At 36.5% G+C, this 72,089-nt stretch overlaps 5 protein-coding genes across 5 annotated transcripts; all 5 read right to left on the bottom strand.

The window, feature by feature from the left end:
- Positions 1–7,535: 7,535 nt before the first annotated feature.
- On the bottom strand, positions 7,536–8,075 carry LOC142178222 (uncharacterized). Its single transcript, XM_075247547.1, has one exon. The coding sequence runs from the start codon at positions 8,073–8,075 to the stop codon at positions 7,536–7,538; it is 540 nt and encodes a 179-aa protein (XP_075103648.1).
- Positions 8,076–21,708: 13,633 nt separating this feature from the next.
- Positions 21,709–22,678, bottom strand: LOC107760024 (glycine-rich RNA-binding protein). Its single transcript, XM_075247138.1, has 2 exons — positions 22,480–22,678; positions 21,709–22,210 (listed from the first exon to the last, which is right to left on the bottom strand). Exons 1-2 carry the CDS (start codon positions 22,588–22,590, stop codon positions 21,878–21,880), a joined length of 444 nt encoding a protein of 147 aa, XP_075103239.1. The 5' UTR covers positions 22,591–22,678; the 3' UTR covers positions 21,709–21,877.
- A 2,904-nt stretch (positions 22,679–25,582) lies between these two features.
- Positions 25,583–26,886, bottom strand: LOC142161681 (glycine-rich RNA-binding protein-like). Its single transcript, XM_075247137.1, has 2 exons — positions 26,688–26,886; positions 25,583–26,261 (listed from the first exon to the last, which is right to left on the bottom strand). The coding sequence occupies exons 1-2, from the start codon at positions 26,796–26,798 to the stop codon at positions 25,857–25,859; spliced, it is 516 nt and encodes a 171-aa protein (XP_075103238.1). The 5' UTR covers positions 26,799–26,886; the 3' UTR covers positions 25,583–25,856.
- A 25,253-nt stretch (positions 26,887–52,139) lies between these two features.
- Positions 52,140–52,724, bottom strand: LOC142178221 (uncharacterized). Its single transcript, XM_075247546.1, has one exon. The coding sequence runs from the start codon at positions 52,722–52,724 to the stop codon at positions 52,140–52,142; it is 585 nt and encodes a 194-aa protein (XP_075103647.1).
- Positions 52,725–55,374: 2,650 nt separating this feature from the next.
- Positions 55,375–55,833, bottom strand: LOC142178220 (uncharacterized). Its single transcript, XM_075247545.1, has one exon. It carries the CDS (start codon positions 55,831–55,833, stop codon positions 55,375–55,377), a length of 459 nt encoding a protein of 152 aa, XP_075103646.1.
- Between the last annotated feature and the right edge of the window lie 16,256 nt (positions 55,834–72,089).

Here is a 72,089-nt window from a genome sequence, read left to right as displayed (position 1 = left end):
GATAATTGGGCCCGAGCAGTCTCTTTTTCTGCAGCGAGGCGGTCCATGCCTTTTTTCCACCCCAAGGTCTCCGCCTTTATCGTATCGACCTCCTCACGAAGCAGCCTGATCACCTCAAGCTTCTGCTGCAGCTGTGAGATCGAAATATTAGCCATCATTCCCAAATCGAGCCCATGAGTTTTTAATATTATCATTACCTGCTCGGTCAGGTCGGTCTGATCTTGGTATGCCTTGGCCAACTCGGCTCGGATATCTTTGATCTCTTCCTCTTTCTGCCCATTAAGAAGTTTGAGGGCATTTCTCTCTTCCGAAAGTCCTCGGAAGTCGGCCTCACGTCAGCTCAGTTCCGTTTGAGACTTGGAAAACACCTCTTGATGAAGAGCTAAAGCCTATACAAAAAAGAGAAAAATTTAGCCAGAAAATGGAAAAATATGACATCAACAAAGGGAATCGAGACTTACCCAATTCAGGGTTCGTTGAACCTCGAAGAAAAAACCCGACACATCACTCGGGCCGGCAGCATCCTCAATACCGATAAACAAATCACAAAAGGGGTCCTCTCCTTCATAGTCCTCGTCTACTTCGAGGGTCCCCAAAGCTCGGGCTTCCCGAATTGCCCCTTCGGAAAAATCAAGGAGAGTAGGCGAGTCTCCGATTACTATTGCCCCAAGCGATTCGCTTGGGGCGTTCTCTTCAGTTCGAAGAGCATTAGGGCCGGCCCCTTCAGATATACTCACCATTTGTAGACTTCGGTGGGAGGCATCCTCGATCTCCAATGACTCGAGGACTTTGCCCAATTCCTTCTCTGACATCCCCTCAGTTCGAGATGGAACCTCATCAAACGCCATCGACCCCGTTGCCTTTGGGACATCGATGGTGTTCTTCACTCGGGCCACCAGTATGGACGCGTCATTCTCTTCTTCCTCTTCCTCTTCATCTTCATCCCTTAGACGCCGAACTGATTCTTCAGTCAAAGGAATGGTGTTCTTCCTCAGCTTACGAGCCGTCTTTGTCTTAAATGTTGGATCCTTGGAGGTAGAGGCCATTTTTCTTTTGTTGTCCTTCTCTGGTTTTGGAACCGGGGCCGAAGTCTCTTCCTCGCCACGAGCGCTCGGCATATGTGGAGGTCGAAGCCAGGTCCGGTACCCAGCTCTTAAGTTTAGGAATAGCACCGGGCATTCAAGCAACCGCTATATCAAGGAAAAGGAAAACAAAGGAGCAAAACAATAGGAGCTAACAATAGAATTATACTTACGCTTCATGTTCCATTCCTCGGGAAATGGCATCTTCTCGGCCAAGATTATGTCTGAAGTCTTCACTCGTACGAACCTACCCATCCAGCCCCGGTCATTGTTCTTGTCTATGCTCGAGAACATCACTTTGGTAGCTCGGAGCTGGATTTTTACTAACCCACCTCAATAGAGGCGGGGGCTGTACAATCTAATAAGGTGGTCGAGGGTGAAAGGCATCCCCTCGACTTTGTTCACGAAGAAGCGGATCAATATAGCGTTCCGCCAAAAAGAAGGATGGATTTGGCCCAGGGTTACTCGATATTGGCAGTAAAAATCGATGACAACAGGGTCGAGGGGGTCCAATGTAAAAGGGTAAGTATACACACTTAAAAACCCTTTCACATAGGTAATAATATCTTCTTTGGGAGCCGGAATTATCACTTCTTTGTCCTCCCAATTGCAATCTTTCCTTAACTGTTTAAGATGGCCCTCGGTTATCGAGCACATATACCTCGATACTGGCTCGCATCGACCGGGAACCGGCAAAGCTTTGTCGATCTTAAAATTGGAGGTAAGGACACACACCCGGGAACACACTCCTCAGGTCGTGGCTCTACCGGTGTTTTGTCGCCGGCAGGCCGCGAAGAAGAAGCTTTTTCTTTTTTAGGAACGGTTTTTGACGTTTTCTCCATTGGGATTTGAAGATTGAAGATAGAGGAAGATGACAAGATTTGGTGTTCTAAAGAGGGATTTTGCAGTGAAAATCACAAATTTATAGATGAAGAACTCAGAAGATAAAATAAGAACTTAGTAGATTTGGTGATTGGGGATCTGAAAGTAAGAAATGGTGAAGAGAGGAACTATTTATAGAATTGGTAATGACGGTTCAATATTAGCAGCGGCTGACCATCTTCTGACACACATTTAATGCCTTGGTAACTGGACCGACGGGACAGCTATCACGTACGTCATGGTCGGGTTTGATGCAAACGTCAGTGTATATCTAGTCATGCCGATGGAAAATCATGTCGTTTCTCGCCACATTCTTCCCCGGAAAGGAGGGGACTATCTGTATACGATCAAAACTGGTTTTCGACCTTCGAATGAAAAGTCAAGATTGGAACGTAATGGACCGAAGGTCGTCTTCGTAATATCGAAATGAGATCTGAAGCCAGGTTACCAGGCTTAAGTTTTGGGGACCAATTAAGTACCGAGCTCAAAGTCAATACCGAGCTCGATTCCAAATCGAACTATGATGTGAGGCAGTGTTATCGAGCTTAAGAGCCAAAGGCCGACCAATACTAAGTCAAAGTCAATATCGGGCACCGAGCCAATATCGAGCTCTAAACCTGAAAATCGACCATAACCAAGTCCGATCAAGATCGAGCCAAGAGACAAGGGCTGTTACAGCCGCACTAAGTGAGAGAATCTCGGCGGGAATTAGGGAAAAGCTAATCTATAATGGGATCCCCACTATGTATTTGTAATTATATCTAAAGTAGGATCCCTCCACTATAAGAGGGATAGTTATTATTTCAGAGAGGGGGACATTAAGGCATTGATATACTCTCATATTATTGATATTCACAGAGAAAAACATACTGATTTTTAGATTATCCTCTTGTGAGCTTTATGCATTGATTCATCTTGCTTGTTCATAAAATAGCTTTCTATTTCAATTTGGTTGGTATTTCATTCTTCATACAGTCAATACCCAGTATATTTCTACTTACTTTTCGATTTATACCAAGTTGTACCATGTATCCTTTGAACCGCGTATAAATTCAACTCTATCCGTTTTTCGGGTAAACAATGAGAGAAGACGGATTTAACCTAAAACAAATATGAATCCCAGATTATAATACTCGTACTGTAGTATAAGTATCTCGACAAAAGAATATTTGTTATAAAATATAACTCAAAGTAACAATATGGAACAAGGAAAAACAAGCTAAGAGATATATGGAGAAAGGGAGAAGAGATTCTTATTTCTTCTTCAATTGTGTGTATTTTCATATCTATTACAAGGCCTTTATATAGGCATGAAAAGTGAAGAAAATATATCATTGAATATGTCATTAAGCATTTGAGATGAAGATCGTGGAGGAAGAGTAGACATCCACCATAATTTGATATTTCTTATAATACTCCCCCTTGGATGTCCATAGATAATGTGTCTCGTTAAAACCTTATTAGAAAAAAAAATCCTAGCGAAGGAAAAAGAGTACACATGTTTAGGAATACGCTTTTTGGTTGCCTCATTAAAAACCTTGCAAGGAAAACCCAGTGGGACAAAACCTTGTAAGGGAAAAAGAGTACACCGCGTATTAAGTCCCCCTAATAAGAGCATCAATTCACATCCTTGAACCTTCGCATCCAATCTTGTACACTAGTTTCTTGAAGGTTGATGTCGGTAGAGATTTGGTGAACAATTCAGCCATATTATCACTTGAACGGATCTGTTGCACACTGATATCACCATTCTTTTGAAGATCATGTGTGAAAAATAACTTTGGTGAAATGTGTTTTGTTCTATCTCCTTTAATGAATCCTCCCTTCAATTGAGCTATGCATGTTGCATTGTCTTCATACAAAATTGTGGGTAGTTTGTCACACTTCAAACCATATTTCTCTCGAATTAGGTGTATTACAGACCTCAACCATATACATTCTCAACTTGCTTCATGAATAGAAATTATCTCAGTATGATTAGATGAAGTAGCCACGATTGATTGCTTGGTCGATCGCCAAGATATTGCAGTGCCTCCACATGTAAACACATAACCTGTTTGAGATCGAGCCTTGTGTGGGTCAGATAAATACCCAACATCGGCATAACCAACAAGATCGGGACTGCAATCATTGCCATAAAATAATCCCATATCGGTAGTCCCTTTTAGATACCGCAATATGTGTTTGATTCCATTTCAATGTCTCCTTGTAGGAGCAAAGCTATATCTTGCTAAGACATTAACTAAAAAAGTTATGCCAGGCCTTGTAGTGTTAGCAAGATACATTAGTGCACCAATTGCACTAAGATATGGTACTTCAGGACCAAGAAGCTCTTCATTCTTTTCTTGAGGTCAGAACGGGTCCTTATTCACATCAAGTGATCGAACAAACATCGGAGTACTTAATGGATGTGCTCCATCCATGTAAAATCGTTTCAATACCTTTTCTATGTAGGCAGATTGATGAACAAAAATCTCGTTTGCCAAATGTTTAATTTGCAAATCGAGACATAATTTTTTCTTTCCGAGATCTTTCATCTCGAATTCCTTCTTTAAATAATCAATTGCCTTTTGGAGTTCTGTAGGAGTTCCAATAAGGTTTATGTCATCAACATATATGACAAGTATAACAAACTCCGATGTTGTTTTCTTTATAAAAATAAATGTCATCATTTATATAACCTTCCTTTAATAAATATTCACTAAGGCGGTTATACCACATTCTTCCTGATTACTTTAGACCATACAAAGATCTTTGCAATTTGATTGAAAATATTTCCCTGGACTTTGAATTATGTGCGTCAGGCATTTTAAATCCATCAGGAATTTTCATGTATATCTCATTATCAAGTGAGTCGTAAAGGTAGGCTGTAACCATATCCATTAAATACATGCCAAGCTTTTCATGGACAGCAAGACTAATGAGATAACAGAACGTTATAACATCCATAACAGGAGAATACGTCTCTTTATAATCGACACTAGGCCTTTGTGAAAATTCTTGTGCAACAAGGCGTGCCTTATATCTTTGTACCTCATTTTTCTCATTCATTTTACGTACAAAGACCCATTTATAGCCAACAGGTTTAACACCATTAGGTGTTTGGACTACAGACCCAAAAACTTCACGTTTCGCAAGTGAATCCAACTCAGATTGGATTGCTTCTTGCCATTTTGGCCAATCACGTCTTTGTCGACATTCTCCAACGGATTGAGGTTCAAGATCCTCATTATCTTGCATAATGCTAGATGCAACATTATATGCAAATACATAATCCACAACTATATTCAATCGATTCAAATCTGTCTCAATATCGATTGGGTTTATTGATAGTTCCTTATTTTCTTGAGTCTCAGGCTCATTGATTTCCTCATGAATTTCAGGATTGGTTAAATCATGGGTTTCTTTATGAGACTCATTCGTAGTGTCATCTTGATCATTTATTTTTCTTTTTCTAGGATTTCGATCCTTAGAACCCAACGGCCTGCCACGCTTTAGGCGTGCTTTTGACTTATTAGCTATGACACTAGAAGATTGTCCAACAGGGACATCAATACGGATTGGAATATTCTCTACATGGATATATGATTTCGTTATCCTTTTCAGATCCGTAAATGCATCTGGCATTTGATTTGCTATTTTCTGCAAATGGATAATCTTTTGCACCTTTTTTCACAAATAGAGGCACGTGGATCAAGATGAGATAATGATGAATTTTTCCACAAAATTTCCCGTTTGATTTCACCAATTTCCCCCCCTAATTTTGGGAAAAATACCTCATCGAATCAACAATCTGCAAATCGAGCAGTGAACAAATCTCTCGTTAACATTTCGAGGTGTTAATATTTTAGGGCGATTCAAACCCAACATATATTCCTAACCTTCTTTGGGGACCCATCTTGGTGCGATATGGCGGTGCTACAGGCACATATACAGCGCATCCAAAAATTCTTAGATGGGATATATTAGATTCATGACCCAAAACTAATTGTAACGGGGAATATTTATGATAATTTGTCGGTCTGAGACGAATTAGCATTGCTGCATGCAAAACGGCATGATCCCAAACAGAAGTGGATAATTTTGTTTTCATGAGTAACGGTCTTGCTATCAATTGCAGGCGTTTAATCAAAAACTCTGCAAGGCCATTTTAAGTGTGAACATGAGCTACATGATGTTTCACTTTTATCCCAATTGATAAGCAATAATCATTAAATGATTGGGATGAAAACTCAACAGCATTATTAATATTATCGGGAAATTGTGCCCGTAATCGAATTATTTGTGCCATTAATTTTGCAAACGCCAGGTTGCAAGATGACAATAGGCACACATAAGACCATCTAGAAGATGCATCTATTAAGACCATAAAATATCTAAACGACCCACTAGGTGGGTGAATAGGTCCATAAATATCCCCTTGTATACGTTCCAAAAATACAGGGGACTCAATCCCAACCTTTGTTGGTGATGGTCTAATAATCAACTTGCCTTGATAACAAGAAGTGCAAGAAAACTCATTATTTAAAAGAATCTTTAAATTCTTTAATGGATGCCCATTTGAGTTCTCTATAATTCTTCTCATCATAAATTATCCAGGATGTCCCAATCGATCATGCCAAAGTACAAAAGTATTGGAATTAGAAACCTTTTGGTTTACGATAGAATGTGCCTCAATTGCACTAATTCTTATCCAATACAGGCCACAAGATAAAGATGGGAACTTCTCAATAATCCTTTTCTGGCCAGAGACATTCTTGGTAACGATGAGATATTCGAGATTATTCTCATCTATTGTATTGTCTCAATATGAAATCCATTTCGACAGATATCTTTAAAACTCAACAAGTTCCTCTTGGACTTGGAGGAGAACATTGCATTCTCTATAATAAGTATTGTTCCCTTAGGCAGAGTTATATTAGCTCTTCTAGAGCCTTCAATTAGATTACTACTACTAGAAATTGTAGTAACATCTGCCTTACACATACTTAAATGAGAGAAATATTTCTTCTCTTTGAATATTATATGTGTTGTACATGAATTAATTAAGCAAATATTTTTACAATTGAACTTTGATCCAAGTTTGCTTTGAAAGATATCCATATTTGCTTCCCATGGTTTGACATACAAAAGAAGTATATGAATAAATATTAGTATTTTTAGAGTAAAAGGAAAAGAAATAAAGTTAAACCAATAATTCAATAGTGACCTTTTAATGCATTTTCTAACAAATTCTAATTATTATACAAATAATTACGCAGCAAAAATAATACAATTATAAGTATATGAAAAAAAATTAAGGGTGAAGTAACAAAAGTTGTTCCAGGGTGCTTGTAAACCTCTTCTTAAAGAGAATTAAAGTAACATAAAGGAAAATCAAAAGGAATTAAAAGATCAGTGAGATTAGGACACTAATTACTTAGATATTGCTCCTTGTTTGTGAAATTTATGAAATTTAGGAAATACATATATTTTTAAAAACTACATAAGAAGTATTATTAAATGCAATAAAAATTACAAGATGTTTATTCATTAGATACTACGAATAGAAAAACATAAAAATCAAAATACTCAATCATCTTTAACCATAGATCCATCACCGATCGAGTGGTTTATTTTTCCATTAGGGTGCTCAAAAAAATCTGTCACATCCAAGTGGATAATGTCAAATTCATTGTCATAGACAAAATTAGCATCAGGAGCTTTATCCTTTAGAGATGCTTGATAAAGCTCAACCAAATGTTTTGGTATGCGACAAATATTTTCCCAATGCTCTTTTCCACCGCAACGATAACATTCAGTTTCTGAACCATTTGCCCTTGGACCTTTCCACTTTTGGTGGTTATTTTTCTTTGGGGGGTGATTAATACCAGAAAAATTTCTTCCTTGGCTACGGCGACGACCACGACCACGAACAGGTCCACGACTTTTTCCACACTTAGAATAATGGGAATACACCCCATTCACTTCAGGCAATGGTGTAGACCCAGTGGGTCGATTTTCGTGATTTCTTACGAGCAAGTCATTATTTCGTTCAGCCGCAAGGAGAAGAGAAATCAACTCAGAATACTTCTTGAAACCTTTCTCTCGGTATTGCTGATGCAAGACCATATTGGAGGCATGAAACGTTGTGAACGATTTTTCAAGCATATCGTAATCAGTGATAGTATCTCCACATAGTTTCAATTTGGAAGTAATTCTGAACATAGCAGAATTATATTCAGAAACAGACTTAAAGTCTTGGAGCCTCAGATGAGCCAAATCATATCGTGCTTGTGGAAGAGTGAGCAACTTTAAGTTGTCATTTCTTTCCTTTAAGCCATTCAACAAAACAAGTGGATCCTTGACTGTGAGATATTCTATCTTTAACCCTTCGTCAAGGTGATGGCGCAAGAAAATCAAGGCCTTAGCACAATCTTGGGTAGATGCTTTATTTTTATCTTTAATGGCGTCTCCAAGACCCATTACATCTAAATGAATTTCAGCATCCAACACCCATGTCATATAGTTCTTGCCCGAAATTTCAAGGGCAACGAACTTTCTTTTCATAATATCAGTCATAATTAAAAGAGGAGAAAAGTTATACCTTAGTCTTTTCAAAGAGCTTCTTGAGACGGTAGAGTCTCGTGCTGATAACGTGTTATAAAATATAACTCAAAGTAACAATATAGAACAAGGAAAAACAAGTTAAGAGATATATGGAGAAAGAGAGAAGAGATTCTTATTTCTTCTTCAATTGTGTGTACTTTTCATCTATTTCAAGGCCTTTATATAGGCATGAAAAGTGAAGAAAATATGTCATTGAATATGTCATTAAACATAGAAAATATGTCATTAAGCATTTGAGATGAATATCATAGAGGAAGAGTAGACATCCACCATAATTTGATATTTCTTATAACAATATTGACAATATCATTGGCATGACGTTCGCTGGCAAGGAAATTCCTACAATCTTTTAAAATGAGAATTAATAATAAAGCTTTTATCCATTGCCAAATTATATATTTACAAGATTGTATAGGAAGATACCAAATTGGATGCAATTAAGTATTTCATTTATGCTTGAAAATTTGAGGTAGTAGATTGACATCTTCAATGAAAATGTAATGCCTTTTTAAATTGATGAATCTCATGAGCTTGAGATCACTAAAATAAAGATTCTTTTTAATCCTATGTAAAACAATGAGATCTTTGTGCATATTCGACGTGAAATATGATTGATTTCAATTGAGACTCATATTTGTAACATTTCTAGGAATGCTCGAGAAAATTTAGGAGTATTACTTGTTGGTAGAGTTTGGTAGAGTTTGGTCAACTACCTATTCCCTATTGCAATGCTCGAGACAATTTATGATTATTAATTTAACCCCAATTCACTCCGTTTTGGTAACGGTTTAGATATGCAAAGATTAGTACACGGCGCATAATAATGCAAAACCTGTTATTCAATGAATAAAATAATGGTACATTGAAATTATTTTAGAGATTGCCTACATCAAAGGTACTTTTGTCCGTAGACCATCTTGTGCTATAGTTTATTGATACACATATTTTTACTTTCGTCTAAAATTATACATAAATTAGTGTATTTACCCGCGTTTCGCGTGATCGTTAAAAGAATTAAAATGAAGTTAAATTTTAATGTCATTACTTTTATAAAAAAAATTAATCTTTACTAATTAAACATTTTATAATTTTTTTATAAAACAGAATCCATGAATATTTTTTAGTATTTCATTTCTTAGATGACTTGTTGACACTTATGCTTCACATGATTCACATTTTTTTTTCCGTTTCTCGAGATGTAGAAAAAAAAACGGGGGAGGAGACAAAAGTTAAATAATTTGAATTTTTTTTATTAAGTTTAATATGTAACTTAATTCTATAAAATAATTTGAATTATGATTAATATAACATGCAATATATTTGTTCTTTATGTAGATGGAATATCGTAGTTGGATGTATAATAGGAATTATCCTAATTATCAGTTTTTTAGGAAGGAATTTATAGAAGGGGTTAAGGAATGTATTAGGCATGCAATGCCACTTGAACCGTTTCGGATTGGAGGGATGATTAGGTGTCCTTGTACGAAGTGCAAGTATTTGAATTTTTTGGGTTCGGAGGATGTTACGACTCATCTTTATAGAAAGGGATTTATGGATAATTATTTTGTGTAGACTAGTCATGGAGAGTTTGATGGTACTGATGGTGTATTTCATAACGTAGTTGTTGGTGAAAGTAGTAGGTCGGTGGAGAATAGCGTTCAACATCCTGGATACCATGAAATGGTTGTAGATGCTTTTGGGATGCACTTCGATTTTGAAACCCATGAAAGTGTTGGACAACCTCCTAACGAAGAGGCAAAATAATGTTTAATTAAAATGTTTCAAATATACCGACCGAAATCAGTCGGTATATTTGAAATTATTCTTTCCTGCCCAAGGCAATTGGTTTTTTAATATAACAAAAATATATATATATATATATATATATATATATATATATATATATCAATTCTAATTTTTAAAAAATATTAATTTAATAAAAATACCGACCGAAGTTGGTTAGTTTTAGTCAATTTATATAAATAACTTTTAAATAACTAATATTTAATACTTAATTTTATATATGTGTGTGTGTGTTTATATAAAGACACACATATATAATAATATGTATTTATAATAATGTGTATGTGTATAAATACAAAATTAATTAAATATTGAATATTATAATTTAGGATGTTAAATCAATTAAATATTATGTATATATATGTATATATACATACACAAATGTCCATATAAAAACACACACACACACACACACAGACACACACACACACACACACACACACACACACACACACACACACACACACATATATATATATATATATATATATATATATATATATATATATATATATATATATATATATATATATATATGTCAATATATGTATAAATTTTTTAATATTATAAAAAATTTAAAATTGAAATACCGATCGAATTCGGTCGGAAATGTGGGTCAAACACTCCACTTAAAATACCGAACGAATTTTCCGACCGAAGTCGGTCGGAAAATTATAATTTAGGGTGCCCAGCAACGAGTTTCTTCCCCATTTTTCTCTTTTCACTTTCTCTCATTCTTTCTTCCACATCCGCCAACCCTTCCCAAATTCCACACAAATCCACTCATCACTCCCTTCTCATCCAAAATCAAACCCCCTACTTCGTCTCTCTCCGTTCTCCGTTGGTCCCACCTCTACAGCCCCACCACTGCTCCTCCCCCCACTGTCGCGCCACCCACAACCGCGCCACTTCCAAAAACATACCCCTCTCCTCTTTTTGAAGGTTAGTTATCTATACTTGTTAATTTTAGTTATTTAAATTCTCTCAATTGTATAAACTAGGGTTTATAATTTGGGATTTTGGAATTGTTTCAATTGATTATAATTCTTTAGATTTAAGGTTTACTCTAATTGATTTAGTTTATGATATCATGTAAGGTACTTGCTTAATTAGCTAATTTATATTTTTTTCAATTTTATTGCTCATGATTTACGGCTTATTAAACTATGATTTAGGGCATATTAAATTATGATTTAGGGTTTATTAATTATGATTAATAGTAAGTGAGTTAGTCTAATTGAATGGCTCAACTAATTAAATATTCTAGCGAGTCTAATTAATTTTATTGGTAGGGTTAGAATAATATTGTATTCAAATTAATATGCACTCAAATTATTTAAATGTTGTACTTTGTAACTAAAGTTTAATATGTAACTTAATTCTATAAAATAATTTGAATTATGATTAATATAACATGTAATGTATTTGTTCTTTATGTAGATGGAATATCGTAGTTGGATGTATAATAGGAATTATCCTAATCGTCAGTTTTTTAGGAAGGAATTTATAGAAGGGGTTAAGGAATGTATTAGGCATGCAATGTCACTTGAACCGTTTCGGATTGGAGGGATGATTAGGTGTCCTTGTACGAAGTGTAAGTGTTTGAATTTTTTGGGTTCGGAGGATGTTACGACTCATCTTTATAGAAAGGGATTTATGGATAATTATTTTGTGTAGACTAGTCATGGAGAGGTTGATGGTACTGATGGTGTATTTCATAACGTAGTTGCTGGTGAAAGTAGTAAGTTGGTGGAGAATAGCGTTCAACATCCTGGATACCATGAAATGGTTGTAGATGCTTTTGGGATGCACTTCGATTTTAAAACCCATGAAAGTGTTGAACAACCTCCTAACGAAGAGGTAAAATATTTTTACGAACAGTTAGAGGCCGCTAGTCGTCCACTAAGTGAAGGGAGTATGCACTCTCAGTTGTCTGTTACGGTTAGATTATTAAGTATCAAATCAGATACTAATATTTCTCAAGCGGATATGGATTTTTTTCATTGGCCTTATGAGTGAACTAGTTGACCCAACTTTCAACATACCTGAAGAATCCTATAAGGCTAAAAGATTAGTTTCAAAGTTAGGACTCTCGTCTATGAGAATCGATTATTGTGAGGATGGTTGCATGTTGTATTATAAGGGTGATGCAGATTTAAAAAGTTATAAATTTTGTGAAAAAACTCGTTTTAAGCGGGTTTCCAGCGGTAAAAGGTTGATGTGAAGTCGATGCATTACTTGCCTCCTATTCCTAGATTAAAGAGGTTGTACGCATCAATGAGTTCCGCTCCTCATATGAGATGGCATCATGGCACTATAAAAATAGAAGGTCGCCGAGTGTTATGTGTTATCCTTCAGATGGGGAAGCTTGGAAGCATTTTGATAGGACGTATCCGGATTGTGCTAGTGAACCAAGGAATGTTTGGTTAGGTTTGTGTGCTGATGGTTTCACGCTATTTTGTGTTTCTGCAATACCATATTCATACAGGACGGTCTTTATTACGCCGTATAATCTTCCGCCTGAAATGTATATGACTAGTCCATATATTTTCTTAAATTATGTTATTCCCGATCCCCGCAATCTAAAGAGTTTGATTGATGTATATTTGCAACCTCTCATTAATGAGCTAAAACAGTTGTGGTATGATGGAGTTGAGACATATGACATATCAACTAAGCAAAATTTTAACTTACGTGCTAACTTAATGTGGACCATTAATAACTTTCCTGCATATGGAATATTGTCTGGGTGGATGTCTGCTGGAAAGTTAGCATGTCCTTACTGCATGGAAAATAGTAAAGCGTTCACTTTAAAACATGGCCAAAAGCAGTCGAGGTTTGATTGTCATCGTCAGTTCTTGCCAGTTGATCATGAGTTCAGAGGATGAAGAACGCATTCAAAAAGAATACAGTTGAACGTGATTTTCCACCTCTAATTTTTGTCCCGTGAGGAAATTTGGGAGAGGGTTCAAAACTTCACTAAAGTTATCGAGGCCCCACTTTCTAGATTTCCTGGATATGGTGTTACTCATAACTGGACAAAACATAGCATATTTTGGGAGTTGCCATATTGAAAGGATAATCTTCTCCGACACAATCTCGATGTCATGCATATTGAGAAGAACTATTTTGACAATTTGTTCAACACAGTGATGGATGATAAGAATAAGACAAAAGATAACCCGAAGGCTAGATTGGACTTACAAGAATATTGCAGGCAACCTGAATTACATTAGCAGTCTGCGAACAATGGCAAGGTGTTCAAGCCCAAGGTCAGCTACACATTCACTTTGGAACAAAGACGACAGATTTGGGAGTGGGTTGCAAACCTAAAGATGCCCGAGGGCTATGCTTCGAACCTGGAAAAACGTGTTGATATAGTTGAAGGAAAGCTGACTCATATATATGAAAAGTCATGACTGTCATATATTTATGGAAACCTTAATCCCTATTGCATTTTGTGATTTTGCCTGAAAATATCTGAAAACCCATCACAAAGATAAGTTTGTTCTTCAAAGACTTATGTTCTACCACATTAAGGGAAGAAAACCTATTTCAAATGAATCGGAACATTCCTATAATCAGTAATAAGCTGGAAAGGATTTTTCCATGTGGTTTCTTTTATGTGATGGAACACCTTCCAATTCACCTTGTACACGAGGCGCGACTTGGAGGGCCGGTTCAATGTAGGTGGTTGTATCCATTCGAGAGGTAATGATCAAACCTTGATTTATTCTTGTAATTTTCTTTAACGTTATCGTCTAATATGAAAATGTACATGACTATCGGCAAGTGTAAACGATTTGATAAACAGAGGAATAGGATTGAAAGATCCATATGTGAAACCTATCTTGCAAAGAAAACTACTCATTTTTGTTCTTACTACTTCGACAGTCATGTGCCATGTGCTAGAAATAGGACCAATCGGCACAATGACATGATTGAGATTGATCCATTATATCTACCAATGTCCATATTCAATCAACCAGGTCGAGGTTCTTAAGATCGAACAAAAAAGGGCCTAAGTAGTATGGAGTACAAATCAACTTCAAATCATGTGTTGCTAAATTGTCCGAAAGTTCAACCCTTTCTTAAGTAAGTGTTGATGTAGGGGTCGAGGTAGGTCTAGAAAGGATAAGAGACCTATTGATCGTGATGAAGATGCTACACCCTCGCTTCCTTCCACTCCACACTTGCATCCCTCTGCTGCTGATGGACGACAACAATCTTCTAGGCACACATATATTCCACTACATCCATCTACTCATCAGACTACCTACCATTTGCCCGGCCAGCAGTATTCTTACCATTCTCCGCCACAGGACTATACCCCGCTTCCTCCACATGACCCTGCATATAGTTACATGGGTCCATCGAGACAGCAGTCAAAGGGCCATGCGGTGATACGCCCGTCATCTGCTCCATTTGCTTCATCACCAGCTGGATCACATCCATCTAGATTTCAGCCAGCTGGATCGCAGCATTGGTCTAGATCGCAGCAGAGGTCTAGGTCACTGCAGGGGTCTAGATCATAGCCGTCTTCATCAGCGACCCTGTATCCCTCTCCACGGAGTTCATCTCCTAGCATTTCTAGACTTCGCCTTCGGGATAGTAGCGCTAAGCCAGATGCCCCATCTTCCATGCACGCTTCAAATTCATCGGAGGATGATGATCCAGAGGAAGTGCGGTATGATCGTTATCATAGGATGATCATCAAGCCTGAGGACAATGGGTAAGATTTATTTATTACTTCTTTATTTTTGCTGAATTATAATAGCTACTCTTGTTATTTAATGTAATTGCTATGTTGCAGGTTCATACCTAATCATCGGACTACAAAGATAAACACTGAAACTCATGGTCGGTTGTATGATGCACCCTATGCGACTTGGAGTGAATTTCCATCGGTGCTCGTGGAGCATATTTTCAACCAATTTAAGGTTTTAATACAATTCTTATCTATTTAAGCATTATATTAACAATATTTTTATCTAACATTACACATTTTATTTACAGACTAAGTGTGTCTGGGAGGACCGGCATAACAGTGAAATTCTTACAAATTTTATGTTCAAATACCGTAAGAGACTATCTGATTCCTTCAGCTCTGCTCGAAAGAAGAGCAAGAAGCCTTCATGGGTTCTACCGCATATATGGGAGGATCTGCTGAGGCAGTGGACCACCGGAAAATTCGAGAAGAGGAGTGAACAGGAAAAGAAGGCCCGAGCATCTGAGAAGGGTGGCTCCTTACACTGTGTGGGTGCAAGGAGCATGGGGACTACGATGAGACTACTGATAATTCCTTAAATTATTTACATTTATTTTTATCGAACTATATTTATATATTTTAATTTAGTTAATATATTTTATTATATTTTTAGGAAAAAATATATGGGAGGAAGATGACTCATGATGAGTTCTTCATGGAGACTCACATCCGGAGGAAGATGATTCATGATGAATTCTTCATGGAGACTCACATCCGGAAGAAGAAGGCACCGACAGATCCAACTAGATGGGTCGAGGACCGGGCGGAGACTACATATGTAAGTTTCACAACTACTATAACTTGAAATTAATGTTTATAATATTATATAGTTAATAATTTTCTATCTTCTAAATAAAGAGTCGCTACAAAACTAATATGAATGAGTACACTCAGAGCTTGCCACCGAATGAGCAAAGGCGAGCGACCACCCATTTCAGACGAAGAAGCACAGAAGATATGGTTAGAAGTTGTCGGTTGTCCTAAAAAGGACATAGCATACGGCCTTCCAGAGAGATCATTTCGGCGCTACAAGGCTGGATTGTAAGTTATAGGGACTTTCGCCCAAGGCGAGGCAATTGATAGGTCGACTCTCTCATCTATGGATAAGAAGCTCGCAAAGCTGATAGCAGAGCTTGAAGAGACAAAGGCTAGAGAACAAAAGAGAGATAAACAATTTGATACCCTTCAAGTTCAGCTAGAAAAAAGGGACAAACAATTTAATATCCTTCAAGGTCAGCTAGCCAATCTTCTTGCTAGTGGTGCTTTCCCAATTCCCTGATCTCGTGAGCCTTCCCAGATGCTAATCCTTCGAACCATGCCAACGATGAAAGCTATAGTAGGGGAGATGAAGATGATGTAGTACAAAACACTCATTGAATGATGTTATAACTTTTAACTTGTGAAATGTTTTGTTATTGGGTATGATGTCTTGTTAATATAGTTTAGTTGAGATGGTGATAATATTTTGTTAATATAGTTTTGATAGTTGTTATTGTTGTTGTTATTGTTGTTGTAGTAGTAGTTATTGGTTGAATGGCAGTAATGTAATGCTGCCATTATAGGTGATTGGTTGTTGGCAGATGGTGCAGCTATAAAACAGCTGTATTCTGCAAAAACATTATCCAGAAAATCAACTGACTTCGGTCGGAACTTCGGTCGAAAATGTTCATCTGATTTCCTAGAAAATCAAATTTACCGACCGACTTCGGTCGGACTTTTTGATTTTAAATTTTAATTGTTTAAATAATACCGACCAATTTCGGTCGGAATTAATAATTTTAAATAAAAATGAATAATTATATATTTTTAAAATACCGACCGATTTCGGTCGGAATTGAATAATTTTTTAAAAAATGAATAATTACAATTCCGATCGAATTCGGTTGGTATTTTTGAAATAATTAAAAATTATTTTCAACAATACCCCGACCGAATTTGGTCGGTAACTTTATTTTGTGTCATACAACTTGGTCAAAGTGCGTTGACAGTTACCAACCGACTTCGGTCGGAAAATATCGACCGTCTGCGGTCGCTCTCCGTTTATGACCATTGTTTTATCGACTAATTGAAAATGGTCGAAAATTCGTCGATTTTTGATGGATTTCGGTCGATTTTTATGGATGTTTTTTGACAATGTTTTAGTAGTGAATCCTCCAATTAGGAGAATAAAGGGAATTTAAGGGTAATATACATATTATATCCTTTTTTAAAAAAAAGAAGTTAGCAATACAAATTAGACTATTATTTGATGAGCAAGATCAAGAAAGCTCTTGTAAATGCTCAGAATACCTTATTGACATGAAAGACCTTCTAAAATGAATTGAAGGAAGAAGTGTGATAAGCCAAGCATAATATAATCCTTTCTAGCACTACGAATATGTAAGATGTATCTAATGGATATATCGTACAAATTCTTATACTCGAGTTATTTCGGCAAATATTGTGTTATATGTCATCATATACTTGGGAACCATTATACCCTTCAAATAATGTCACTCGTTGTATCACTATATGATAGATTTGCCTCCTGAATGTTACCTGTCATTCTAAAAATTACAAGATTAATTCAATGAGAAAAATTAACAACTGCTACTTACAGCAGAGCAAGTTTTGATAATTTTTCATTCTGAAGTGTAGTCAGCCAACAGATTATCATTTACTTTGTGCTTCATTCTGCCAAATTATTAAAAACTTGTCAGTTACAAATACAAACAAATTAAGAGAACATTTTGAGGAAGTTTGAGAAAGAAAAACATAATTATTCCATATTCTCTCTACAACAAACGCAACTACTAAATGGTGAAAGCAATATCATGAAATATTTTAAATTCTAATATTTCATGAAAAATATGATGTATATTTTAAATGCTCGCGTGCAACTGACCTTAAATCCTGCTTACAGATCCCTGATGTATACTAAGCTTCAATTCAGAAAACTATCGATCACCTCCAACTCGTACCATTTCTTCAAGATCCCATTTTATCTGCATATACTCCATTAGACATGAAAAATACCTTGTATAGTATGACAACTTCAATTAACAAAAATTACAAACAAAAAGAAAAGCAAAGAAGTAATATAATGAAGTTAGATTCATTCATCTACATTGAACTACGGAATATGCATATTCACAATTATTTTCAGTTCAAGCACCTTAGTACGTAGCATGCGTTGGAATACCAGAAAGGTATTCTTCTGCATATGTTTTGCATCTCATTCTGATGGTAATTGTGTGGGTTTTATTTTAATACACTCTGATTTTTCTGGGAGGGAACATGAAAAGTTGAAATAGTAATTGTTGAGACGTTTTTTTACAATTAGGAATAGGAAAGATGTTGAGACGTTTTTTTTACAATAGGGAATAGGAAAGAGAGGGGAGTAGTAATAATTGAGACATTTATTTTATAAATAAAAAGTAAGGAAAAAGTCAAAAAAGAGAGAAAAAGGATCCTCTCACAAGTGCGAGATCAGGCTTTGCAATTGCAAAGTGGGAAGGCTTGGTAAATGCGACCCCAGTGTCGCAAATGTGAACCAAGCCTAGGCAGGCCCTTTTCGCAAATGCGAAGACTGGGCTGGGAATTGCGAAGCCCATCCCATAAAAAATGTGACATTTCCTTCGCAATTGCTAAAATTACAGGATTACTCACAGGTTGTAAAATCACTTTGTAAATCCGTACGCAACAAGTATGAAACTTGTATATTCTATCAGAAAAAAGAATAATTAATTCAAAACAGATAAATTATTGAGAGTGAGTCTTTAGAAAGAAAAAATGAAAGAGAAAAGGGATGCAAATTGCGCTTTGTGTGATCCTTTTTCAAGTAACTATTTCCCTCCCTTTCATTGAGCTGAGCATAAAAGAAGTGGAAGGAAAGCCTGCGGAGGTAGGATTTTCCTTGAAGGGTTCAAAAAAGAAAAACGTTAAAAAATTAGAAGATATTGTAAGTTTGTAACTAGTGGGAATTGAATCAATGACCTCACAATTTTGAACTTTCATGACAACTAAGCTATGCTTTGAGCCATATCAAAGTGATTCAAATATAATATATAGAAGTAAACATCAAATTTTGCCTTTTATATACGGTATAATTTTTTGGTTGAACCCCATTCCATCCCCTAAATCCGCCTCTGCCTAGAAGATACGGTAAAGTTGTCTTCGTGTGACCTATAGATTACGGGTTCAAGCCGTGTAAACAACCACTAATGCTTGTATTAGAATATATTGTCGACATAACACCCCTTAGAGGTGCGACTCTTTCGCGGACCCTGTATGAATGATTGGTGCTTTAAGGCACTTGGTTGTTTTAGTGTATAATCTATGTATACATACTAGAAAAAATAAATAAAAAATCTAGCTGGCTATTTCTATAAAGATTCCTAATATTAGACTTCAGGCCCAACAATGTCAACCCTTTTCAACTCAACTCTAGTTGTTTGTGTAATAGCATATTGGCCAAACTTGAAAAATCAACTTATTTTGAGAAATGCTTTTCCAAAAGTGCTTTTCGATAAAGTACTTTTGGAAAAAAAAACAGTTTGTGTTTGACTAATCAATTTGAAAAGCACTTTTGAACAATAATTTGTGTTTGACCAAGCTTTTCAAAAAAAAAATTTAAGTTTCAAATTACAAATAAAGACATGAAGATATTTGTTTAATAGTTAATATTATATAAGTAGATAAATAATTATAAATATTTATTATTAAAGATAATAATTGAGTTTTTTTTATTTTATTTAAGTAAAATATAAAAATAAAATTGAAAAGTACTTTATTCTTTCAAGATAATTTAAATATATCAAAAAATCATTCAAATAAATATGAAAGTTCATCCCAAAAGTCATTTTATATTACTTAATAGTTTAAACTAAGTAAGGTTATTTTGGTATATATAATATTTTGCAAAGGGTATTTTTGTAAGGAAAAAAGTCAAAATTGTTCTACTTCTGCAGAGAAGCTATTTTTTCTGTTTTTTAAAAATTGTTTCTGCTTCTAGCCAAAAGTACTTTTTTTCTCAAAAAAATTTGGCCAAACACCTCAAATTGAGAAAAAAAATACTTTTGGCCTGGTGAGAGACTTGGCCAAACCGGCTATTCATCTACATTTTCAACCTTAAAAAAGGAGAATGGAATATTTCTCTTCTTTTAATTTGGAAGTAGCACTTCTGTCATCTTTCTATAATACTCCGGATCGTTTTTCATGGGATAAAGTGGAATATCCTAGTTTAGTATTTGATATTCAATTTATCTCATATTAAATTTGGTTTAAATTGCTTTTAGTTTGTCCTTTTCCTTCCAAGAGTTCCATGGAGCTTCAGCATAGGTCTTGCCAAAAGTTTTGCAGTGTCTAGCCTTGGCAGTTAGTTGGCAATTTCATCTCCTTTCAAAAAATTTGCTGTCCTATATTCTTCTAGTGAGTTAGCAATTTTCCAAATCACTTTAATATTAATCGTTATATTACAAAATCTGGGCTTGGTTGCAACACAATGTAGACAAAAGTGACATTTGGAACTTGACCTGAACTCTATACTCCATCCGCCGTCTCAAATTATTTATCGTATTTTTTTTTTATACACCCCTTAAAAAAAATATTAAATAGGAGAGATTTTTGACTATCTTACCCTTATTTATGTCTAAAATATAATTTCTCTTTATTTGTTATTTACTCATAATTGAGGTATGAGTAATTTTTAAGAACAATTAATAAATTAAAAGCAGAATAGGCAAAAAATAATTAATTTAATCTTGAACTTCTAAAATAATATATAATTTGATACGGACAGATAATTTGAGATCTCATTTCTATATTTGGTTAAGCTGATTCTATAAGGCATCAGATCTATGAGCGGACCAAGGAAGCATGATTTTTGCAACCAGAAAGTTATTGAAAATCGAGATTTTTCTTATATCTAAACCACTAAAATTTAAAGATTAAAACTGAAAACAACAAATTTTATTCAGCTTTATCCATCTTCAAACCAAAAACTACATATTTCAAAATTTACATAATATATTATACATGTAATCCGACGAATCAAACAAACCAATAGAACTACATAATCCAATATCGAGATAAATATCTTACACTACTAAATAATCTAATAACGAGATAAATATCCGACTGACGCTGAATCTTACAATATTGAGATAAATATACAATATTGCCCCTATCAGACACTTACAGTTTAAATTAATTTAGGAACAAGTAGATATTTTACTAAAAACCCAATAAATTATCATCTACTAATACTATCATAGTATCAAGTACATGTACAATATACAATATTGCCCCTATCAGACACTTATAGTTTAAATTCATTTAGGAACAAGTAGATATTTTAATAAAAACCCAATAAATTATCATCTACTAATACTATCATAGTATCATGTACTCACTCTTTAATAATACAATTAATTTAATTGTTGAAACTTCATTTAAAAACTAATAAGCTAAGGAAACATTTGATATGCGAACTAAATTATCCTCGTGCCAAAACGAACCCTAAGAGATTCCTAAACTACCTTGGAGGCTAAATAACTGGGATACAAAAGGAAGTCGACACAGTTATTTCGTAAACCATCATTTACTTGATTCCACGGAACTTTGTAAAATACAGATTCACAGTAACTTTAACAACCAAATTATAAAGGACAATCACACCAACCACACTAAAAACAGTAATGAATACTAATCTAAAGGCCAATTAAACATTAGGCCAAAATTAAGTACATTAAATCTAATAACGCCCACCACCGCCATAACCACCACCTCCGTAACCACCGCCTCCTCCTTCACGTCGACCACCTCCGTAACCGCCGCCGCCTCCCTCACGTCGGCCACCTCCGTATCCACCACCACCGTAACCACCGCCTCCCCCTTCACGACGGCCACCTCCGTAACCACCGCCGCCGCCTCCACTTCCACGAGCCTGAGCTTCGTTAACAGTAATGTTACGGCCGTCAAGTTCCTGACCGTTCATCCCTTCGATTGCATCCCTCATGCATTTCTCATCCTTAAAGGTAACAAAGCCAAATCCTCTAGATCTGCCAGTTTCTCTGTCGTTAATGATCTGAAAAAATAAAAACAAAACAAAACTATGCTCAGATCTAACAGATCTCCAACGTTTACAAGCTAAATAATTAACCGATCTATCTTCATCTCTTGACAAAAAGAGAAAAGATGGAACGTACCGTTTCAAGGGTATAATAGTAATAACAGTAACAGTAACAGATGAATCAAGTAAACCAGAGAGTAATAACAGTAATCAGTAACAGAAGGTCATCAACGAAGCCAAAAAATGGGCTCGGATTCGATTTCTGCTCTGCGCAACAAACGGACCTTCGAGTCGAGAACTTCGCCGTATGTACCAAAAGCGTCAGCTAAGGTTCTATCGGTGGTAGCCCATGCGAGCCCACCGACGAAGCAACTGTATTCTACTTCAGCAGCCATTTACTATACTGTGAAACGAGAGACTAAGATAAACCCTAAATGAAAAATATATCAGAAAGAAGAGATGGGGTGAAATTGATGTAGAAAAGCCCACTCTTTTATAGGCAGAAATGAGTTTAGTGTTGATGGGCTTTTAAGTAATTGGGCTTCGGGTCTGGGTCGATGAGGACATTATAACATATCACTTTCTTGAGCTTGTCAACTTGTTTGAAAACCTCTTACATTTTCCACCGAAATTGTATTTCAGATGTGAATTATGACCACTTCAACATTTTTAGTTTAAATCCTATATACTAATCAAAACTATTTAGAGCCCATTTGGCCATAAATTTTTTTTTACTTTTTTCCGAAAAAATTACTACTTTTTTTCGAAATCAATGTTTGGCCATAAAATTTTCAATTTTCACTTGAAGATAAATTTTGAAATTTTTCGAAAAATTGAAAAATTTCAAAAAGCTATTTTTCAAAATTTTCATTCAGATAACTCACAAAAATTTAAAAATAACCCAAAATTATATTCATGTCCAAACACAACTCTGATTTTCAAATATCATTTTCACTTGAAATTCTTTTTCACTTTTTTTCCGGAATATTACAATTGTTATGTCCAAACGCCCACTTAAACGTTTGGTTATGTATAAGATCCGATGTGGTTGGTAAGATGCGAAAAACGAGATAGACATGGTTTGGGCAAAGTGAAGAGCTAGAAAGATCTCTATATATTATATTTTAAATTCTTCTGATATAGCCAAAAAAACATAGCTCATTCTCCTGATATAGCCAAAAAACATAGCTCAGTAGACAAGGAGGTTTAAAATCTTGGCGAGATTGTTGGTTCAATTTCCACTGGCTATAATTTTCTTTTAGTCTTTTATTTTTTAACCCCCCTTGGCAAATATCTTGCCCCCGCCACTAGTGAAGAGAAGGAGTGCAAATGTTCCAGTGAGGAAGTGCGAAAGGTTCACAGTCATAAGTCTAAGGAGAGGTAGAAATAGACCGAGGAAAACACGGGAGAGATGATTAGATAGGACATGCCATATCTTCAGCTCAACAAATACATGACTCATGATCCTAGATGGGAGAGTATGGAGGTCGAAGATTAGGCTAGAAGGTGAATAGGTAATCGAGCGATTTCTCTTTTTTACGGGAGAACACGATTTTAGTTTAAAGCATCGTATCTACTTCCTCTCTTCCTTGTCAATATCATTATTCTTGTTTAAAGTACCTTATTTGGCTCTAATTCTAATTCTAATTCAAATCACCTCAAATTTTTATTAAATCGTCCCAATAAAATTCAAACTCCTTGAGATATATCCAATCGATTATGATAACACCCACTTGATACGAATTTCAATTTTGGAAACCTCGATTTGCAAAAGTAAATGTGAGCTTCAATGGCTTTTAATGAAGTTGTAGCTCATTTTCATCATATTATTTTGCATTCATGTTAGACCTGGTTACTTTCATGAAGCTTGTTTTTTTTTTAATGATGTTATAGTGTTATTATTATCTCTTGATTTTATCTATTACGATTTGGTGTGCGGGCAATTGAAGATGGCACAAATAGAAACAACATAAGAAGCAACGTTGTTGACTCTCAGAAAACAATTAGTAAGAAAAGGAAAAAAAGAAAAAAAGAAAAAGAGAAGCGAACTACTACTACTCTTTTAGCACATGATAAGGTTAGCAATCAATTTTAGATGAAAGAATACGAGTAATTAGATCTCTAATTATTTTGCTAAGCTCATCTTCTTCACTTTATTAATAATTAATTTTGTTCTTTTTCTATCAAGAGAAAGAAGTGAGAACGGAAGGTAGAAGCGTACAAATAATTAATTTGACTAATATTAGTAGTACTTTATAAATTGGCTATAATATTAATAACATGAAAGGCCAAACTATCATTAGTATCTTCAAGTCTTACAAAGCAAATAAATAATTTGCGCATTGGCATATCAAGGGGTGTCAATGGTTCGATTCGGCTAGTTATTTTATAAAATTTGTACCATATCAATTTTTTGATTATTCTATTATATATAACCAAAATTAAACTTTTTGAAACCGTCTCAATCATGTCGGTTTCTCTTCGGTATCGGTACGGACTGGTAAAAGTATAATATAATAACATAATTACTTTGGACTTACCAAAACTTTCTTAATCATGTCGGTTTCTCTTCGGTATCGGTACGGACTGGTAAAAGTATAATATAATAACATAATTACTTTGGACTTACCAAAACTTTCTTGACAATTTTACTGTTTAAATGGTGATGAATTATGAAAACATGAAAGATGACTGGAATATAAATTTATTAGCTGCTTTACATTTGCACAAAAAAACTATGCAAAAATAAAGAAAAGATAAACGGCATAAATAGAAAGATATTAACTAAGTTGGGACTCAAGAATAAAATTTATAAAAAATTAAATATTCAAAAAGATAAATTAAAATCATACTAAAGAAAATATATTAAATACACTGTAGTTTGCTACTTCTAGAATACTATATGTCTTGCTATCGAATATGCTCGAAATAATTTAGTTCAAGTAGAAATAGCATAATAAGTTTAGATTAAAATTTCGATCATAATTACTTGTTGATTGTAAGTACGGTTCGATATTTTTCGATTTATTTTCATAAAATAAAAAATATACCCTAATTATCGATACGGTTATAAATTTATATAAAAATCTGTCGATTTATATCCATATCCACTATACACGAGTAAGTTTTAGTAAATTTGTTGAATGAACGCGTATGAATACAAAAAGAGAAGTACTACCTTTTCCAGTAATGTTTTGCCAAAAATGATTTAAAATATATAGAAATTTCAATTTGTTCTTCCAGTTTTCCAAATTCCTTTTGGAGGTGGAAATTATCCCTATAAGCTAATAACAATTGATTACTAGTCTTGATTCAAGTAGAAAATACATAAAACTCTTCAGTGAAGCAATTACATCAAATTCCATCCAATATATAGGCACTTAAAAATGAGTGATCATTGGTAACCTTCGTTTAAACTTGTAAGTACAGATCCACACAGTAACATAACGAGAACCAATAACGAGAAACCAGAACAGTAACACGAGCCACAGTAACAAAAATAGACTTTTACCCAACACAGAAATATAGTCACCAAATTTAAAAACTATAACAAAAATAGACTTTTACCCAACCCAGAAATATAGTCACCAAATTTAAAAACTATCTAAAGGAGGACATATATTAGACACAATTAATTAAACCCAGTTTCAGAATCTTAAATCTAATTCCTCCAGCTTCCCTCGGATGCACCTCCACCTCTTGAGTAGCGGGACCCACCATCACCACCACCATAACCGCCACCATATCCACGGTCACGGCCACCTCCGTAACCACCACCATAGCCACCACCGCCGCCACTGTAGCCACCCTCGCGTCTGCCACCTCCGTAACTACCACCACCACCGTATCCGCCACCTCCACTGTATCCACCCTCACGGCGTCTGCCACCTCCGAAACCACCGCCACCACCACCGCTGCCGCGTGATTGAGCTTCATTAACGGTGATGTTACGGCCGTCAAGGTTCTGGCCGTTCATTCCTTCAATCGCATCCCTCATTGCTTTCTCATCACTGAAGGTAACAAAGCCAAATCCCCTTGATCTACCAGTTTCACGATCGTTGATGATCTGAAATCAAAATCCATAAAAAAAAATTTAGATCTAAACAGATCTACATGAATTATAAGCTAAAAACAAACAGATTTTGCACATGCATGCTAAAAATAACAGTCCATCCGTTAAAAACTAGTAATAACAACAATTTTGAAAAATCGTAATACAACAGCAATCAAAATTCCTCCATAAATTAAAACAGTGAAAGTAAAAAAAAGGAAGAGAATCATAAAAGCCATCAATTGTTCAAATCTATGGAAGATCGGAACGTACCGTATAAGGGAATGGAATAACGTAACAGTAACAAATAGTAACATAGTAACAGAGTGAATCAAGTAAACCAGAGTGAAGTAACAGTAACAGTAACAGTAACAGTAACAGAGAGATCAATGATCAGATCGGCTCGGATCCGATCTCTGCTCTGCAGTGCAACAAACGGACCTTCGAGTCGACCACTTCGCCGTAGTGAGCAAAAGCATCTCCTAACGTTCTATCGGTGGTAGCCCATGCCAGCCCACCGACGAAGCACCTGTACTCAACCTCAGCTGCCATTGTTTTTCTTTTTTTGAAGAGAATATGAATGTAAACATACAAGAGAGAATTAATATAATAGAAGAGAAGAGCTGATGTGAATTTTGTGGGTAGCAAACGCTGGCTTTTATAGGCGTGAGGGGACTAAATTTTTGCTATTGCGGTTAATTTTAACCGGAAGGGGTGGTTACCGATTGCGACGGTAATGGATAACCACTGGTAGGCGGTAGCTAACTATGGTTAAAATGTGGTGATTAATGCTTGAGATATGTTTTAAGGATCATTTAAAATTATGGCACATTAAAGGTCGTTTGGTTTGGGCAAGAATAAGATTTTTGGCAGGCATCGGTCACTTCGGTTCGATTGTAAATGTTATCGGTTTATAAATATACTAAACCGATAACCGAACTAATAAGACATCAAATATCATTAGTCGGTTAGTCGATTATCGATCCTTATCGGTTCGATTATCGATTTATCCGATAAGAATAAAAAATATTAAAAATATTATATTTTTATTATAGAAATCGTGATCATACTGTTAAGAGAAATGAACTAAATTTTCGCTCTTAAGAAAAGAAGGATTAAATTTTAACTTTAGAAAAGAAATTTTTCTTTGCATTTGAAAATCCTAATGAATTTGATCTCAGTTTTCGGAGTTATAAGTTAGTAGGAGTAACGAATAAGACATTCAATAATCTAATCTTACTAACTATCTCACTGCGGTCGGGCATAATTCACAGAAAAATAATAAAATCTTAATCTTGTAAATACTAATGAGTCAGTGCAATAAAAGAAACAAATAGAAAAACCAAAAATCTGAACAATTAATTCTTTAAAGTTTAAAACTAAAAATCTTAACTGGAAAATTAAGATGAGAAATTCATAAAAGTTTAAAACTTACTCTAAGGATTAAGGTTTAAAGATAAAAGAGTAATTGCCGAGATAATAGAGAGAATGAAGCCATAAGGTCATTTTATATACTTAGTGGGTAAAATTATAATTTTGTTAAAGCTTATTGGGCTATCGGTTAAACTGTTAATAAAATTGGGCAAACTGAGACGCAAACCAATAACTCAATAGTCAAATAAGATTAAACCGTTATCGGACTATTTATCCAATAACCCGATATCGATAACCCAATAGCATTTTATCGGTAGGGTTATCGGTTATACCCGATATATGCCCATCCCTAATTTTTGGTTAGGTTTGAGGAAATTGAATCTCCACATAAATAATACAACTTGTCTAAATATATTATTTTTATTTAGATTAGAAAGTAAAAATAAGAACGCATATATTAGCAAAACATTAATTTAAATATTAAAATGACAAATCTAATCCTCGTAATAATAAGAAATTTTTTATTTTATTTAAAAATGAACAAATATTTCCAAAAAAATAACCTTTGCTTTACTAATCTTTGTAAAAACTATGTCTGAACCAAACGACCATATATAACGGCTAAGCTATGAAATATAGTGAGATATTGTTATCAAATAATACATGTTTTATACGTATATCTTCTTATAAATATTGTTACGTTAATTATTCAGTTTAAACTTTAAAGGCATCATTACCTCAAATATCTTATCAACGAATTAGTGAATATACCTTATTTTAAATTTAAATATGATAGTAATGTGACCTACCTTCTGTTACAAAAAAAAAAAGTACGTATTATATATGAAGATTCATTTTGAAATTATTCTTCTTTATGCGTTTGAGGACTTTGAGTTGATATGTTACGCCAAGTTTCTAAAATAGCTTACTGAAAAGTAATTATTTTAAAGGTGCTTTTCACAAAAAATAGTTTGTAGTTGGTTAATTAATTTAAAAATTATATTTGAGCAGTAATTATTATTTGGTCAAGTTTTTAAAAAATACTATTAAATATATATATATTTTTCTTTAAAAGTATTTTTGGGGAGAAATTATTTTTTTTTGTTTTTCAAAATTTACTTCAATTTCTATTTTAAAATATTTTTTTTTTTAAATTTAGCCAAATACCTTAACTTAAAAAAAAAAAAAAAAGTACTTTGGCCAAAAAGAGCACGGCCAAACAAGCTATTAATATGGTTAAAATAGAGTGTGAGAAGCTTGAGAGATATTTTGGATTACGAGGACACGTAGCGCGGATCTGCAGATAAATATCTACATCAGTTTCGGCGCTTTCGCTTTCCTGGCGTGACTTTAGTTGTGATTCGGTATTAGATGCATCCAGCCAAAGATGCAAGTGTTGACTACTGAAATTACTATCCTGCCCATCCTTTGGTGAAAAATTATTATCCTACCAATTGTCGATTAGAGAGGCCATCACTTATTTGGACAAAAGAATAATGTCGACCATAATTTTTCATTTTTGAAACTTAAATTAGTGGCAACTGTGTGGGATTTCGCTATTAATGGTAAATCAGAGTACGGGTTTGGAAATATATAATCTAACGTAAGAATATTAATGAAATAGAGATATCTTACCATTAAAACACGTGCTATTTCTGCTATAAAATTCATAATTACGTTTAAATATAAAAATATTATAGTATTAATGAAAATGTGTTATAAATAGTATTTTATTTATGGTGTATGTTTATATTTTAGAGAGATTTTAGGGTTTGTTACTTTGTGGCTAAGTCACTTTTCTATTCACTTGTAATTGATCCTAAATCAATAAGAATTCTCTCTCTACTTTTCTCTACAATACTCTTTTTCTTCTTTTATTGTTTTATAACAAAATGTAATATATCTTTGGGTTATAAATAGTTAGTAACTGAAGACAGAAAATAACGTGTTTTAAATAGAAAAAAATATTGTAATTAAGTAATTAATCAAAGAAAGCTATCTAGGCAGAAGCATAGAATGAACCTTTTGTAATATTTTATGCTTTTCTTAACCAGAAAAACAGAGGAGAAGAAGAAGAAGAAAAGCACTAATGTTATTACCAAGTAAACGAATAAAAAGCAGATTTTGCAACAAATCCAACAAAACTTAGCTTGCTTGTAATATCAGCAACATTGAGGAATTATCAAGTTTGCCATTGTGCTATTTTAGAAAAGTTGGGATATTTCTTTGAAGTGGACCATGATTTTATGCGATGATGATGCCACTGCTTTTTATGGCCCATTGTATAACGCCATCTCCGAACCTCCTCATTTTTCCATAACGAGGGCAATTTTTATCATAATGAAGCTTCAACCTTCCCTATTTTTGCTTCCAAAGTGGGAATGAATAGTGTTCTCTAAATATGGGTATATTATTTATCTTCCCTATTACTATTCATTCATATTTTATTATTATTTTATTATTTAACTCTTTTAATTTATCTCTTTATATATACCTAATTATATTTATATAATATCTTTATAATATTAATTTTACATCTTAACTTTGGCGTATAATTTTGATAAATTAATTTTCGTGCATTTATTATTTTTATGTAAAATTATAAGTTAATTTTATTATAAATTATAATTGTACAAAAAATATATAATCATCTCAAAAAAATGAACGGTGCTAATATAAAATATTAGATGTTGCTAAAATTGAAAGGTGCGAATATAAAATATTAGATGTTGCTCAAATTGAAAAGTGAAAATTGAAAATACATTAAATAAAAATATATTAAAATTAAAAATACATGAAAATTGAAAATACATTAAATTAAAATACATAAAAATTGAAACTACGGTAAATAGCATAATAACTTAGTAGGGAGGTATGTCGTTTCCAGACACACCAAAATCATTATAGTATTTAGTGAATGGGGCCGAGGATTATTGTGGTTGTGAGTGTGGATATTGTTGAATTCTTTTATACATTATTCGTTGTTGTTCTTGTCGCATAAATTCACGACGAGTCGGATCGACAATAGAATCAACATCCATCATTAAAACTTTATTTTCTTCTTTCATTTCTTTTACTCTTAGTTTTTCTTTTTGAACAGCCAAAACTTCTTTTTTTGCCTCGGTTGCATTATTCATCGCCTCAACCATCCAATTCTTTTCTGATTGGATTATCTTCATATAATCTTCGTCAATTTTTCTCTTTATTTTTGCTTTCCTCACCCCACTAGGCCGTTGTGATGATGTGGAATCACCTGCAACATCCTCATTTAAATTTAGTGAAAATGATGATAAGTTAGGAGATGACAGATAGATAGGAGATAATTCGGAGTTTTGCAACAACATTTTGCAATTGTTGTAGGACCCTCACATTTTTGGCAAAAAAAGTGATACATGATATAATGACTACATGTATTATATTGCACAACATGATAATCGAGAATGAGCGTGATCTTAATGTACCAATTCAAGATGATTTGGAAGGTCCACCTCCAACAGTAGAAATGGTAGTAGATGAAAATCAACGATTTCAAGAATTTTTAGCTCGACATAGAAGAATTAAGGACAAAGATGCTCATTTTGCACTTCGTAATGCATTAATAAATTATTTATGGGAGAATACTAGAGGTTGAAGTTGAATATTTATGTAATATTTCGAATGAATTTTATCGTTATGTAATATGTATTTAATTAATCTTGTATCACAATCATTTCACTTTTATTTGAATTATTAGTTAATCTATAATAATTGCTTACAAATTATATTATTTAAAATTTTATGGAATTGTTTTAATGGAAATTAAGAATTAATGAAAATAAAAGATGGAATTTGTTTAATGGAATTTAAAAAATAAAAATTTAAATAAAATATAATAATATAATATAGAAGAGAGAGAGAAGAATATAAAAAAGAATATTCTCTTTTGGGGGGAAAATGGGGGAATGGTTGGAGTAAGTTATCTCCAAAATGGGGGTAAAGTGTGATGATCTAAAATATTATCTTTAAATTTAATAATTAATTCTGTGTTCTAAGACCTCGAAAAGCACTAGTTATTATTACTCGACTTGCGTGCACAGTCCGTAAAACTTTTTGGAAAGTTTTTATGTGAAAAAATAGATTAAAATATGAATTAGAGTTTTGACAGTTTCGGTAGGTCCGTATCGTGAATTGGGACTTGGGCGTATACCCGGAATCAAATTCTGAGGTCCCTAGCCCGAGATATGGAATTTTGATAAAAAATTAAAAGTTTAAGTTCAATTAGTGACCGGATGTCGAATTATATGCAAACGACCCCGGAATAGAATTTTGATGATTCCAACAGCTCCGTATGGTGATTTTGGACTTAGGAGCGTGATCAAAATTTTATTTGGAAGTTCGTAGTGGAATTAGGCTTGAAATGCCGAAAGTTGAATTTTTGGGAAGTTTGATCAAGGGGTTGACTTTTTGATATTGGGGTCGAAATCCGATTCTGAAAATTTGAGTACCTCTGTTATGTCATTTATGACTTGTGCGCAAAATTCGAGGTAAATCGGACGTGATTTGATAGGTTCCTGAGTCATTTGTAAAAATTAGAAATTTCAAAGTTCATTAGGCTTGAATCTATGTGTGATTCGTGTTTTAGTGTTGTTGGATGTGATTTGAAGGCTCGACTAAGTTCGTATGATGTTTTAGGACTTGTTGGTACATTCGGTTGAGGTCCCGGGGCCTCGGATGAGTTTCGGATGGTTAACGAATTAAATTCGGACTTAGAAGAAATAGCTGAAGTTTCTGCCTTATGCTGCATTCGCACCTGCGGAAATTCTATCGCAGGTGCGAGCTCGCAGAAGCGAGCCTGGCAAGCGCAGATGCGCAAATGGACTATGGGGCAATGGTCGCAGGTGCGGGAGAAATTCCGCACTTGCGGGAGTGTAGATGCGGAGGGACGCGCGCAGAAGCGGCCTGCGCAGGAGCGCAAACAGGCGCACAGATACGGGCAGAGGCGCAGATACGGGACTTTTTCCGCACATGCGGTTGGTGCAGAAGCGGCCAAGTTGCCGCAAATGCGAAAATACCTGGACAGTACAAAACCAGAGGGGTTCCGAGCTTTTGCCATTTTTGGGCATTTCAAGCTCGGTTGGGCGATTTTGAGCAAGGTTTTCACGGAAAAACTTGAGGTAAGTCTCTTGTGATCATTTCTACTCCATAATATTGAATTATCATCCAATAATCCGACTAGATTACATATTTTTGAGGTGTAAATCGGGGGTTGGAACTTAGGGATTTGAAAATAAGATTTGAAGCTTTGAGGGTCGAGTTGGGGTCGGATTTTAATAAAACTGGTATGGTTAGACTCGTGGTTGAATGAGCTTTTGGATTTTGTAACTTTTGTCGAGTTCCGAGATGTAGGCCCCACGGGCTATTTTTGAGTTAATTTCGGATTTTTATTGAAAAATATAGTATTTTCTTGCAAAATCAATTCTATAATTTTTGTTGACTGTATCGAATTAATTATTACTAGATAGGAGTTGACCGGAATCGAAAAATCGAGGAAAAAGCATTCTACTTGGTTAAATTGGAGCAAGTCGAGGTAAGTGACTTGTCTAACCTTGTGTGGGGAAAATTTTCCCTAGGATTGGTATTAATTGTGATGTGTGTACACGGACTAAATGTGAATGATTGTATTTTTAAATTGTGAAGATCATTGTTGCATATTAATTAATTTATTAAATCTTGTTATATTCTCCATCATTGATTTGATTTGTATACTTTAAATTTGCTTGACATTTTTCTGCTAATTGTTTTACCTGTTTGGTTGAAACTTGGTTTTTTTTATTCTGTGCATTATTTGAAATTAATTTTCTTTAAATTAAATATTATTAATATGAAGTATTTGATATTTTAAATTTGGTATTGAAGCAACGTATTAAAGATTTGAAATATTATTTTGCTAAATTATTTATTCCTGAATATTTGTATAAGATTTTTGTACTCATTGTGATGGAGCCGTGGACTCTTTATTGTGGAAAAATATTATTGATGATTTATGTTGGCATGAGCCGTGGGCTCTTTATTGTGGAAAAATATTATTGATGATTTATGTTGGCATGAGCCCATAAGGACTAGAATGACTAACACGTCTTCCATTCACGATATTCCCATAAGGAATACTTTCATAATTCTTCCTTGCCACATAGCAATAATTTGAATATCAGCAGTCTATCAACCAGGTGAGTACTGCAATACCAATGAACATCCGTAAGTAAAAACACAATGCACTTTTTGAAATACGCACCCTTTTCAGGGATTACCGAGCAGTTATAACATTCATCTAATTATCTGAAATTGACCATTCTGTCTGAAATTTGTGATCTTCCTTTCAAGAATGAGCTGCCACCTTATACATGCAAATCTTAACCCCGCACCACACACCACATCTATCATGTCATCATGTGACAAGCACGAGAATCTCATTATCAACTTTGGGTAACTAGCAAATTACATACCCGGTCATTCAGTAACCTTCATCTTGCTTCCTTCCAGGAGGAATTTATAATACACAACACGTTCCCTACACCGGTAGAATATATCCGGTTTAACCCATGGTAGAAACCATTAAGAACACTTTGAAACCATTTGCACATATCCAAGCTATCAGAACTAAATTCCTATAACTCTACCAAGCCACACAAGTTGCCAAATCCGAGAGTATTGCCACAAAACACCCGTAAAACCTCACCTCTTCATAAGAACTAAAAGAACCGAGCATACCATTACCATATTGATCCGGCATGTTACCCATTTGTCCTATTTCCTCCGAGTTTCTTCTGGATTATCCTCAAGTTGCCATTTCTCCTTGTCAGAACACCACTACTTTACCCAAATCTCACTACAAGACATCCTAACATAAAACTACACTGCCCTAAGGCCCACAAGCCACTGTATTCTCCTTAAGCACCTCCATAAATACCACAACTGTAACACTCATTATGAAAATACCTTATGCGAATCTAAAATTGTTCCTCTTTCCTTACTTATACTGAAATATAGAATCCATAGTCAAACATAATTACCGCACATCCCGATACCATCCAATGTAAGTAACCGATTCTAGTGATATACAAATTCGAAAAATTTTCAATTTCCACATATACATTTTGAATCCATTAAAACTCTCTCGAGAGTCATCCACTCTGCTCAAATCTAATTTACTCTGCCCCAAACGGGCCGAAAGATATGTGCTCCTTTAGCACGATCAACACTCAAAGAAGTAACCCTGCCTTAATACGATCAATCGAATTCATACTTCGTGCGCACTACATTCTTCAAATTAACAATTTAATCGTTCCATAATTTTTATATTTTCATAAAGTTAAATGTAACCCATATCCGGGAATTTACTTACCCGAGTCATCCTCGATCTTCACCTCTGTAAGTCATAACTAACCCACAAGTATGCATCAAACCAAAACTAAAATTTAACATATATCCGTGAAATTGAATTGTCAATAGCAGACTCCCCCACTTGGCTCAAAGCCATATAACAAAACATTCCATAATTCACAATACACATACCCTATTACTGTCATAATACCGTAGTCAATGCCACAAAATTCTTCTCAAGCTCATGCAATGCCAACCATAAAAATACCCCAAATCATCCGCTAAGATCTCAATCATTCTCTTGATACTCACTTTCTCAGCCAAATTCAAATTCAAATCTCCACACATACACCCCACTGGCAGAAAAGAAACCCTCCACTCACATTACAAGGAACACACCTACGTAGATTACTCTCGAGGAGATAACCCACCTCCCTAGCCTCAATTGGCATCTTGTTATGTATTTTCGCAGCCACAATTTCTACGCAATCACTAAATCTTTCCAAGTCCAAACTTATTAACAAGACACGAGAATTTAGTCTGTCCCAAAATTTAACAGTGTAAAAGATCCTTCAAAATATTCATACTCGAGACTATACGTCACATCAAAACGAAAATCAAGCATCCAACTGCCTTCTTTTATACATCAAGGAAACACTTCTCGCCACATTCACATCGTCTTAACACATCCTGCAGTTACATCATACTCATCACAGACCCATTTCACCGCTCATCGAGCCACAAATTCCACTGTAGGGTCATTACCGGACATATGAGTCCAATTGTACAGGTTACAACTGAAGCTACCGAGCTCAAGCTACGGTCTAACCATAGCCTTAAATCCTTCAGACTGGCCCATCACTAAAACACATAATACTCACCTCGAACCTCGATCATAAAATCACAAGTCGGCGATGCACAACTGATACCGAGCGCTCATGTGCGCATACGAATACGTGGAATGAATTCAAAGAGTTATGTCCCAAGCTGAATCAATCCCGCATGATAACGAAAAAAAGATGGGAAGTATATATCCTAAATGCCCTGTAGCCTCTCTAAGATAAGTATAGACGTCATCATACCGATCCACAAGACTCTACTAGACACTTGCTCATGACTTGTAGAACCTATGAACCTAGAGCTCTGATACCACCTTGTCACGGTCCAAAATCCAACTAGTCGTGATGGCACCTAACCCAACTCATTAGGTAAGCCAATTACCAACTATTCAATTACAATGAAAATTATTTAAAAGAAAATATCTAAAATCAATACATTTCCCCAAGAACTGGTAGTACAAATCATGAGCTTCTAAGAATAGAGTATACAAAGCGGAAATGAAATAAATACATAGTCTGTTTGAATAATACATAAACAGAGCTTTTATAAAATCTAAGGCTACCCTGAACAAGAGGCAGCTACAATAGGAACGCAAGTACATCTTCAAATCCCGCAACCATTGATCACAACAACAACAACAGCCAACATCTGCATGCAATGGGCAGAAGTATAGTATCAGTACAACCGACCCCATGTACTGAGTAAGCAACAAACCTAGCCGTAGGTTGAAAGTAGTGACGAGCTTCTAGCAAGGTCGGGTCCAAAATCACTAGTCCACAACAGTCCATAACAACATAAAGCAAATAATACCAGAAGTAACTCAGAGATAAAATGCTCAGCCAAATCATGATTTCAAAAATAATAGTTCTTCCTTTCAAGTACATCAATGAAAAACCCAAATCGTTTACCGAAATTTCCAAAAATATGAATAAGTTTGAAAGCAATAATTTTCCCAAAATCCGTTCAATAATAAATAAAATATCTCATTTTCTTTCCCAGATAACCGATGTAAAACAAATGCCTCACTATGACCATCTGTCAACATGTGTGAGAAATCATGAATAATGTGATACCGTACATCATGAGGAAAACACATCTCTATGCATATATGTCATGTGTACATGTCAATGCAATGTATCTCAGGGATTGCACTCATGTAATCACACTCTTAGAGTATTCAATCTCATTATCTCGCATTCTCTCTCACTGTGCTCAGCACACTCAATCACTCAACGCTATACAATACCTGCTGCGGCGTGCAACCCGATCCCTGTTTGTAGTCGACTGCGCTCACTGGGGGTGTATAGACTCATGATGGGCTCCTACAGCCTAAGCACTATAAGCACGGACAACTCACGTGCCATAATATAAATATCTGAATCCGCACGGCCAACTCACGTGCTACACGGCCAACTCATGTGAAATAATAATATAAGGATCTGCACGGCCAACTCACGTGCAATAATAATATAAGGATCTGCACGGCCAACTCACGTGCAATAATAATATAAGGATCCGCACATCCAACTCACGTGTTGCACGGCCAACTCACGTGCAATAATAATAAAAAGATCCGCATGGCCAACTCACGTACTGCACGGCCAACTCACGTGCAATAATAATATATATAAAGCCAACATGGCCTACTGCGGCGTGCATCCCGATCCCATAAATATCCTCACAAATCAGGCCGACAGCCACACTTAGTCATCAATCTCTCCAGTCTCTCGAGCTCACAATGTCATGAAAATAGCCCAAAATGATGATATGTTGTATCAATAAATAATAACAGAGACTGAGATATGATATGCAATAAAATGAATATGACTGAATATGAATTTTTAATTTAATACAATAATTCACAGTAATATGACCTCTGTGGGTCCTAATAATACTGGCACATAGCCTCAACATGATTTTTAATATGCTTTTCAGCTCAATTTCTTTAACACATAAAACCACATGGAAAATGCCAAGATTATTTAACTATAAAATTCCACAGAAACAATTATGTCTCAATTTCTATAGTGCAAGACCACACGCCCGTCACCTAGTATGTGCGTTACCTCCCAACAATTCGCAAAATACATATATTCAGGGTTCATACCCTCAACTCCAAAATTAGAAGAGTTACTTACCTCGAACAAGCCAAATCCAATGTCGAGCAAGCTAAGCAATGCTCCAACAATTCAACTCTGAGTGTATCAACTTCCAAACGGCTCGAATCTAGTCACAATTAATTTGATTCATCCCACAAAAATTATTAGAATTAATTCCATATCAAAATACTAATATTTTCATAAAATCCGAAATTATGCCCCAAAAATCACCCGTGGGGCCCACATCTAGGAATCCGACGAAAGTTACAAAATATTAACGCCCATTCAACCTCGCGTCCAACCATATAAATTTTACTAAAATCCGACATCAACTCGACCCTTAAATCTCCAAAATAAACCAAGAGGGTTTTCACAATTTTTCCAACTTAACTCACCAATTAAATATTAAAAACAACCATGGATTCGGGTAATTTAATCAATATTGAGTTAAAAATACTTACCCCATTCTTTCCTCTGAAAATCTCCTAAAATTCGCCTCAATCCGAGCTCCAAATCGTTAAAGATGAAAAATGGGACGAAGTCCCATTTTCTGAACTTAAACTTTCTGTCGAGACCTCTCTTCTTCGCGAACGCGACAGGTCCCTCGCGTTCGCGAAGCACAAAATGTGCTTCCCAACATTTGCTCTTCGCGAACGCGAGACACTGTTCGCTAACGCGATGCTTTACGGAGCCCTTCTTCGAGAACGCGAGCTCCCCTTCGCGAACATGAAGGCAAAAACCCATGCCCACTATGTTTCCCTTCGCGAACGCGATATCCCAAATGCGAACGCAATGCACAGCCCAGCTCCTCTTTGGCGAACGCGAGACCCCCTCGCGAACGCGAAGAGTAAAATCCTACCTGCCTGAAATTCCTCTTCGCGAACGCGAGGGCCCACTCGCGAACGCGAAAGAGAAAATCCGAAAAATGCAGCAACAAATATCAACAATCTTACCAAGGCCAAAAATGCTCCGTTAACCATCCAAAACTCACCCGAGCCCCTCGGGACCTCAACCAAATATACCAACAAGTCCTAAAATATCATACGAACTTAGTCGAACCCTCAAATCACCTCAAACAATGCTAAAACCATGAATTACACCCCAATTCAAGCCTAATGAACTTTGAAATTTCTAGTTTCTACAAACGACTCCGGAACCAATCAATTCACGTCCGATTGACCTAAAATTTTGCACACAAGTCATAAATGACATAACGGAGCTATGAAAATTTTTAGAACTGGATTCCGACCTCGATATCGAAAAGTCAACCCCCCGGTCAAACTTTCCAAAATTCAACTTTCGGCATTTCAAGCTTAATTCCACTACGGGCCTCCAAATAATTTTTCGGACACGCTCCTAAGTCCAAAATCACCATACGGAGCTATTGGAATCATCGGAATTAAATTTTGGGGTCGTTTACACATAAGTCAATATCCGATCGACTATTTCAACTTAAGCTTCCAACATGAAAATTCATTCTTCCAAGCTAACTCTGAAATACCTTAAAACCAAAATTGACAATTCACACAAGTCATAATACCTCGTAGGAAGTTATTCAAGACTTCAAATAGTTGAAAGGAACGTAAATGCTCAAAACGACCGGTCAGGTCGTTACATGAGGGGATGACTAATTAAGTTTATTCTTTATGAAAAATACTCACAAATCATACATGTCCTTTTTCAAAGGCACCACGTGGATTTGGATAAGCCCACTCGAAATACTTTGTTGGGCCCATGATTGACTTATTATGGACACTATTAAAAAGTGAGAACTTTACATAACTGTCATAATTTAAAAGAAATATAATAAATTCGTAGCATGAAATCTAATATTACAGTTGTGGCAGGAAAATATTTATATTTGTAGCACACTGTTCCATTAAAATAGGAATATTAATTATTAATCTCAAAACATAAGCAATTTAAATGGAAAGTCAACAATTCTTTGTACAAAAATTATGCCTTTTTTTCTCTTTATTTATTAGCTTTCCTTCTTTTTCTTCATCTTCTTAATTTTATTTTTTGCCGAAGCCAATATATTTTCTAAATTTGTTCCATTCGTTTTCTTTTCTTAAGTTTTTCTCTTCCTTCTTTCTTCATTTCTTAACATAAAGATCTTACTTCGATAATAATATATGTTAATATATATAAAATGTATATAAAAAATATATATATTGAATTAACACATATAAAATATACAAAAAATATACATAAAAATACATCTTCAATTAAGATGACACATAGACATGTGAAATATATATAAAATAATATATCTTAAATTTAATTAAGATGGCATATAAATATACAAAAAATATATACATAAAAAATACATCCTGAATTAAAATGGCACTTGACATATAAAATATATTTGAAATATACATTAAAAATACATCTTAAAATAAGATGGCACTTCACAAATAAATATACTAAAACTATATACATAAAAATACATTTTGAATTAAAGTGATACTAGATATACAAAGTATAAAAGACATATAAATAAATACATCTTGAATTTAGGTGGCATTCACATATGCATCATATTTTAAAAAATAGAGTGAAGAAGATGAATGTTGGGCTTAATTTTTGTAATATGCTAATAATGAAAAAAAAATGCTCCTTATGGAATAAACAATAAATGATGCTATTTTTTTAAAATAATAGTTAAAAAAAGATCAAGTGTGTAAAAAACTCGAAAAAGTGAATATTGTTATGAAAATAATTATATTATGGATGTCCATTTATTACTCCGCTATAGATAATCTTCCTGAAGAAGATTATCCATTTGGTACTCTATTGAAGTTTATCTACAAGTAGCTGATGCAGGCAGGTTGCAAGCAACTCAATGAAATGATTGCAGCAGCTTCTTATTAAACAGGCAGAAGAAAAGCCTCGCATCTGCTTTCTGAAAAGCCTCGCATCTGCTTTCTGAAAAGCCTCGCAGCTGCTTCCTTTCTTCTATAAATAGAGAAGTTTTCAGTTCATTATGTACATCAGTTTGAAGTTGAATAATATATCAATCTCTCTCTATACTTGTCTTCAGTTTATTTACTTTATAGTCTTTATTTTATAATACGTTATTAGCACGAGACTCTATTTCAGTGTTCATCTCTGATGTAAGGCGGCGCTCTTATGTCCGTTGTTAGATCTTGTTCATTCCGAGTATCATAAGACTGATTATATCCTTAAGATGGTGAGTTTTTCTTCTTGGCAGTAGTGATGTAGATATCACTTACATCTGGAGTGACCAAATTTGCGTAAATTAATTTGAGCCTTTTGCTTATATTTTAGTATCTTTATCATCGCTTGCTTGGTTATATGTTACGTATATGGTACCTATTTTGGTATTTATTTTCATCGTAATTATCTTAATAAAGGATTACAAAGTGGATAATATTGTTAGATCCACTTAAACTCCAGCAGAGTTTGCAAGAAATATAAAACCACCAGAAGTGGTTATGTTTCTTATATCTCATTATAACTAAATTTTGTTAACCACTAGAAGTGGTATATGCCTATGACCACAAGAAGTGATAATTTAGGTTTCTCTACGGTTGTAATTAAAGATAATCTAGAGAAATATTCTCTATATTACATGTACACCTCGATTTGCTCTTGAAGTAGCAAATATCTTAAAAGAGGTTCAAAGTATCACAATTTGATGTGATTATGCACGTTCAGATAATTATGTTCTATCTCCTGAAGGAAGAGAAATTTTGATAATATTAATCCATTTCCTGAAGTGAATGTGACAATATTAAATATGAACACACTCTTGATATAAATATATTACAATTCACATCTAGAAGAGGTAATACGATTGAGAGAATATATTCTCAATATTTTAAATTTCTTCTGAAGTAGTTAATAATTAAAATTTTCTCCTGAAGCAGAAAAATATTATGTAGTGGTAAAATATTAAAATTCTTAATTTTTTGTCATTTATAAATTTAGAACTGTCTTTATATTGTTCATTTGATTATGATTTTCTCTTATGACACCAGAAGTGTCTCAGCAATATTTTATAGTACAAAATTTATCAAAAGCTCCTGAATAGTGCACTATTTTTCTAGAAGACACTTGACACCAGTAGTGTCCGATAAATATTAGATTCTGGATAATAAATGAAGGCTCTCGAAGAGCTTATATATAAATATGTCATTCATATTATATGATTATGATCAAAACATATGATGTAGTAAACCCGAAGTTTACTAATACAAACGGTCATCACATTGAGACTACAAATGACTAGAAGATTGAAAATCTTCATATTTCCACAATCACAGGGGGTAAAATAATATATATATGAGAAGTGACCCGCCTTATTCTTCAATTTGTACTATATCATATATCACAGTAAACCAGAAGTTTACTAATGCAAAAGCAGTCATAGTAAATCAAATGTTTTACTGAGGCTTAGCTATAGTACATCAGAAATTCGCTAATACAAAAGTAGCCACAGTAAATCAGAAGTTTACTAATGCAAAAATTTATGCCATAGTAAACCAGAAGCTTACTAAGAGATAACACATGCCATGATAAACTTGAAGTTTTCATTTGCCATTTTTAAATAAACTATTTGAGAATTCAGATAAGCATACACTGAAGAACTAGAAGATTCTTCAAGAATTCACTTGTGTTGCTTGTTCTCATAATAATATGATTATACTAGCTAACGTTGGGACTAAGACCCCTAATTCTGATATATATAAATATATAAAAGGTAAATATGGGCTCATACACCTATCATGTGAACCACTTATAGATGCATATATTAGATAGTTACACGCGCGATTATTGTCAACCTGCAGTTTGGCATTTGAAATTGCTTTTCACAATTAAGAGCATAATTTTCAGAATATGTAATCAAGACAATTCATCTTGATAATGCTGGTATATTCAAGCTGGTTTAGATTTGTTTGTCTCCTGTTAATGACAAAATCATTTCTTATGAGAACAAAGCTTCCCGTGTTGGTCTAAGATTTTCTAAATTGCATACAGCAACACTTGTATGCATCAAACCAACAATATATAATAAGTCCTCCCCTCACAATTGATTTAGGATCAGAGAAAAGTTTCCTAAAAGCCGGGGTTCCGTGATGCCGAGGTAGGCGTAGAGGTTCGGTTCGGACTTTTTGGATTGAATAGTGCGCTGGGGAGTTGAAGGAAAATATTTTACAGGGTTAGGCATTTCTGCGGCTCATTATGCGGCCGCATAATCACTCTGCGGGCCGCAGAATGGCCGCAGAGTGAAGCAGCTATTTGTGCAATTTTTTATGTCAATTTCGCGGCCAGTTATGCGACCGCACAACCATTTCGCAGGCCGCACTTTGATCGCATAATCAGCCTTGAAATTTTGCGGAGGGAGGTTCTGCGGGCCATATAACGGCCGCAGAGTGAAGCAGGCTAGCCCAGTTCCGAAGGCCATTTTCCACGGCCATTTCGCGGACCGCAGAATTATTATGCGGTCGCTTATGCGACCGCAAATCCTGTCCCGGGTCTTCATTTTATGGATTTTTATAACCTGACCCTACTTCATTAAATAGACGATTTGTACCATTTTGGAGCTAAAATCTGACATTTTGAGAGTGAGAGAGTGATCTTTAACCTATTATCCATCAATTCCTTCTCAATCATTGGAGATTAACAAGGAAAGTCTTCATCCTAAAGGTAAGAGTCTATGCCCTAGCTCTTAATTTCAAAAATCTACTAAAAAGGGAGTAATTAGCAAGACAATTTTTGGGTGTGGGAGTTGTTATCTTGCATGCATATGTTATAAAATAATGTAGTAAACTTGTGAGCTAAAAATAGTAGAGAATGGGTTGAGGGATGATGGAACCTTTCTTAAAAGGGCCTTAAAAACCTTAATGCACACCTAGTGTTTGATAAAATGCTCAAATGAGCTAAAACCATGATCATCTTCCTAATTTCGGTTCAATTTGTTATATTTGTAAAGTAGATTGAAGCTGCTAAGAATTCCGGAATATTTTAGAGCTTAAGGAAGCTCAATTGCGGTATGTTGTGTAAATCCCTTCTTCTTAGAATTGAATCCCACGATGTTCGTGTGATCGGTGTAAGTCCTAAATTGATCATTATAGAATTGGCTATTCCAAATGTGCTTGTGTTAAAGGATATATGTTCAATATGTATTCTAAATGCTTCGTCATGTCATATTATCATTTGAGGATGTGTTCAAAATATAGAATATGTGTTAACAATGTTAAGACTTCAAGTCAAGATCGAATAAAGGATGTTATGCCAAATTGTATGAAAGATCTCTATGTGCCTAAGATTCCCTAATTGCTCATATGTGTATTTAATGTATTGAATGGAAAGCCTTATTGTTGTTGATGATGATAATGATGTTTGAATGTGGAAAGGGGAACTCAAATTATGAAATACGGCCAAGTGCCAAGAATGACTTTATAATTGTGGCCACTTATGCTAATGAATTAAAAAAGGTGAAAGAGGTATTAAGTGAGATGATTGATTGAAAAAGGTAATGTCTCGGATGAGACGGCCTAGCCGATCGCACCGTGATCGGACGCCATGCCGCACACATGGGGGTGACTGTGCTGGAAATTATAATTGAAATTGTGGTTATGGTTGATGTCTCAGATGAGACGACCTAGCCGATCGGGTCGTGATCAGACTCTGTGTAAGAATACGATGGTATTGTGAATTATGGTATATCGGCACTAAAGATCACCCAACCTAAAAATATGGAAATTGATTTGAAAACTTATGTGATCCTTAACTTGATGTTTTAGTATTATTTGAAGCTCTTAGTGAATTCTTGACTGTTCCCCCTTGTATTATTATTCATTCTATTGAGATGGTATTTAGTTTTACATACTAGTACTATTCGACAGTACTAACGTCCCTTTTGCCGGGGGAGCTGCATCTTTATATGGATGCATGTGGTTCCATAGTAGGAAGTGTTGATCAGCGATAGAAGTACACCTTTCTCCTAGCAGACTTGGTGAGCCCCACCTCATTCCGGGGTCATGTATCTTTTGTACATTTTGTTATCATATTTGGAGGTATAGCCGGAGCCTTGTTGCCAACACTATCATTGTACTCCTTTGTATCTTTTAGAGGCTCTGTAGATATTGTGTGGGTTGTATGTCGGTGTTGGGGGAAGTCAAACAATTCATGTTTATGTTTGAATGAATCACTTGTTCCACTTTAGTTTATAAAAAAGTGTGTATTTTGAGATATTAAAGATTAAGAAACTAATAGAAAGGTTTTGGTATTGTATTCATGATCTCCCTATTGTCTAATTAATGAATATATGTCTCCTCTTTTTTCATGAGTGAGTTTTGGGTAGAAAGTATCTAGCAGGCTTGCTCGGTCGGGTTCACTCAGTTGAGCGTCGGTCGCGCTCCCCGAGTTTGGGGCGTGACATTTACTATATAATAACTTTTGATATGTGGTATATGTTTAATTTCTCTATCACGTTGCACAAAAATAGGTTTCCCAAAGAAGATTGGGGATATATGTTAGTTTTTCTAATATTTGGGGGATGAAATAAACAGTTGAAAAATATGTTATATGAATCGAATTATCATTAGTGTGATCCTCATTCAGAAGATAATTCTAGTCAAATGCCAGAAGCATTTGTTTATCCAAAATAAAATATCATATTTCAGCTGCAAATGCTCCTATTAAAATTAAAGTCCCTAAAGGATTGAGTTTACTGTACGCATGAAGCGTGGTAGACCAATCAGTTCCAAAGGTAATAATCCTTGAAAATGATAGGAGCAGATAGTCAAAATAATCATATTAAGGAGGAAATAAGCTCTAGAAGAGCCCATGACATAACATTTCATGAAACTCCAAAAGAAGTTAAAGTACCTGAAAAATAAAGAAAGTGATGAAATCTCAACAAGTTATGTCGCTTGCGAACCGATACGAAATGATCATCGACGATATATTTGATATGATATAGTGCACAATATTGTAAATGATTGTGAGGATCGGACATGCAGTCCAGACACCTGAAGATGTCGTGCCATTTAAATGCAAGTCATAACCTATATAACTCATTTGATTAAATCTCTATAATGATCCCTGAAGGATTTAAAATGCCTGAAGCATATAGTTCAAAGTCTCGAGAAATATACTCGATCATATTACAAAGATCTTTGTACGGTTTAAATCAATCTTGGCGCATGTGATATAATCGCCTCAGTGCATATTTGCTGAAAGAAGGTTACATAAATGATGTTATTTGTCCATGTATTTTTATAAAGAAAATGGCATCAGAATTTATTATACTTGATGTTTATGTTGATGACATAAATCTTGTTGGAACTCCAGAAGAGCTCCAAAAGGCAATTGAATATCTTAAGAAAGATTTTGAGATGAAAAATCTTGGAAAAATAAAATTTTGTCTTGGTCTGCAAATTGAATATTTAGCAGACGAGTTCTTTATCCATCAATATGCCTATATAGAAAGGGTCTTTAAACATTTTTACATGGGCAAAGAGCACCCATTAAGTATACCAATGGGTGTTCGATCACTTGAAATAAAAAAGGATCCGTTCCGACCTCCAAAAGAGGATGAGGAACTCCTTGGTCCTGAAGTACTCTATCTAAGTGCAATTGGTGCACTTACGTATCTTGCTAATGCTAATAAAGGTGGTGCAGATCGTATTGGTTATGTAGATGCAGGTTATTTATCCGATCCCCATAAAGCTTGATCTCAAATCGGGTATGTGTTTACATGTGGAGGTACTGTCAATCTATTGCTGCTATTTCTTCAAATCATGCTGAGATAATAGCTATTCACGAAGTAAGTAGGGAATACGTATGATTGAGATTAGTGATTTATTTTATTCAAGAACAATGTGGTTTGAAATGTGATAAAAGATCCGCAATTTTATACGAAGACAATGCTGCATATATAGCTCAATTAAAGGGAGGATTTATAAAAGGAGATAAAACGAAGCACATTTCACCAAAATTATTCTACACACATTATATTCAGAAAAATGGTGACATCGATGTGCAATAAATCCGTTCAAGTGACAATCCAACAGATTTGTTCACTAAATCTTTGCCAACTTCAACTTTTGAGAATATGGTATACAAGATTAGAATGCGGGGACTCAAATATTTGAAACAAGTTTTTCATCAGGGGGAGTGAAATATGCGTTGTACTCTTTTTTCCTTACTAAGATTTTTCCATGGGGTTTTTCTTATAAGGTTTTTAATGAGGCAGCTAGAAATGCGTATTACTAAATATGTGTACTCTTTTTCTTTCACTAGGATTTTTCTCACTGGGTTTTTCCTAGTAAGGTTTTAACGAGGCACACTATCTTTTAATGAACATCCAAGGGGGAGTGTTATGAAAATAATTATATTATGGATGTCCATTTATTACTCCACTATAATAATCTTCCTGAAGAAGATTATCCGTTTGTTACTCTATTGATGTTTATCTACAAGCAGCTGATGCAAGCAGGTTGCAAGCAACTCAATGAAATGATTTGTAGCAGTTTTTTATTAAACAGGCAGTTTGCAAGCAGCTCATACAGACAGCTTACAAGCAGCTTCCTGAAAAGCCTCGCAGTTGTTTCCTTTCTTCTATAAATAGAGGAGTTTTCAGTTCATTATGTACATCCGTTTGAAGTTGAATAATATATCAATCTCTCTCTATACTTATCTTCAGTTTATTTACTTTATAGTCTTTATTTTATAAAAAATACGACATTGTATGGCCGCCTAAAAATTTTATAAACTCATGTCAAGCTTAAAAAATAGTCCTTTTATTTTTTCTCTATTAAAATGGAGAAGTTCCCAAAGGGTTTCCTAGCGTATATGTCAAGCATTATTTTGGTCCCCAACTTGAGAAAGCTTAATATTTTTGAACATCTCGACGAAAAAAATTTAAAAAGTTATTGGCGTCATGGTTAAATAAAACATTTATAGTACTAGCCTAAAATAATTTTATATTGACAAAGTTAAGGTTAACCATCTTATAGGAAACGAATGCCCCAAAGTCATAAGAACATAGTAAAACTTACATGCATTCGATGTTTACACCTAATTACTGAATGCGAAATATACGGTCAAAACTAAGTTTTGCCCTTCGTATGATTAATCGAGATTGGAACATAATGGTCCAAAGTTCATCATTGTAATATCGAGCCATGATGCGAAGAATATGTTGTCGAGCTCGAGACCCAGAGACCGATCAAGATCGAGGTCGGCCAAGATCGATCTCGAAGACCCAGAGACCGATCAAGATCGAGAACGACCAAGATCGAGATCGGCCAGGATCAAGATCGAGCCAAGAAACAAAAAAGCCGTTACAACCACAATTAGGGGGGAAATCTCAGCGAAAATCACGTCACGAATCAAGAAGAGGCCGATTAATTAGCCTATCATGAGAGTCCTTACTGTATTTAGAATTGTATCAACAGTAGGACTCCCCTACTATATAAAGGGAGTCTGATCATTTGTAAAAGGGACCGGAGACAGTAAAAAAGCAATATACTACTCTTTTCTCTAGGTTCTCAATACTCTGTTACTCTGCTTATATTTTTGTTGTTGTTTCATTTGGTTCGAGGGGCCAAGCTACACATCTCATTTGGTTTGCTTTTATTTTTCTTTACAGTTAATTTCAATATCAGTTTTTCTCAGTTTGTGCCAAGTAAAATCACATGTCCTTAAAACCACATATAAATTTAATTATTATCCATTTTTAGGGTAAACAGTTTGGCACCCACTGTGGGGCTAAGGACAATAGTGATTTCCTGGTGCTAATTTTCATAACACACACTGCTTTACACTTGTTCTTGTAAGCACTTTTGATTTCAGGATCAGCATGTCGAACTCTCAAGCAGTACCCACACATATCAACAACAACCTTGGTTTTCATGGCGAAAACGACAACGTAGCCTCCCCAGTAAACGAAGTTCTTCCAATTGACCTCGAGGGAGTACCAGTTGCAGACCCCATCGATGCCAGTTCCCATGTTGCTCTGAATGCAAATCTGGGCGTCGACATCGAAAACAGCATCCGCAGAAGCGCTCGATCAGCCGGTCAGAACTCACAGGGTGGCGAAGAAGGCGGGATCAGCTTTTGAACAATATTCAAAATATTGCAGGCTCAACAAGCTGCAATTGCACAACTTCAAAATTAGAACCACGCACCGAGTAGAGTCGAACCCGAGCCATCACATGAAATTGTTCACAGGGCCGAACCAGTGCTGGAGAGGTCAAATGTGAATAAGTCAGGAACCGATCCCGCTATCTTGAAAATGTTCGAGGAGCTGACAAAGCGAATTGAGTCGGGGGAGAAGAAGATTGAAGTGAATGACAAAAAAATGGAAACATATATCTCCCGAGTTGATCAAATTCCGGGAGCACCACCGATTTTGAAAGGTTTGGATTCAAAGAAGTTCGTACAAAAGCCCTTGCCCCCGAGCGCAACTCCTAAGCCCATTCTGAAAAAAAATTGCATGCCAGAAATTCCCAAGTATAATGGAACTACCGACCCCAGCGAGCATGTCACTTCTTACATATGCGCAATAAAGGTGAACGATCTAGAAGACGATGAGATTGAGTCCGTACTGCTGAAGAAATTCGGAGAAACTTTATCAAAGGGGGTGATGGTATGGTACCATAATTTACCACCTAACTCCATTGATTCTTTTGCCATGCTCGCAGATTCCTTTGTCAAAGCGCACGCCGGAGCGATAAAGGTCGAGACTAGAAAGTCGGACCTCTTCAAAGTAAAACAAAAAGATAATGAGATGCTCAGAGAGTTCGTATCTCGGTTCCAAATGGAGCGCATGGATCTGCCCCCAGTCGCCGACGATTGGGCCGTTCAGACTTTCACTCAAGGCCTAAACATATGAAGTTCGGTAGACTCACAACAGTTGAAGCAGAACTTGATCGAATATCCAGCTGTAACCTAGGCCGACATGCATAATCGGTACCAGTCAAATATTAGGGTCGAGGATGAATAGTTGGGGACTCCTTCCGGGTCCGTTGATCCAAAAAGGACCATCGATAGAGTTAAAAGGGATACTGACCGGGAACCACGGTTAAATAGAGATTGATATCAGCCGTATAGTGGAGATCAGAGAAACAACGGGCTTGGGCGCAACCCCGTTCGGAGGGAGTCAAAAAAGTGTACGGGGAGAAACCCGCCTCCAAGGAAATATTTTCAGTCGATGAAGTGATACCAATATCGGCACTCTCATCAACGAAGGGATCGAAGGGAAAAATGAGGCCAAATAGCAACCACAGATACTGGGCTCAACGCAGTTGCAGGAGCAAGGGATCAACGAAGATGATGACTACTGGATCCCTTGATCCTTTGCAGTTCTTGATGACTCCAACGCCACCAAGTCAACGGTCAAAGAGCTGCAACAAATCACACTGGCCAAGCATCAACTTGAACGAAAGGTATACTTGGGCACGGGGCTAACCCCCGAGCTCAGGAAAAAACTTATTCATTTCCTTAAAGCTAACATGGATTGCTTTGCCTGGTCCCATCTCGATATGAAAGGGATTCCACCAGAAATTACCACTCACAAACTAATCTTGGACCCTAAATTCTGCCCGGTAAAGCAAAAAAGAAGGCCCTAGTCCGAGGTCAAACATGCCTTCATCAAGGACGAGGTAACCAAACTTCTCAAAATAGGATTCATTCGGGAAGTAAAGTACCCCGAATGGTTAGCAAACGTAGCGGTAGTCCATAAGAAGGGAAACAAACTTAGAAGGTGTATAGATTATAAAGACCTGAATAAAGCATGCCCCAAGGATTTTTTTCCTTTGCCAAATATCGATCGTATGATCGATGCCACGGGCAGCCATGAGACTCTCAGTTTTCTCGATGCCTACTCCGAGTACAACCAGATACAGATGAACCCGGAGGATCAGGAAAATACCTCGTTTATCACTAAGTATGGTACCTATTGTTATAATGTAATGCCATTCAGTCTAAAAAATGTTGGTGCAACTTATCAACGCCTAGTAAACCAAATGTTCTAAGAACAAATAGGAAAATCAATGGAAGTTTATATTGATGACATGTAAATTAAGTCCCTATGAGCAGAGGACCATATAAAGCATTTGCATGAAACTTTCGATATATTAAGGAAGTATAATATGAAGCTCAACCCCGAAAAATGTGCATTCAGAGTTGGCTCGGGAAAGTTATTTGGTTTCATGGTGTCCAACCGAGGAATCGAGATAAACCCTGATAAAATTAAAGTTATCGATGATATCATGATAGTAGATAATATAAAGGTCGTGCAGAGGCTGACGGGGCGGATAGCCGCCCTAGGACGATTCATTTCGAGATCCTCAGATAGGAGCCACCGATTCTTCTCACTGCTTAAAAGAAGAGCAATTTTGCATGGGCTCCAGAATGTCAGCAGGCCTTAGAGGAACTAAAGCGATATTTATCGAGCCCGCTGCTGCTTCACACCCCGAAAGTGGACAAACAACTTTACCTGTACTTGGCAGTCTCGGAGATAGCGGTAAGTGGAGTCCTGGTCCGAGAAGAACAAGGTACGCAATTCCCTGTCTATTATGTTAGTCGAACCTTAGGTAAGGCCGAAGCTAGATATCGACCAAATGGGCCGTAGAAATCAGTGGGTACGATATTGAGTATCGACCCCGAACCGCCATCAAGTCTCAAATCTTGGCAGACTTCGTGGCTGACTTTACGCCGGCCCTCGTACCCGAGGTTGAAAAAGAACTACTGATAAAATCGGGTACATCTTCGGGAGTCTGGACCTTCTTTACGGACGGTTCTTCTAACGCGAAGGGGTACGGACTAGGCAACGTACTAAAATCACCCACAGGTAATATAGTTAGACAGTCTATCAGATCTGCAAAATTGACTAACAATGAGGCCGAGTATGAGGAAATGATTGCAAGTCTCGAACTAGCTAAAAGTTTAGGAGCGTAGGTCATAGAGGCTAAGTGTGATTTCCTCCTCATGGTAAACCAAGTTAACGGGACTTTTGAAGTTCGAGAAGACCGAATGCAGAGGTACTTAGATAAACTACATGTGACTCTACATTTTTTTAAGCGGTAATGTTTTTTTAAATAGCTAGAATGGACAAGCCATTCCTACAGATTGACATAAATAAAAATGAAACATACATCAGAGAAGGGTTTCTCCTATTACAATTGAAAGCTTTCAAAAATAAGGACTAAGTTCAATGCTTAGTACCACCAAAAGGATTCATTCAGCCGGGGTCGAATATGAAGGTGTTCTTTCGCACCCGAATTCTAAAGTTTGGACGAATCCTTGTATCATTCTCCAATATGGCTATAATCTTCCTTGGTAAGCTTATAATGTCATTGAAGAAAGCATTGATCTTATCATGTTCAGCAAGATTGGCTAGAAGATCAGCTGGAATATTTCCTTCCCTCAATATGTGATTAAATTGGAAGGAACCATGAGCTAACATAGAATGAATATCATCAATAAAATCCTTGATCTCCCAGGAGGCGCATATGTCATTTTTGATCATTTTGATCAAAATCAAAGAGTCAGATTCAATTTCTAGAGTATTGAAGCCATGATCGATGCACCATATCAATCCCGTTTTAATAGCTTGTGCCTCTGCATAATTGTTGGTGGTAACACCTAGATAAGAAGAGAAAGCTATGATCAATTGGCCGAGGTGATCTCTTAGAATTCCCCCACACCCAGCACTACCGGGATTTCTTTTGAAACAACCATCCACATTTAGCTTGAAAACCTCATCAGTTGGCTTATCCCAACTTACTGGAGTGATGGCCAATTGAGGTTTGAGTCTTTCCACCATATAACAAATACTAGGAAATGAAGAGAAAAAGTATAGTGAAGGAAATTGGGTGGAGAGAATCAACTGCATTAGGTAGGGGATTTGATGAATGATGCTATTGGGAGATCTTCTGAAGCCTTCAAATTTATAGGTTCATTTATATTTTCAAATTTTCCAGCATATCACAGAAGGAAAACACTGCATGATCAGTTCATGAACCTTGTTTGGAGATTTAAGAAGCCACCGCCTCATGAGTTTTGTTCTGATGTTGTCTGTATTAGGCATTGACAGTCCACATGCATCTTGAAAATACTTTCATACTAACCCAGCAGCTTGCCCTTGACTGAATAAGTGGTTAACATCTTCCTCCTTAGCATTATAGCAACAATAGCATTTTGATTAACCATGCACCCCAAATCTAGTTAGAGAATCATCTGTATCCAACTTGCCATTCAATAGTTTGAGCATGTGAAAAGACACTTTGAATGGTAATATTTTGTGCCAAATCTTAGACGGTGTCAGTGATGAGCCTTTGGATTTCCTGCGAGTACTCCAAGCTGACCTGGAAGAAAAAACTCTCATGTGATCAGGAGTCCTAACAGGTTGGTCTTGCTTATCAGTAGAAAACTTAATGGAAAGAATGTGTGGAATTAGATTTACAGGCAGATTAGCATGTAGCTTATCCAAGTTCCACTGGCTATTAGAAAAGAATTCAAATACTCTTACTTTCTTATACTTGTTCCTCTGATGAATCACATTCGTTAAGGCACCTTTATTAGACCAGTTATCCCACCAAAAGGACAAGTTACCCTTTCCAACTTTCCATAAGATATATTGTTCACAATCTTTTTTGGCATCCATAAGTCTTCTCTAAATGTGCGATTGATTGTAATTTTTCTTTTTCGCAACTGAGTGAACTCTTTTACAATACTTAGCTTCCAAAAATACGGAGAGGAGAGATTTTGGGTTCTAAAATTCTACCATGCTTTAGCAGCGAATGTAGTGCAAATGTCATGCAATGATATGAACCCAACACCCCCCTCATTTTTAGGAAAGCAAAGATTTTTTCAAGAAAATCAGTGATATTGCCTCTTGCCATCAGATGAACACCAGAAAAAACTAGCAAGAGATTTATCAATATGATTAAAAATAGTCTTAGGGGGATAGACTACATAGATGATATGCAAAGGCATAGAATGCAAGACGAACTTAATGAGAATAGCTTTTCCACCTACTGTCAATAATATTTCTAACCATCCCCGAGTTCTATTGACTATCTTAGAAATCATGGAACCAAAATAACACACTTTCTTTCTCCTAAGGAATATAGGACACCCTAAGTACTTGAAGGGAAATAAGGAATGGAAAAAACCAGTGAGTATTTTGATATCCTCAACAACATAAACATGAGTTTTAGTAGAAAACAAAAAGGTTGATTTCTTCTTGTTGACCATTTGACCAAAAACTTGTTCATAAGTATCCAAGTTTTTTATCATCATAGCAATTGAGAGGAGATCTCCATATGAAAAAAGAATAGTATCATTAACAAATGTGAGGTTATTAATAAGAGGACTGCCCCTATGCAGGGAATACAGAATGAAATTGTCCTAAAATAACTGGTCCATTAAGTTAGATAATAATTCATCCCCAATAACAAATAAGGAAGGTGACAAAGGGTCACCTTGCTTTAGCCCCTAGAGGATTTGAAAAAGTCGTGCCGAACTCCATTTATAATAATGGAATATCAGTTGTTGGAGACCACTCTAGCAATCATATCAATCCAAATCTCGTAGAATCCCAATTGTCTCATAACCTGGCAAATAAAGTCCTAAGGTACCCTGTCAAAGACCTAGGCCATATTCAGTTTGAAGATCACATTGCCATTCACATTAGGCATGTAATATTGTGAACCATCTCCTAAGTGAGCATAACATTACCTGAAATAGATCTACCCTTGAGAAATCCCGTCTGATTAGGAGAAATAATCTTGCTCATGATAAGAGCTAACCTACTATTAAGCAACTTAGAAATAATTTTCGAAGTAAAATTGCTTAAACTAATAGGTCTAAAATCCGTGAATTCTTGTGGGTTGTCTATTTTGGAGATCAAGACCAAATTGGTGTGTGTAAAAGACCTAGGGAGATGATTACCAAAAAAAGAAATTCAGAATAACCATGTAAAGGTCAGATGAGATTATGTTCCAATACTGGTGAAAAAACTTTCCAGATATACCATCTGGACCGGGGGAACTAGTACTACTCATGGAGAATACAATATGTTTGAGCTCCTCCATAGTAGGTATATCTCCTAGCATCCTGTTATCTTCCTCATCAACCAATCTAGGAAGTCTCCTAAGAATTGAGAAATCCCTGCAAGTGGTTTCTTGGGAGAACTGATGCACAAAGAACTATATAGCTTCAGTAGCTATATCCCCACTATTCTCTAGCCATGAGCCATATTTCTTTCTAATTCTTGTCAATTGAAGTTTTTTCCTTCTGGAGTTAATTACTGAGCGGAAGAACCTGGTGTTGTTTTCTCCATATGTGTACCACTTCAATCCGGCCTTTTGTCTCCAAAAAGATTCCTCATTGTTGATGTGCCTAATTATATGGGGATTCATATTGTTATATTCCATTATGTTAGACTCTGAGTTGTCAATCAAGCAATTCTGTTATAATTCCTCAAGCTTAGACTGTAGCTCTTTGTTCTTGTCAAAAATATTGCCAATAGTATTGTTCGACCAATAAGAGAGCCTTTTGCAAACATTTTTAAGCTTGAGGTAAAATTTCCACATGGGACCTCCCTCCACTTGAATTTTCCAAGCATCTTCAACTACTTGCATGAATCCCTGTTGTTTAGTCCAAAAATCCAGAAATCTGAAGTATTTTTTGGGTTCAGTTTGAGGATTAGAGATGGAAATAAGCAATGGCGAATGGTCAGAGCTAGTTCTAACAAGATTTTCAATAGAGGTTGCTGCAAAAGCTTGGATCCATTCAGAGTTGGCAAGAGCTCTGTCTAGTCTTGCCCAAATTCTCCTTCTAGATTCACATCCATTACACCATGTGAAAGGAGAGCAAGAATAGCCCAAATCAATTAGTCCACTATCCAAGATGCAATTGATAAATGCCATGCTCTTAGAATATTGTGAGCAACACCTCCTTTATTCTCCTCTAGATCAATAATAAAATTAAAATCCCCTACTACCATCCAAGGAGAGGTGTTCCCTTCAGCAAAGTTCTTAATATTATCCCATAACTCTTCCCTTAAATGAACGTGGCACTTAGCGTATACTATTGTAATGTACATGATGTCCCCATTATTGTTGATTGAGCAAGTAACATATTGATCCAAATCTTCAATAATAGTGCAACTAATAGCCATATCACTAAAGAGCCAGATTTTGTTATTAGAGTTGGCATGAGCAAAATCGAAACCCAACCTTCTTCTAAATCTGTCCAACTTAGATCTTTTACAAAAAGGTTCCATAAATACAATGAAGCTAAAGTTGTGAGCTCTTTTGAGTTGCATTAATCTGTCAAAGGCACCCTGTGATTTGATGCCTCTAATATTCCATATTAGCGACTTAATCATTAAAAAGATAGTGATAATTCATCATTGTTCTGTGAATATTTCACAGAAGGAATACCTTTGCCTCTTCTTCCTCTTCTGTCACCTCTAGTTGATAGTCCACCTCTCCTAGATTCGAGGCCCCTAGGAGACAAATGATGTTTTTCAGAGATATCCCCAAATGCTTGATCTATTTCATTGTGTGTTGAGAAGCAAAAACTTCAGCTGGTTTGGTGACATTGTCATCACTATAGACTGAAAAGTTATCTGAACTATCATCATTGGATAGCACTTGATCTTCAATTCTTTCATAGTCATCTTCAGTATCACTGACTATTTCATTCTCATACTCACCAATTCCTGATTCTTTACAGGATGCAACAAATTGAGAATCAACAGCGATTTCACTTTCGTAGTCTGTTTCATCATTGGCATCGGTAAAGGGTTGTCCAACTTTTAGATTATTGGGGTTATGGTCCGGTGGAGGATCTGGTCATTCTTGGGATGGATGATTCTCATTAGAGGCTTCAACCCATATAGGTTGAGTGTTGTCTAGTTGAGGAGGTACCTGTTGAGCATATTTTGGGAATTTAGCAATTGTGGTGGATTGGCTTTGGTTTTTGATAGGGCTGAGGATAACTGTTATGTTTATTGTTGATTGGGGAGGTTTGTTGTAATCAGAAGGGCGATCAATGTGTTTACAGATAGATGATTGAGGCTGTGAGTTTGTAGTTTGTGGGAAGCGTGACTTTGGAATAGACTCTAGTTGACTGACATTTCCTTGTGGAGCATGTTTTGGTTCATTGAGTTGGGTATTGGAAGAACTGGGTTGGGATGAATTCTGATGATCTTTTCACTGGACTTTCTTCTTCTTTCCTCTCTTTTGATTTAGCATCTGTTGTGTTTGAGCCATATGTTCAGACTGTTTAGCTTTACTCTGATTTTGTGTTAACAAGCTGTTAGTTTGCTGGTGAGTATGCATGTTTTCAGTCTGTATAGCCTGATTATCTTGTCCTCTTTCCAGCTGTTCTATTAGAATATTGCTTTGGAGGTTGCCATTTTGATCCTTTTGCAGAGATTGCCCATTGCAAGCACTCCTATTAGTAGCATGTTGACCATTTCTTCTAGACTTTCTTTGAACTTTCCATTCATCGTTATCCATTTCTTTGCTGGAGATATCGTGAGCCTTAAATTCTTCATCTCTCTTTTTGTTTCTACAAGAATTTTGATCATGTTCTTGCATAGAACAATATAGGCAGTATGAAGGAGCTCCCTCAAATTTGATATCTAGCCAATAACCATCCTAAGCATTAGTGACTAGCCTATTGAATCCCACCCAAATTTGATCTTGCTTAGGTTTTAGAAAATTAATTTTGACTTTCAGCTTTGCCACATTACCTCTAGACTTCGAATAAGTAGCCATGTCTGGAGCCATAGCAGTTCCGACGGAGCTAACCATCCTAGACAATATATCCCATCTAAACAAATGCCATGGTAGTTGAAGAATCAAAATCCAAACAGGAGCTAAGGTTGTTTCATTTTTAGGGACAAAATCAGGAGTCCACCTAATTATCTTCATAATATAAGGACCAAGGGTAATGAAGGGCTTGAAATAGATATGATAGAAATCAGCTTCATTAGAAAAATCGATGTACACATGGATGGGGTCGTAATAGGCAATCTTGACAGTACCTTTCAAAGGTACATGACTGATGAATAATTTCCTGACTTCCTCCATGTTTGGCTTTCCTCTAAGAAACTTCCCAACAATAGTAAGCTTACAATCCTCGGCTAGATTAACAAAGTAATCCTCGGCAGTAAAATAAACCGCTGGCTTACCCATGTGAGTTCCATGCTTAATATCAACAGGTTGTTTCCCCATGGAGCTGCTAGCAAGAGTCACAGAGATAGAAAAGGCAAATGATGGTTTGGAAACAGAGGTGGGTGGCCATGATGGAGCCTTTTGATTGATTGTGGCTGTGGGATATGGGTTATTATTTGGAATGTTCTGCTCAGTCTGCTGAAGATTAGAACTAGCATTTTGCATAACATTGTTAGCACGACTAGCTCTATGAGGTGGGTCAAAATTAGAAGAAACATTTATAGGCGTGGGTAGCGATGTGGTGCTCTGAACCGGAAGAGATGCCCTTTGGTCTTGTAAAGTGCAAAGATCCGTTGGGAGATTTGTCTATGTTAGAACATTGGAAATTCCAGTGTGATTCTCCTTATTTTTGAGATCTATGATAGTATTATTATGTTGAGATACAGAAGATAGGTGATTATTGGCCTGATTTTGGGTGTTGATCGGTGGTGAAGTGTTAAGGGGAGAAGTAGCTCTTATGCTAGGTAAGGTGGATTGAGTGGTTGTCAAGTTCTCATTGGTTGATTGTGGTGGTGGATCTGGTGGTACAGGGGGTGGGGGCTGTGGGACCACAGGTGGTCCATTGGGATCTCTTGAATGCATTTAGAGAGAGGCTAGAGAGAACTTTTGACAGGTGACTCTACATCAATTTAAGGAATGGACCTTGCAACATGTACCTCGAGAATAGAACAGCGAGGCCAACGCTCTTGCAAACTTAGGTTCGTCGGTCGAGGACGACGAACTCAACTCGTGGATTGTCGTACAACTTATGAGATCGGTAACTGAAGAAGGTCACGCCGAGATAAACTCCACGAGTTTAACCTGGGATTGGAGAAACAAGTACATAGAGTACTTAAAGAATGGGAAGCTTCCATCGAATCCAAAGGAGTCGAGAACTCTGCGCACAAAGGCATCACGACTCACTTTGTCCGAAGACGGAACGCTGTTTAGAAGGACGTTCGATGGACCGTTGGCAATATATTTGGGACTGAGGGATACTAACTACATCCTACGAGAAGTTCACGAGGGCACTTATGGAAATCATTCCGGTGTCGAATCGCTGGTCCACAAAGTAATCCGAGCACGGTACTATTGGACCATTATGGGGAAGGATGCAAGGGAGTTCGTTCGCAAATGCGACAAATGCTAAAGGCATGCACCTATGATTCATCAACCCGGGGAGTTACTCCACTCTATCCTCTCCCCATTGCACTTCATAAAATGGGGAATGGACATCGTTGGCCCTCTCCCGTCGGCCCCAGGTAAAGTACAGTTTATTTTGTTTATGACTGATTATTTCTCTAAATGGGTTGAAGCACAGGCTTTTGAGAAAGTCAGAGAAAAAGAAGTCATAGACTTAATTTGGGACCACATCATATGTCGATTCGGGATGCCCTCCGAGATTGTATGTGATAATGGAAAATAATTCATTCGCAGCAAAGTAACTAAATTTCTTGAGGATCACAAGATCAGAAGGATCCTATCAACACCTTATCATCCCAGCGGGAACGGACAAGCTGAATCGACCAACAAAACCATTATCCAAAATCTTAAGAAGAGATTGACCGACGCCAAAAAAAATGAAGAAAAATACTACCTGAGGTTCTATGGGCATACCGCACAACATCAAAATCCAGTACCGGAGCAACACCGTTCTCGTTAGTTTACGATACCGAAGCTCTGATCGCGGTCGAGGTCGGAGAACCTAGCATCAGGTTTTGATATGCAACAGAGGAGTCAAATAACGAGCATGTATACGAGCCTAGAATTGTTGGACGAAAGACGCGAAGCCACTCTCGTCCGATTGGCCGCCCAAAAGAAGGGAAACTAGGTCCGAACTGGGAAGGACCGTACCAGATTCTCGAAATTATCGGAAAAGGATCCTACAAGCTCGGCACGATAAATGGCGAACAACTGCCGAGCAATTGGAACGTATCACACCTAAAACGATACTATTGTTAAGGTACGACCCTTTTCGTTTTCATTTATATTTTAATCTAACCCTTGCAGGTGTTCGACCAGAAACAGTGAGAGATTCTTCGACACGAAGCCTTTAGGTCTGAAAGCACGCGTTGCACTCTTTTTTTCTTAGACCGGTTTTGTCCCAAATGGATTTTCCGGTGAGGTTTTTAATGAGGCAACCATTGATCGTGCTAACTTAGAATAATTTAACAGTTCCCGAGGTTTCCTTACAATCAACCTCGAACACTGGGGGCATTGCCCTTGAATGTCAACTTTGATACGAGGAAGTTACTTCATGGCAGCAGGGTCTCGATAGGAAAATTTTGTAAGGGCCAAACGGTCAAGTGAATCGTGCCCGCATAGTTTGTTCGAGCCCTGGCACAAAACATGTACGCATGTATAATTATTTATAAAGAGAAGTATTTTTCTTTACAATTCCATACCCTCAACCTATTATGTAAACAGGCTTAAGGGCCGACTATAACCAGAGTTCGGATAATTACCCCCATGCTCGGGGACTGTCGTCCGAAAAATAAATGAGATCGAATTAATAAAACTCCGAGATCATAAGACCTTTTAGGTAACCCTCGATCTTTATAGGCCACGACCAATCCACTCGGGGACTAACTCTTCGAGCAAGCTCGAAGTAAAATGGGAAAATAAGCCCAAGGGGCAAATCCCGAACTAAAGAGGCAATGGCCGAATTAACACGGATCGGAGATGTCCGAATTCCGTAACATGCCTTCGAATTCTTTCATAAACCGGTTAAAAAAGGCTGCCCCCGAAAAAAATCATAAAAGGCTTCGATAATATCAAGCCTTAAAAACTCTAATGAGTACAAAATTGTTCGAACTCTTGAACGATTTCTTATTTGGAGTCATGGCATTACGAGTTTTTTGCAAATACAAATGATTAAAAACTTTTTCATGCCAAAAAGGGGAGAAATCCATAAACAACCTTTCTTGCAAAAGCCTAAGGGCTACATTACTTCGAGTTCGATCAAGCACTCACTCGATGGAAAAACCTAAGGGCTGTACTAGTTCGGTTCTAATCAAATTATCTAAACCTCGGACACAATTTTATGCTAAGGCATTTACGACCTTTGTAAAATACATAAAAGTGAAGGAAAAACACAAGAATCAAAAAGCAAGAAAAGCCTTATATATATATATATATTCAAAAGTTTTTTACAAAAGGCCGAATCGGCCCCAGAAAAGATACAAAAGAAAAACAAGAAACCTAATATCCTAAGTGGCTTGGTCTTCATCGGAGGCTACGTCCTCAGGATTTTATCCGTCCTCAGATTCGCTCGAGCTCTCGGAGTCTTCCTCAGGGAAGGCCAGCCTTCGGGCCCTGGTTTCCTCCACCTTAGCATTTTCAATTTCGGCTGCAACATCGAAGCCCTGAGCACTAACCTCCTCGAGAGCTTTCCTTCGAGCCTGCCATTTAACATGTTTGACCATGCTATTTGCCTTGGCCTAGTTGACCTAAACATCGATCCTGAACTGGGCCACTTTAGCATCAACTCTTTTATTGGCCTCGGCCACCTCAGATCTGGCCAATTCGAGTTCATCGGCCAAGCATGCCTTATCAGAAGTGGCCAAATCCAATCGATGCTGAAGCTCCTTAATCTTCTCGATCTGCACCGAGGCATTTTCTTCTACAACCCGAAGCTGGGTCTCAGCCAACTCTAATTGCGCTTGGACGGCCTCCTTTTTCGAGGCAAGGACGTCCATATTTTCTTTGAATTTTTCCGCCTCGGCCAGTAGCTCATCTACCTGCGAATTGAGCCGTCGAATCTGTTTTAGCCTCTGTCAAACCTGCAGAATCAGATCGTTAGTGGTTATCTCCAATTCATCTTCAATATCGTGAAGAATTCGGAATACCTGCTCAGCCATTTCCTCGTGTTCATCTCGAGCTGTTGCCAAATCTGCCCGAAGCTTCTCACTAAGAAGTTTGTTGGAGTCACACTTCTCAGTGAGGTTCCGAACTCCGGCCCCATGCTCCTCCTAGATTCAGAGAAAAGCCTCGTGATGCAACACCGAAGCCTACAAACATGGAAAAAGATGTTAGAATTGTCTATAACTCTAAGTGTAAAAGAAATGGTAGAGATACCATCGAAGTTACCCGATTCAGAGCATGTTAAGCCTCGTTAAAAAGGAAAGAGGGTCCTACCGCATTCTTCACGATTTGATTCTCTTCGGTCACTAAGGACCGAAGGTAACTAACAATCCCCATAGGGGAGAGAAATTTCGGGCATCCTCCGGGACAGAGAGCACTACTTCCGCTTACGATCGAGATTAACACTCGGGGCCGGGAATCGGTCTACCAGTTTTGAAACCGATGAAGTCCCGGTAGAGACTGACCATGATGCTTTTTTCGGCACTGGTAATCTGCCGGACCCGATAATCTTCTCTGAGGCAGCTGACTCGAGCCCATCCAGTTAGTCATGGATGTCAGTCGACTCCTGAATACCGTTGTAAGATCGACCTTCCAACATGTTGGCCTCACGAATTATAGCATTCAAAATCTGAGGGGATCCGCTAATGTCAATTACCCCGAGCTCGTCCCTCGAGATATCTTCTGCTGCCTGAGAAGTCTTGCCCTTGGTCTCCCCCTCAACTATCTCAGCTCAAGATGAGATAATCTCTGCTTTTCCTTGTTCAGAAATTATGGCCAGAGTTCCCTTATCTACCTCCGCCGATTTGGAGGATTGTTGTATCACAACATTAACACATATACATGCTAATTCCTCTTCTCCTTCTTTGGGCTCATCCCTTAATCGGTGGATCGAATCCGGAGGCATGATACCGGAGCTCTCCTTGGGCTTGTGAGATTTCTTTGCCGGTTTTTCTTTTCCGAGACCAGGGAACTCGATGCATCTTTTATCTTCTTCTCTTTGACCTGCTTCGGGGTAGGGACCTCTTCATCACTAGATGGGGGCCTCATGGAAACATCCTTCCCAAGTCCTACAAAGGAAAAAAGGGGGTAAGCAAGCGAAGAAGAACAAATGACAAACAAACTAAGAAAGAGACTTACCATGACTGCGGGCCTCCTATTGACCCTTTGATAGTTCCACCCAAGCACGCTCGGAGTACGGTCTCTGCAACACCAAACCTTCAACCCATTGTTTAAGACCCGGAATCGGTTCCGGCATCCGAGCCACGACTGTAACAAAAAAGAAAAAGTGGATCAAGAAAATGAAAGACAATCACAAATTAAAGCGCTCGAAGGGAAATAAGTACTCACGGTTCATATTCCATTTCTCAGGAAATGGCATATCATCGACAGGGATCAGGTCTGAGGTTTTAACTCGAACAAATCGACTCATCCAGTCCTGATCACGAGTCTCGTCTATACTCGAGAACTGCACTTTGGTGGCTCAGCGAGCAAGCTTGATTAACCCTCCTCGATAGAGTCGGGGACTATAAAGGCGCATAAGGTGATCGAGGGTGAAAAGACACCCCTCGATTTTACTTGAGAAGAATCGAAGAAGAATCACGATTCTCCAAAAGGAAGGGTGGATTTGGCCAAGGATCACGTCGTATCTCATGTAAAAGGCGGCGATGACAGGGTCTAATGAACCCAGCGTGAAAGGATAAGTATAAACACTTAACTTCCATGTGGGTAGTAATTGATTCTTTAGGTGATGGGACTACCACGTGCTTGTCGCCCCAGTTGTATTCCTGTTTTACTTTATCGAGAATTTTATCGGTGATTGAACACTGGTACCTCGAGATCGGCTCACATTGGCCCGGTACCGAATAAGGTTTTTCAACCTTAAAATCGATGAAAGTTGAGCACCCTACCGGAATGAATTCCTCAGGGCGAGGCTCCGCCGCATCCTCGCCGCCGGCGGGTCGTGATAAAGAAACGACCTCTTTTTGCGGCACCGTTTTGGAGGTTTTCGCCGTTGATGAACAAAGGGAACGAGAATTAGGGTTGTATACGATGTAAAATGTATGAAGCAAAGGGATTTTTTGAAGAAGATGCAAGAGTAGAGAAAAAGCTTTTGAGTGAAAAGCTTGGATGAGGATGAAAGTGTGAATATTTATAGCCTAGTGATGACGGTTCAAAACCGGAAGTGGCCGACCAACGACTGACAAGCATTTAATGCCTGGGTAAATGAACCGACGGGACGTTTGTTACATACGTCATAATTGGGCTCGTCGCTGACATCATCATCCACCAAGCCGGAGTCCAAAAATTCATATCGTTTCTCATCATCTTCTTTCCGAGAAACGAGGGGACTATCTGTATACGGTTAAAACTGAGTTTTGCCCTTTGTATGATTTATCGAGATTGGAACATAATGGTCCAAGGTTCATCATTGTAATATCGAGCCATGATGCGAAGAATATGTTGTCGAGCTCGAGACCCAGAGACCGATCAAGATCGAGGTCTGCCAAGATCGAGCTCGAAGACCTAGAGACCGATCAAGATCAAGAACGGCCAAGATCGAGATCGGCCAGGATCAAGATCGATCGAAGAAACAAAAAAGCCGTTACAGCCGCAATTAGGGGGAGAATCTCGGCGAAAATCACAACACGTAGCAAGAAGAGGCCGATTAATTAGCCTATCATGAGAGTCCTTACTGTATTTAGAATTGTATCAAGAGTAAGACTCCCCTACTATATAAAAGGGGGTCTAATCATTTGTAAAGGGGATCGGGGACAGTAAAAAAAACAATATACTACTCTTTTCTCTAGGTTCTCAATACTCTGCTTATATTTCTTTTGTTGTTTTATTTGGTTCGAGGGCCCAAGCTACACATCTCATTTGGTTTGCTTTTATTTTTCTTTACAGTCAATTTCAATATCAATTTGCATATTTTCTCAGTTTGTGCCAAGTAAAATCACGTGTCCTTAAAACCACGTATAAATTCAATTGTTATCTGTTTTTAGGGTAAACAAGAATATCTTCGTTAAATTTCTTTATTTTGAGTAAACACTTGAGTGTGAAAGTATTTTCCAAAGAACTACTTTATGAGGAGACGATATGAAATGGATGACAACTTTAGATTCCTGGAAAATAAGCGAAAAGGAAGCAAGAGATGGGAAAGAACGATCTGATTAAACCAACGGTTGTCATATTCACTATTAATACGAGTCTAAGAGTATCTTTATTATGATCTTAAGGATCTTAGTTATGGCAATTATAGACAAGTTGTTATAGCTAAATCCAAAAAATATATTGTAGTATATTAAATTAGTTTCTTATAAAGTAATAGTAGTATACTAAATCTGCATGCATTTCATAAAAGCAGTGGATTTTATGCCTAAATTGTGTCCGCTAGTGACACTTATATAGTAGGAAGAAAAATGAGACATTTCAAAGTTGAAATGAGGCACCAATTGTTTTTTTGTTTCGTCATTTTCTTGCTCTTTGACTCCACATATGAGCAGCTAATAAGTTGGAGAGAAGAGAGATTGGCTTTAATTCAATTGAGATCTTCTTTAGGATTAAGAGCCAAAGAATGGCCAATAAAGGCTAATCCATGTACAAATTGGAGAGGTATTAGTTGCAAGAATGGCCGAGTCACTGAAATCAACATCTCTGGTTTCAAACGTACTAGAATTGGAGAACAAAATCCTCAATTCTTGATTGATGCTCTTCAAAATTTGACCTTTTTGGAGTCATTTAATGCATCAAATTTTGCACTACCGGGTTCTATTCCAGAATGGTTTGGTTATAGAGTTGCATCTTCTTTACAAATTCTTGATCTTAGGTTCTGTTCAATTACTGGTCTTATTCCATTAAGTTTTGGAAATTTGAGGAAATTAACCATTTTATATATGTCCAATAATGGCCTTACTGGGACAGTGCCATTGAGTTTGGGTCGGTTGTCGAGTCTAGCAGTTCTTGATCTTTCACAGAATTCGCTTTTTGGGTCGATTCCCACATCAATTGGGTCTCTTAGGAACCTTATTTTGCTTGATATGTCCTCAAATAATTTGTCTGGGGCTATTCCTCCTGCCATTTGGACTTTACCTAAGTTGCAAATCTTGAATCTTTCTAATAATAATTTCTCTTCTTATTAATGAATTGTCAAATTTACATTTGTTATGATATAGGTGGGACGTCCCTTTCATTTCTGAAAATTCTTCTCGGCCTAGTGGGTTGGAATTGGTATGTATTGTTCGTCTGATTTACGCAAATAGTATTTCTTTTGTAGGTCAATATGTTGATTTTGTTCCCATTTTACCTAGTTGTGTAAATATAGTCATGACAAATTATCCTTCTCGGACAATATTAGATTCGATTCTAATGTTTGCTCATACAATTTTAATTTTAGTTTGGTCACAAAACATTAGATTGTGATCTGATGCTGGCAATAATGACTTACAAAATTTTTGACAATTGTCTAATATTTTCTTATAAAATTTTAACTTTGCGAGAAAAAAAGATATTTAGATCAATTTCTAAAGAGTTAATACCCTAAAATTCCCCAAACTATCAAGTTTTGGTCGGTTTCCTATTTAAATTATTCGGTGTCCCCAAAACTCTCCTTAACTATATGGACCTTCATATTAAAAACCCCCTCAATGCATTCTTAGAGGTGCGTCTAGTACACGCTCCTAATTGTCAAAAAACGTGCCATGTAGCACTACACGTGGCTATTTAACTCAGCCTAAAAATCGTGTAAACTATCACTTTTTTGTCAGTTACCTACTTAAACTATCTGGTGTCCCCAAAAAAACCCCCCTTAACTATATTCTCCTATATATTAAAATTCCATGTTGTACTTTTAAAGGTATGTTTGTCTGACTATATTAACTTATGGTTTGTACAAAGTTTTTATATAGTTTACTCATGATGTATTACTCTCGAATGATTGATTAATTCTAGGAGTTTTGGCCAAAATAATATCGAATGTATTGTGTTAATTTTGGGTTTAATTGTGATTGTACTTTATGCTAGACTCCAATTGATAAGTCCTTATTTATATTCACTTTGTAGCACAGATAAAATACAAATAAAGGCATATAGTGTTGTATTTCTTAAAAGTCATCTTATATTACATAAAAAAGATTACAGAAAATAAAATTTCGCAAATAAAAAATTAATTGCCCAACAATTATATTCTCTAATTGCACATTACATAAAGAAGATTCAAGAGATTCAACTTTATTCTTTACAAGGTGTTGAGTTTTATAAGAAGATTTAAATTAGTATTCATTCAACAATATGTGTAAGACACGAAAAAAGAATAAAAAAGTAAAAAAGATAAATAATTTCAGAGGAAACAAGAGAGAGAAAATTTTTTTCTGAGGAAACCCATATGAAGAACCGAAGAAAAAAGGTAAAAAAAAATGAAGAAGATGAAAAACAAAGAAGAAAGGTGAAAAATAAGGAAGAATGGTGAAAAATAAAGAAGAAAGATGGATATAACTGAAATAAGAAAAATATTTAATAAAAAATTAAATTTGAAAGAGGGTTAGGCTAATTAACCATTATTTTCTGTTAGGTGGGCTATTTTGATGGATTTTTTCAGCTACCACGCACTCCCTAGCGAGTGTCATGCCCCAAACCATGGCCTGGGCGTAACATGACACTCGGTGCCTAACTACATGTGACCGAGCGAACCAACTGGATGGCTGGATCAACATGTGGTATAATTATAAGCTGAATATAAACATGCAACATGCTCATCTACTAAAGAGTCTGACTGAAATATCATAAATGCGGAGAGTACTGAAAACTCTGAAAGTATAAACGAGTAGCCGACAAGGCTAACACATAAAAGCATGCTAATATCTGACTGACTGGGCTATAGTCTAAGAAGCCTCTAAAGAATATTGAAATACTAACTGTTTACCGGGACAAGATTTTCGGTATACCTTATTAACTGAAATACAATAAAGACCGAAAGAAAAGAGGGATAATGCCCCGAAAGACTAGGGCTCACCAATAGCTAATACGAGATGCCCAAGAAAGTAGAGTCGTCAACCTGTAAATCGTTACCTGCATCGCGAGATGAAGGCCCGGGCAAAAAGGGACGTTAGTACATTTGAATTGTACTGGTATGTAAAACAACTAAAAGAAAGAACTGTAAATATTGAAACTGAAACTGAACTGATAACTGATAACTGAGAATTGATAAGGAAGTAAGGATATGAATACTCCCTTTTCTGAATGATGAACCACTCGTTTATCTGAATATTAAACTGCGGCCTCAAGCCCAATATATATGTGCATAAACTGCGGATATATATATATATATATATATATATATATATATATAAGCAGTCAGACCCAAGTATACGTATACATAACTACGGCCTCAGGCCCAAAAATGCATAAAGCATAAACTACGGCCTTAAGCCCAAAGTTGCATAACGCATAAAATGTGGCCTCAGGCCCAAAGATGCATAAAGCATAAACTGCAACCTCAGGCCCAAATACAGGTGTTCAACATTTAGGGATTTAAAATCAGGAAATGAGAATCATACTGCAATACATGATACTGAAATACTGAATCATATTGAGTTACATGATACTGGAATGTTGAATAGAACTAGACTGGGACATGTATTCATAATAAACTGATTTGTCACAATTGAGGCTTATAAGATATTGAATGAATTACGAACTATTCCATCTAGAGAAAAGAAGTTCTACAACCATTCATGGAACTGAGACATAATTACTTGCTGAGGAATTTGTTATAGTCATAAAGAATGAGACGTAGGGAGAATCATAAACATTCCCAACGTAGAGAGTTAGCCTCACATACCTTAACTTCCTGCTCTTGAGCGTGATACAATGTTTGTCAACCCTTTCAACTTTAATCTATAGCAATACAAGTCAAAGGGATTCCATATTATTAATAATACTCATGCTTTGGTCACTTAGGTATTTTATCAAATACTTGGTGGGTATAAAGTTTCATAGTCCTTATTAATGGTGTTTCTACACCCAATAACCTATTCTCTTGCTCCTAGATAGATTCTAAAATCTCAAATGGTTATAATCAGCATCATTTTTCATCACCCATAAGATAAATAACACCCTTAACCAATAATCAACAATCAACAACCCAAACCTATAACCGTTCATGCTTTTATGTCAAATCCATCAACTCATATCCCATGAACTAGAGTCTATAGTCATTAATCCAATACTATAATCAAGTAGAGGGTGAAGATATTACCTTTTCGACGTTCAATCCTCTTGAATTTGAGTCATAGAGTTTATTTTCTCAACAATGATGTCCCAATCCAATATCTAATAATTTGAAGGGTTTATCCACGTTAATAAGGTGTTGAAGAATTAAAATTAAATTAGAATCATCATTAGAACTCACCTTGGATGGTGGAGGGACCGTGGGAGAGGTTAGGTTCTTGAAAGCTTCCCTTTCTAGAGCAAGCTTTTGTATTTTGGGGTGTGGAAAACGAAGTAGGGCTTTAAAAATGACCCTCGGGTGCACCCTCGTGCACCTGAAGGCCCAACCACTCACTTGAATGCGCAGAAGGGCATTAGCACTGCCACAAGTGCGCGGCCGCACACGGGACCATCCGAGAGCGCACCTGGGCGCGCATACTGCGCATTATTCAATAAAATGCACATATCATTTTTGTACAGAGATCTGTTTGGGATCCACAATATATCAATGGAAATATATTTCAAAGGGCTATAACTTTCGTGTTTTGAGTTTTTCCAAATTCTTTACAAATATTCACTAAATCCTGTTGGAAGACAGACCTTTATTAAACTTAGTCGATTTTATCGAATTTTATTATCACGACCTAAAATCGAACTAGTTGTGATGGCACCTAACCCAACCCGCTAGGTAAGCCAATTTTCAACTATCCAATTCCAATAACAATTATTAAAGAAATTTAAGTAAATAATTATCTTAACCTTATACATTCCCCAAGAACTGGTAGTACAAATCATGAGCTTCTAAGAATAGAGTATACAAAGCGGAAATAAAATAAAAACATAGTCTGTTTGAATAGTACATAAACAGAGCTTTTATAAATTTAAGGCTACCATGAACAAGAGGCAGCTACAACAGGAACGTAGGTATATCTTCAAATCCCGCAACCATCGAGCACAGCAACACAGCAGTCAATATCTGCACGCAATGTGCAGAAGTGTAGTATCAGTACAACCGACCCTATGTACTGAGTAAGTAATAAACCTAGCCGTAGGTTAAAAGTAGTGATGAGCTTCCACCAAGGTCTGGTCCAAAATCCATAGTCCACAACAATCCATAACAACATAAAGCAAATAATATCAGAAGTAACTCAGGGATAAAATACTCAGCCAAATAATGATTTCAAAAATAGTAGTTCTTTCTTTCAAATACATCAGTGAAAACCCAAATCGTTTGCCGAAGTTGCCAATAATATGAATAGTTTGAAAACAATAAATTTCTCCAAAAAATATCTTTTCAATAATAAATAATATGTTTCATTTTCCTTCCGGATAACCCGTGTAAAACAAATACATCACTATGCCCATTTGTCAAAATGTGTGAGAAATCATGAATGATGTGATGTTGTACAACATGAGGAAAAATACATCTCTATGCTTGTATGTCATGTGTGCATGCCAATGCGATACAACTCAGTGATAAAATCATAAACAGCCCCTCGGGCAGAACATCACTCATATACAGCCCCTCGGGCAAACCTCACAGTCATTCGTGCCACTCGGGCATACCTCACAATCACTCTTGCCACTCGGGCATACCTCACAATCACTCTTGTCACTCGGGCATACCTCACAATCACTCTTGCCTCCTAGTCACTCAGCACTCAACACTCGCACTCAGTAGGTACCTGCGCTCACTGGGGGTGTGTACAGACTCCGGAGGGGCTTCGACAGCCCAAGCACTATAATCTGCACGAACAACTCACGTGCTATAATAATAATGTATGATGCAGGCGGGCAGCCCCGATCCACACTCATCCTCACAATCAGGCCCTCGGCCGATATCGAACATGTTGCGTCGTGCAACCTGATCCTATAAATATGCAATATCCTGTGGTGTGCAGCTTGATCCCATAAATATCCTCACAAATCAGGCCCTCAGCCTCACTCAGTCATAAACCTCTCAAGCCACTCGGGCATTTTAGTAAAACAGGGCATTCGTCCCAAAAATATTTATATGCATCAAAATAGAGTCATAAAACTGAGTTATGATATGCAATGAAATGAATATGACTGAGTATGAATTTTCAATTTAAAACAAATAATTCACAGCAATATGACCTCTGTGGGTCCCAATAATACTGGCATATAGCCTCAATCATGATTTTTAATATGTTTTTCAGCTTAATTTCTCTAACTCATAAAACGCATGAAAAATGCCAAGATCATTTAACTACAAAATTTCACAGAAACAATTATATCACAATTTCTATAGTGCACACCCACACGTCCGTCACCTAGCATGTGCGCCACCTCCCAACAATTCACGAAATACATATATTCAGGGTTCATACCCTCAACTCCAAGATTAGAAGAGTTACTTACCTCGAACAAGCAAAATCCAATGTCGAGCAAGCTAAGCAATGCTCCAGAAATTCCATCATACGCGTATCGACTTCCAAATGGCTAGAATCTAGTCACAATTAATTTGATTCAGTCCACAAAAATTATAAGAATTAATTCCATATCAAAATACTAATATTTTCCAAAAAACCAAAATTACGCCCCAAAAATCACCCATGGGGCCCATGTCTCGGAATCTGATAAAACTAACAAAATTCGAACTCCCATTCAATCACGAGTCCAACCATACCAAAATTACTCAAATCCGACCATAACTCAGCCTTCAAATCCTCAATTTAAACTAAGAGGGTTTTCAAACTTTTCCAACTTAATTCACTAATTAAATGATAAAAACAACCATGGATTCGGGTAATTTAACCAATATTGAGTTAAGAACACTTACCCCATTATTTTATCTGAAAATTACCCAAACATCGCCTCAATCCGAGCTCCAAATCGTTAAAAATGGAAAATGTTTTCTCAACTTAAAC

Source organism: Nicotiana tabacum, chromosome 24, assembly GCF_000715075.1.
Source record: "Nicotiana tabacum cultivar K326 chromosome 24, ASM71507v2, whole genome shotgun sequence".
NCBI classification, from domain to species: Eukaryota; Viridiplantae; Streptophyta; class Magnoliopsida; order Solanales; family Solanaceae; genus Nicotiana; species Nicotiana tabacum.
Note: the sequence above shows the minus strand (reverse complement) of the source record. Positions and strands in the feature narration are given on the sequence as shown.

Coding starts and splice junctions, on each gene's coding strand:
- LOC142178220 (XM_075247545.1), bottom strand. CDS start 55,833: ATGGCATTTATCAATTGCATCTTGGATAGTGGACTAATTGATTTGGGC.
- LOC142161681 (XM_075247137.1), bottom strand. CDS start 26,798: ATGGCAGCTGAGGTTGAGTACAGGTGCTTCGTCGGTGGGCTGGCATGG. Junction 26,262..26,687: donor GCGAAGTGGTCGACTCGAAG/GTCCGTTTGTTG, acceptor TTTTGATTTCAG/ATCATCAACGATCGTGAAAC.
- LOC142178222 (XM_075247547.1), bottom strand. CDS start 8,075: ATGGTCTTGCATCAGCAATACCGAGAGAAAGGTTTCAAGAAGTATTCT.
- LOC107760024 (XM_075247138.1), bottom strand. CDS start 22,590: ATGGCTGCTGAAGTAGAATACAGTTGCTTCGTCGGTGGGCTCGCATGG. Junction 22,211..22,479: donor GCGAAGTTCTCGACTCGAAG/GTCCGTTTGTTG, acceptor TTATTTTTTCAG/ATCATTAACGACAGAGAAAC.
- LOC142178221 (XM_075247546.1), bottom strand. CDS start 52,724: ATGGTGGAAAGACTCAAACCTCAATTGGCCATCACTCCAGTAAGTTGG.